The sequence below is a fragment of the Dreissena polymorpha genome, chromosome 1, assembly GCF_020536995.1.
Source record: "Dreissena polymorpha isolate Duluth1 chromosome 1, UMN_Dpol_1.0, whole genome shotgun sequence".
Lineage (NCBI taxonomy): Eukaryota > Metazoa > Mollusca > Bivalvia > Myida > Dreissenidae > Dreissena > Dreissena polymorpha.
In genome coordinates this window covers 130,989,706-131,061,794 of record NC_068355.1, presented here as the reverse complement: position 1 = coordinate 131,061,794, position 72,089 = coordinate 130,989,706, and the positions used below count along the sequence as shown (strand labels likewise).

General features: G+C 35.4%; 3 protein-coding genes across 4 annotated transcripts in view; 1 reads left to right on the top strand and 2 right to left on the bottom strand.

Annotated features, from left to right (window-relative positions):
• The first annotated feature begins 16,110 nt into the window (after positions 1 to 16,110).
• Positions 16,111 to 38,002, top strand: LOC127850172 (sesquipedalian-1-like). The gene is made up of 4 exons (XM_052382997.1): positions 16,111 to 16,386; positions 28,131 to 28,452; positions 31,874 to 32,016; positions 35,766 to 38,002. Exons 2-4 carry the CDS (start codon positions 28,275 to 28,277, stop codon positions 36,165 to 36,167), a joined length of 723 nt encoding a protein of 240 aa, XP_052238957.1. The 5' UTR covers positions 16,111 to 16,386; positions 28,131 to 28,274; the 3' UTR covers positions 36,168 to 38,002.
• An 18,490-nt stretch (positions 38,003 to 56,492) lies between these two features.
• LOC127850163 (DNA oxidative demethylase ALKBH2-like) lies at positions 56,493 to 62,493 on the bottom strand. Its single transcript, XM_052382989.1, has 3 exons — positions 62,125 to 62,493; positions 59,831 to 59,973; positions 56,493 to 56,870 (listed from the first exon to the last, which is right to left on the bottom strand). Exons 1-3 carry the CDS (start codon positions 62,431 to 62,433, stop codon positions 56,570 to 56,572), a joined length of 753 nt encoding a protein of 250 aa, XP_052238949.1. The 5' UTR covers positions 62,434 to 62,493; the 3' UTR covers positions 56,493 to 56,569.
• A 2,991-nt stretch (positions 62,494 to 65,484) lies between these two features.
• The window catches only part of LOC127850017 (uncharacterized), a 36,296-nt gene continuing 29,691 nt past the window's right edge, over positions 65,485 to 72,089 (bottom strand). For both annotated transcript variants that reach the window (XM_052382752.1, XM_052382760.1), the window contains one exon: positions 65,485 to 69,047. In XM_052382752.1, the coding sequence (XP_052238712.1) occupies positions 65,893 to 69,047 (3,155 nt within the window). In that variant the 3' untranslated portion in view covers positions 65,485 to 65,892. The remainder of the gene's footprint in view (positions 69,048 to 72,089) is intronic.

The window sequence follows — 72,089 nt, the reverse complement described above, 5'->3', positions numbered from 1 at the left end:
TTGTGACCTTAAATGTTATTGTTGTTCATGTATATGCATGCATTCAAAACATAACACAAGGTTTGCTCATGCCTTGAAAAGTACTTACATTTCATTTTGACCTTTGAACAATATTTCAGTAATTTAAGTATTGCATTGACAAAAACACGAAAGGTACTTTCCTGTCATTTAAATCAAAAATCCGGCTTCAATGCGGTCATCTCCGACCGCGGAACTCTTGTATTTTATTATTGCACAACGTTATGCGTGCGCTTCTGGACAGTATAAAAGGCACTGAAAATTGTCATTCAAGGACTCTGAACTTTGTTTTCCTAGGTGTGAGACCTATTTTATTTTTCTTATAAAAGCATTCAAAATACAATTTTCAATAAGACTAGCTATTAAAATTAAGACTGAATTTTACAAGTTGCATTTATCATCTTTCAGGACATTATAAATCAGAGTGTGCAAATACTTAACATGATACATATATATTGCTGTATTGTAATGATACGTGTCTAAGAAATAATATGTCTGTTAATAATATATAGATCTATATTGAAAGTTGTAATTATTTAATTTGTTATGGATGCATAAATTTTGGAAATGTTATGAATCTTGAGATTTTAATATTTTTACAATTTAAAACAACTGAATAGGCAAAATGTTATTTTTAGTTTACTGTTTATCAGAGTCCATTTTAGTTCTATGTTAAACTTGAACAAATACTTCAAGTTTGGAAAAATTGAAGAAAAATCACAGCCACCGCTCGTGACATTATTTTCTAAGTGTATGATAAATAATGAAATCACACACGTATAATGCTCAAATAAGCGTTGTTCTCTTACTCTGTTCTTGGACCATTGAGCACCGACTAAGAGTCATACAAACGAGAGACAACTTCAAGATGGTGAACATATTCGGCAAGTAATTAAGTTGCATTTTAAATTTAAAGTTCACATTCAGAAAGAGTAACTGATGAACATACGCGCTTATGCCAGCGCTCAAACTGATTTTAAAGGAGCCTTTACACGTTTTGATAAATTGAAAACAAAAACAAACAAAAAAGTTTCAGATTCGCAAATTTTCGATTGAAGTGATATTATGGGCATTTTCCACTGTTGAATTGAGCTGAAAGAATTAACAGCTCAACAGAGTTAGTTAAAGTAGTTAAAAAAAAACAAAAAAAAAACAAACAAGAGTTAGTTAAAATGTGGTTACTGACCAATTATTAAAAATATATTTTATATCCGATATTTTACATGACTCACCCAGTCCTCTAAGCCGAAATGATCCGTAAAACAAAATTGTGTCTTGGCGTCGTATGAACGAATCTGCACTAAAACTAAATTTAGGTTCGGATCGTACATGCATGATCAGTTGTCAAACGAAAGTACGGTTGATATTCAAATACATTTTTTTTCTCTTTCCGGGATATTGTTTTAGTATGTTGATGCTGCATTAACAATCATAAGTGTATATGAAGTGAAAACACCAAAAATAAACAACGGTTGCGATAGACACCTATAAACTGTTAAATGCCCATAATATTACTTTAAGTTATTATATTTGTGAGGAAACAGCAATACTGAACATTTACCATGCTCTATTACTAATATATCCATTACTTGCATTTTTTTAAAACCTGAAAATTATCAAGCGTTGCAACGCGAATCGATTGAATAATTTGGAGAGTTCTGTTGTTGCCGTAATATTTTGTGAAACAACGAGGATTGCTTAAATATAGTATAAAATACATTTTCCATTTTATGCGGAGGGATGGTTGAGGGGTCTTAGTGGGAGACTTTTACGCCAGGACTCCAGGGTCAGTGGTTCGAGCCCTGTTAAGGGTTACTTTAAAAAAATAAATATTCTTGTTTTTTTACTGGAGCTTTTTAGAGCATATGTTTACATTTATCAGTAATAAGCATTTAATGACAAACTTCAAAACATGCCAAAATCTGTGAAAATGCCCCTTTAACAGTAGAATTAAACGATGAATGAACAGAATTGGGGCTTGAAAAACTTTGTAAAAGGTCAGTCGACCATCACATTTGAAGTAGATCTATAATTAAACTTAGAATTTAATCGCATATATATCTCAAACGAAGTATCAATAAACAATCCTATTAAAACTGATGTTCAGTAACTCTAAAAAAACGTAAATTAAAATCCATAAAATACACAACACACGTCCGATCAGACATATAAAAATGTACTTGCGATATTAGTATTCTGAAGTCAGGCAGTGCAGTCACACCACATGAAGAGTTAGCGCATCACGTTGTTGTGTTCACATTCCATGGGATCGCGATTTTTTGATTCCTAGCAACAAATGGATAGCCAATCGGATTTGGAGTGTTCTGTATTTACCCGTCATAACAGCATCGCATTCGGCGTAAATTCGATTTGCTATCGCAGCGAGTTTTGTACGAAAAATGCTTGTCGGAGTATGGCTAGACGTGTTTATCTGTGGAAAAAACATTACTGGTAAGATTTCTTTTTCATTGGAACATTTAATGGACGAAGAAAGTGTTTATATGTTTTTGTTGTAATATTTTAAGCGAATGAATAATGTTTATTAGTCCCCTACTGGTTTCACCGGAGGGGACTTATGGTTTGCGCTCTGTGTGTCCGTCAGTCCGTCAGTGTGAGTCTGTCACACTTTTCTGGATCCGGTGATAACTTTTAAAGTTCTTAATATTTTTCATGAAACTTGAAACATGGGTAGATGGCAATATGGACATTATGCACGTCATTTCATTTTGTTCCTACGTCAAAAATTATGATTGCTATGACAACAAATAGACTAGAAATACTGCTGGAAATGGTGGTTTTCTGGATCCTGCGGTAACTTTAAAAGTTCTAAAAAAAAATTCATGAAACTTGAAACATGGATAGATGGCAATAAGGACATTATGCACGTCATTTCATTTTGTCCCTAGGTCACAAATTCTGGTTGCTATGGCAACAAATAAAAAATATACTCTGACAATGGTGGAGCCGGTAGGGGACTTATATTGCTTGACAAGTCTTGTCTTAATAATGAATTCGTTACTCAAATGGGTTTTCACTAAACGCGATAAACAATGCAACACTTGTTTCCACAAGAAAGTTTAATAACGCGGCGACTTTTTGGCGTGTGAACGGGGTTAAGGATTGATAAGCCTAATGTTTGTACCACAATAAGATCTTAACTGTATCTCCCTTCTGTTGATATGATGAAGTATTGTGAAAGTTAAAGATGTTTCAGTACTAAAGAATTTTAGAAAAAGAATTGAAACCTATCATCTATAAACATAAATTATGGTTTTCAACAAATACGTGTGTTAACATTAATGATGAAAATTGATGATTGATTGGTTCATAGATTATTATTTAACCGTTCGCTTCTAATGTATTTATTAATTGATGGTGTTGCCCATTCACTTCGAACGTTTGCACTCATGTGTTTTATAGCCTGAAGCTGTGTTTATGTTCGGAAAATTACGGCTATCTGGGAATGGCTGGGGTTCCGTTGTAGTGCTGTTCGTGCCACACTGACCTATAGAGCCGTCGCTCAGATGTTAAATCACGTGTCATACTTGCAGGTTTTTTTCCGAGTTATGTCGAGCTAAGTCATTTTCTATCAGAGGCGATAGTTGTCAGACCTACCAATTTGGTTCGGCGACCAAGAGTTAATTGGTTTGGTCAAAGATGTATAAATGCACATAGATCTTTGGTTTGGTGAGTAACCGAACTGCAACTTGATATTGCGATATTTAGAAATGCATAGTACTAGTTTAGTGTGTGTCTACTCAGTAAGGTTGTATAAGTCTGTTTTGCTTTTTCGATCGTGCCGTTACTTTGCGGGTGATCCGGTGCAAAAAACTTTTTTAGAATTCCCAACTTTCAGCGCATGGCTTTCAACTCCAGACATGGAAACAAAGCACCAGTGTCCGATATAAGTATATCGTGAATAATTATCTAATTCTGTTTTTTATAACACGTTTTATGCCGAGTTCTAGAGAACATTTTCGGACTAAAGTGTTTAAAAATGCGTTTATTTAAAAACAAATTACAATCCAGTCACACTCTCACATTGATTTGTTTTAATAATTATTTTATTAGTATTATTAATTAATAATAATTAAGCGCAAATCATAGTTTGTTATCTTGTTTTCAGGTTGAGTTCTTGTAACTATTTACATTTTGGATGTTCATTTGTTGTTTGTATTATTTTACTTAGTGCGGTAATTTATAGTTAATAACTGATATTAGTTGTATGTGGATTTCATTGTAATTATTAATAATATTATATTGTTAACTCTACAGGATTATTCGGTATTCAAACAATGACGTGGAAATAATATGTACTGGACCGTTAATTCATATTATATAACAGGTATTAAAATATATGCTTATTATTGCTAGTTACTTATGTTTCTGAAAATAACTGTAGAAATGAGTTATTCCAAATTCTCCATGACATACTATTATTAACTGTGCATGTAAATCCACATGTATATTATTTTAATATATTATAATATTTTGCAATCTTGTTAACAGAAATAAACTGTGGACTGCCTTATCAAGATCGTTGGTTTTGAATTAATACCGTCAACCACCAGGCAAGGAATATATTTAATAATTAGCGCTAAACGCAGAAATAGAAATAACATTCATGAATAAATAATAATAACATTCAGGACAAGCAATAAATATCGAAATAACCTAAAACATCCAAAAGATCCCGAGTTAGATTTAAAATTTAATCTTTGTTAAAATCTATCGGTTAATAACTTGGTGGAGAACACGGTTTTAGGGTGAATCAAACAATCTAAAGGCTACCACAGAAAGTGTGAAACATGATTATATACAAACAACTGTCTACAATGAAGTTTAACAATGTCTAACTCACATTTATCTTCTAACCAGGCCAACCTTACACCGCCAGCTACCCCGGCCACCCCAGAGTTACCACAACAAGCGACAGCCCAGCCTGATAAACAACGTGAGTCAAAACTTTATTTACAAACACAAGAAACTTCGTTATTAGTGTTAAAGAGCATGCTAAATAAATGAGAGAAGATTTTCCTAGAAAAATAAATTCTGCGGGAGTTGACAGTAATTATGATGTTAAATAAACCCACCGCTGCTCAGACATTGATGTACACCCTTTCAACGACAATATCTCCATAACGCGAATTTGCGAATACTCTAAGCGAAACCTTGGAATACGAACATTTTATTATCACGCTTATCTTCATTCACCTGTTAACAATAATGATCCTTAACAAAAAGGAATTCTTTAAACAACAGAGGGGTACAATGCTACTTCTTCATGTAAGCAATTAATTAAGATGTATAGATATAAGAATTTTAAATGTAAAAACATGTAGATCAGAATGGAACATTGGCTTACCTAATAATATACCAATGAGAAAAATAAATTCTGGATGAGTTCCAGATTACACATCGACACGACAGGTATACTGCTTGAAAACACTTCAGGGACAATTATTATGGAGATTCCTTCTGCCCTGAAATTGAATGTTTATTAATACTATACTTTTAGAGTGTCGATGAAAGGAGACTATCATTCAGAATGTCATTGGACACATAATGGCATAAGCAAGTATATATAAGTACACAAAGGAAGTGTAAAATGTTTAAAAAAAAACTTTACAGTGTAGCCTTAGTTTATTGTGATTGGTTTACTGTTGCTTAACCACTGATGACGTATATAATGCACTTTTGATGTATTTTAATATATATATATATTATCATAAACAAATATTCATCATATATTTTCAGATGACGGTGGTATTATCACGAAACTGAGCTATCATATAAACATAATAATATTTGTCAGTTAGTTTGTAATATAAATATCATTTTACATCTTTGTAAAAAGATCTTTGTACCGGTAATCATGTTTATTGATATTGAACTACAACTTGGTTTCTTCATTCATTGTTCCATTTATTTAAATTTTTTATTCAAATTCACCACCAATACCACATTAAAAATATTCCAATATCATTTCATATGGAAAATAACAGGGACTTGTATGAAACTACATACTTCCTCAAAACATTCACTTCGTTAAGAAAAAATAAATAAACGAAACATATCGGGATTTAGATTCATGCTATTTTCAGACGTCATTTCAATCAACAACTTATTGTTTTGTATTAATTAATTTGCTATTAAGGTACTTAAGGAACAAATGCTTTCTCATTTATTAACAGTTGACAATATTATAAATTACAAACTTATAATAGGAATAATGAAAACATTTGAACTCGACTCCGACATTACAAAAAAAGCATACCTCCCTTTTCAACATTCAAATTCTGAACCACTGGTATATCGACGCATGTTGATAGAACATTTTAACTTAATAAATGAGGAAGCACAGTTAATTATTTTTAAAGAAAATTTTTAACATTTTAACCAGAATAATAACAAATTTTACCTGGATTATACCAAATTATGTCACCGCTGTTTTGAACTGTTGTCTTTTAAATTGGATCGTTTCGATTATATATCGAGTGGTGTGGGCTATGGCGGGCTGTGGTGTCATGGAACGTACGGCGATTCGTATACTTACATGGGCCTAACAAGAATTCGTAAGTTTTGCAACACTTATAGCCAGAAAACAACACCCGTGAAAAATAACATCCACAGAACATTGAGATGTTGATTATATAAATCACTTCATTCTTAGTTTTCTTTTTTTAAACTACTTCTCGGATAATATGGGTTGGAAGAAATGATATATTTTTGTAAAAAGAATCGAAAACTATAAAGAAAAGCAGACTGACAAGAAGCACTTAAGGCTGTCGTGGAGACGAGTGTGGAGATATTACACCCGCTTGTCAGCAAGATATGTGAAGAAGAAATTCCAACAGGGTAAAAATAGGGTAACCTTATCAAGCTTCCCAAGAAAAGTAACCACAGTTTCTGCTCCAACTACCGAGGAATTACACTGTTGTCCATCCCTGGAAAGGTGTTATCGCATCCTGCTGACCGAATGCAAGACTCAGTAGACCCGCATATCCGTGACGAACGAGCAGGCTTTCTAAAGGAGAGATCGTGCACGGATCAGATTGCAACACCGCTCATCATTCTGGAACAATCACTGGAGTTGAATCGCCGTTGTATGTTAACTTCTTTGACTATGAAAAGGCGTTAAACAGCGTTGACCAAAAGTCGTCTGGAGACTTCTGAAACACTACGGAGTGCCAGGAAGGATCAACAATATCATCAGGAAGTCTTATGAAGAAATGACGTGCAGTATCGCCCATGGAAGACAGCTCACGGACGCCTTTGAAATGAGAACCGGAGTGAGAAAAGGCTGCTTACTCTCACCTATCCTTTTCCTGCTGGCCATAAACTATGTAATTAATGCATCGACGGAGCAGAAGCGGAATGGAATTCAGTGGACACTCTGGAAACAGTTGGAAGACGTTGATTTTGCCGATGATCTGGCTCTTCTCTCCCACACCCAACAACAGATGTAGGAAAAGACATACATGGTAGCGGACAACTCAGCTAGACTGTGCGTCACCATCAACAGAGGGAAGAGCAAGGTGTTTAGGACCAATGCATCCAACAACACACCCATCACAGTCCAAGGGGATGCGCTGGAGGAGGTGTACAGCTTCACCTATCTCGTCAGCATTCTGGACAACCAAGGAGGAACGGATGCAGATGTCAGAACCCGCATCGGTAAAGCACGAGCAGGGTTCCGTCAGCTAAATAAAATCTTGGGATCCAGCGAAATCGGCATTACCACCAAGATTAGGCTTTTAGATACCATCGTCAAGCCACTACTCCTCTGTTGAGCAGAGACCTGGAGAACCATTGTCACCACCATCAATAACATACAGTTCTTCATCAACACCTGTCTCAGGAAGATCCTCAAGATCCGCTTGCTAGACAAGATTTTACGGAGATGAACAAAGCAGCGGTAGATGGGCCAAACATGGGGGCAGCTGGAGAGACTGGCCAAGAAACCAAGAAGCCTGGAGGAAGCTTGTTGGCGGTCTATGCCCCAGGTGGGACCACAGGCGAAGATGAAATAATTGCAAAGAAATATAAAATATCATTTTTTTAAATCGTGTTAAAATCTTGGAAAATTAAAATGGAAACGATTATATTCTATATAAATTATTCAGGTATTTCATTTATGGAGAGTCAAATGATAAACCATTTTTACTTTAAAAAGAAAGATGGCAATATACTAAATTATAACTTATGCAGAATCGTAATTAATGCTTACGTTATTGATTCACGAATTTCAAACTTAGTTTTTCTACGTTTAGTTCATTATTCTTGTTTGCCAGGAAATTTTCATCAGACGACAATCATGGATTTTGTAACGCAGACATTAACTATTATGAAAGTAATTATGATAGTACCCAACTTGTATTCTTTACCAGATGTCATATCTGCTTTAAGAGATTTTGCACTCATAATTTATTATAACAGAATGTTGTAAGAAAGTTTGTCATTTTCCATGTGGAACCCATAATGCAGCAACCGTTAGAAAAAATATTTGTTTGTTTTGCGATGAAAAAACATATTAAAAAATCATCAATCAACAGGTATGACTGACCTAATTAAGTAGTGCATGTACGAAATTGATGTAACAGAAGTTTTCGTAATTTAAATTCATTCTTCTGAATTGTTAAGAATCTGATAGTTTTGATGTTTGAATTGTGCATTTTGAGTTGGTATAGTATTCATGACTTGTGTTCTTAAACATTGATAATTTATCAGTGTGTATCAGTGTTTTCAGTATCTATAAAGTTTTGGTTTTCTATGTATTGTCATCATTACAAAGTTATATAGATAGGACCGTAGGTTTTAATAATTTTGCAAAGTCATATTAGTGTATTTAGTTGTTAACCTATCGTGTGATGTGACTTCCTTAAAATCATGTACTTAAAAAATATTATGAGTTAATAAATACCTTTTTGACAGTTAAAGCAAAATAAAATTAAGGCAGATATCTCATATTAGAATATGAATTCTAATTTAATAGAGGGGGAAGATGTAATTCCTTGAAAAGAAAATTCTGACCTCGTGGACTAATATATATATATTAATTGTTAATTTTATATTAAATATAATTGTCATATAAAATAATCCTATTAGAATAGCAACTGGTTACCAAGCACACAAAATTATTTGAACATGTTCTTATACCTGTCTTAACCTATAACAAGAAAATACTGCGTAAGCTTATTCTGACTAACAAGACGATATAAAAACAAATATTCCGGTTGAGGTTTGAAACCTAGAAATATAAGAGTATTCGGGTTTGCATATAACATGTTCCCAGTTTCAAGAATATCTGTCCGGGTGAAAGAGCATTACGTAAAACAGATCGCGGGTCCATGATTCAGCAGAAAAAAATGTACGTAGGAACTTGACAAAAAATGGATAAAATCTATTAATGCCAGTCCGTACTTTTGCGAAAAAATTTCTAACGGAGATTCCGCAGATAGTCGATCTATCACGATCGGAGTCAAACCTAGTCCATATTATCAGTATTTAGAGCTGTGCGCAAATAATATATTCTTTATTGTTTACAGGTATAGTTCTTGTAATTATTTACATTTTGGATATTCATTTGTTGTTTGTTATATATTTCTAAGTGTGGTTATTTATAGTTTATAATTGATATTAGTTACATTTGGATTTAATTGTAATAATTAATTATAAAATATTGTTAACTCAACAGAATTATTCAATATGTAAACATAAACGTTGAATTTATAAACAGTTTATTGTTTATACAATAGACATTTGTCAATGAGTATACAGCATCTAAATTTTTTGTGTATAACAAACAAGTAGTCAAGTGACTAGTAAGTTGTATTAAAATATAGTACATTTTCATATAGAAACAAAAATTAAGCGAGTGGTCTATCCTTGTTATTATGATAAATTTACATAACATGGTTATGTACGAATGTGTTCTAATTGCCTTACGCTAATCATAATAGAGATTAAACAAGTTTCTAAGTTTAAAGTCTTTGTTCACATATAATGCAAGATTGTAATTGGTTCGAACATATTCGGATTTCATTAATTTAACAAATTTAAACATATTTGGCATTTTCCAATAGAAGTTATCAATGTACATGTACAACTTTCTCATGTCTGTATATAGTTTACATCAATTACAAAGTGATACTCATCTTCGAGCATATGATAACTTTTACAATTGGAGCAGGTTATTCCCATCTCCCGGCCTCAACTTTCAGTTTATTTTAAGATACACGAAGTCTACATAAGACACTTCAAAACGTGTTTGTTTTTACACTTGTTAAATATATAGGGTTGCATTTTAAAATCACAAAAAGTTACATTCGCCCTAGCTCTAGACGAATTATTTTGCTCATTTTGCCAGTTTTGAGGAAATTGGTCATGTAATCGCAACTTTAACATAGACGAGAATATTTTATCATCGCCAACATGTTGATATAGCAATGCATATTAAAATCAAAGTGAAGGTATTGTAATATTTGCTTATAATTTTTAGTAACTTATGTTTCTGAAAATTACCATAGATATACAATATATATATATATATATATATATATATACGCAGAATTTATAATTACTGGACCTCAAACTTATATAATATAACAGGTATTAAAATATATGCTTATTATTGTTAGTTAATTATGTTTCTGAAAATCACTGTAGAAATATGTTATTCCAAATTCTACATGCCATACTGTTATAAACTCGCATGTACATTCACATGTATATTATTTTAATATATATTATAATATTTTGTTATCTTGTTTACAGAAATAAACTTTGGACTGCCTTATCAAGATCGTTGGTTCTGAATTAATACCGTCAACCACACGGTCGCAAAATTGTATGGAAACGCAGAATTAAACTTAAAATCTCAACAATCTGGCCACAAAGATAATACATCAATGAAAACGCACTGTGAAGCTTAATTTTGATAGGGAGCGAACTGTTAAAACACTGATTTTAACTATCTAAATTGCAGAACGTGTTCTCGTTTAACCGTTTAAGACTATTGACAGATTTACTGGCATAGGAGGAAGTGTTCGTTGCGCATGCGCTTTAGCATGCTTACATAAACGTAAGTGTACATGACAATATATATATATTCAACCCAATAATACATTTATCAATAGTTATAGAATGCAAATCGGAACGCCTTGTGTCTGTCGTTCGTCGTCAATGGTCCATACAATTTTCCTTTCAACGACATCACTGCCTGTTTGAATGATTTGTTGATTAATGTTAAAAATCAGGTGTTGATGTGTTTCACGACCATACCAGTTCGATACCGATTACTATGTGCTGATCTTTTGTTTGACTCCGTAAAACATTTCCACTAAAAAATTTAATGATAACTAAGTTAAATTTAACATGGTCAATCGTGAATGCAATTCGGTCACTTAGTCGTAGACTTCTGCCTAACACTACACGAAAGGCATACGTACAGATCGACTACAGTACGCATGCATCGCCAGTCATTCTTGTTTAATGTTCATAAAACACACACACACATATGTATTGACGAATCTAATTAAACATGAGAAATATTACTCAAGTTTGGAAAAAATGCATGATTGTATGATACATGTGGAAATATATACAGTAGAGTTCCGAACACCGCAGGGAACAGTTAATATAACGTTAAGATTAGGTAGCGGTAGCTTTCAAACACTTAAACGGAACTCCGATGGCACTTTATCTAACAGTGTGTATTCATGCATATCAGTCGTTCTTGAATGTAAAGGCCCGTTCTCACTATGATGCCGTTGGAGCCCCGGTGCGTAATCCGGATCTACAGGGATGAACCGGGGCTCTTCCGTGAACGGGGCTCAACCGGGGACGACCGGGATGAACCGTGGACGACCGGGCTCCACCGGGAAAGTATTAAAATGTTTAATACCTCCGGGAGTCACTGGGAAGGACCGGAAACGACAGGCGCGGAACCGGTAACAACCGGGAAGGCACCGTCGCACCACCGGGACCCATACAGACCCCGGCAGAGCTACGGCAACGCCCCTGTTGTCGCCGATGGTGCCAAGGTGGATCCCCGGTAAATGCCGGCAGAGTCCCGGTATGGCTACGGTACATCTTTAAACCGGCGCTCTGCCGGAAGAATACCGGCATTCACTGGGGCTCCGCCGGGGCATTACCGGCGACGACCGGGTTTAACCGGGGCGTTGCCGTAGCTCTGCCGGGTCTGATGCCGGTAAAGCCCCGGTGAGTGCCGGCAGAGTTACGGTATACCGGGGCTCGGCCGGGACGCTGCCGGCTTTCACTAGGGCTCCACCAGGGCATTACCGGGGCTATGTCGGGGCTTCAACGGGATAAACCGTAGCTATTCCGGGGTTGACCGGGACTCTGCAGGGTTGTTGACCGGCTTCAACCGGGGCGGTACCGGGAAATAGTGTGACCGCGTTAACAAATTTCTACCGGGGCTCTACCTGCAATAGTGAGACTTGGGCTTAAGAATTTAAGACGTACACGAAATATCCATAAAATATATGAATGAGCCTGTCTATGTAACTGCATACACGTATACGTAGATGTAAATTAAACTTCATGAGATCGATAATATTAAATGTGTTTTCACATGGTATACTATATGTGTCATCACATAGCATATTAAATGTGACCTCACACGACATACTTTGAAACTTTGAATTTAACATGTATTTTTCTTCACAATAATACATATGGTTTGTTTGTATTTAATGTAGATTCAATTTTCAGCCAACACATTGAAATGAATATGAACAAGAGATGTGTTCGTCAGAAACACAATGCTCCCTACTCAACTTGAAATAAAATTTCTATTTATCATTTGGCAGGTATAGAAATCATCTCCCTTTAAAGCTTATTACTTCCCTTAGATTTTGTCCAATCCAACTGAGGGTGGGGGGAGGTCTGTAGACAGTCTAAAATAACCAAGTCAGACATCACTGACAACCAAGGCCTGTAATTTATCAAAAAGATCATAGCCAGAGTTCATCATGTATCTATGGACATAAGTCCACAGGTATGTAGTGCATTTGCTTTAAGGATATCTCAGTTGAGTTTGAAAATGGCCCCTGTCCGATACAAAACATTAGCCGGATGGCGTGGCAGTTCTCCTTATTCGGCGCTAGAATGAAACTCTACTTTCCAATAATCATATAAATTTAATCTGAATTTGTTTAATGTAATCGAGGCTGAGTTCGAAATTGGTTTCGACCCGTTTTAAACCTGGTCGCCAAGGGGATGGTTTAGTTTTCCTAATATACATGTAGCTGTAGTGAAACATTAAGCAAAATCAACAATACACATTATAATTTAATGAAAATAAATCAGAACATGCGTTCTTATGATATCGACACGTATTTTGATAAACATGGCCGTCGGGAGGTCGGGAGTTTTTTTGTTGTATGGCATAAGGGAAATTAGTTCACGTTCGACATGCAATATTCTTGCCCAAGCGTATTGTTGCTTACTTAAAACCTTTGTTCTTGTGATACATTGTTTAGTCCGAAAATCATTTGGTCAATGGAAAATGAGTTAGACAGCTACACCCAAATATTATAAGACAGAACGGACACACTCATAAATCTTCAGTGCTTGTTAAAGCCTTGGACCTCCAGGCAAACCAATCACACAACAAACGCATGCAACTTTTGAAGTTTGTATGTGTGTCAGTTTTTGAGTATGATGCAATGGTGAGCAGACAATTATTAGTTTTCAAGGTACGGTTAGAGTTAAGACAATGTGACTATCAGCATGATGACCACATGACATGATGCGTGCTTTAGGCTGTTTCATAATTTATTGGCTGAATAAACTTCATAGACAAATAAGCCTTGGAGCGCGGATTGTTGTATTTTGCATGCGATTTATCCACATAAACAACTATGAAACATAACGTGTGGACCTGTAAGTAAGTGCAACGTTATTATTTCTTAAACAGCCTGCATACGTGTCTGGCAATCATACGACCTACGCTTATCTATCGAAAAGGCTCATATCAAAGACATATAGTCAATGTCCGTTTTTCCGTCTTCCTGTGTTATCGAAGACTGATCTAATATACATAGAATTTGGGATGATACGGACCATGGACCATACGGCCCAGATAAGCGGACCATACGACCCAAATTAGCGGACCATACGGCCCAGATAAGCGGATTATATGGCCCAGATTTGCGGACCATACGGAACATGTCTGAATTATTTATTAATTTCGTGTTTTACTTCCTGATATTGTATTAATTCATTTAATGCAATATTAAAGTTGACGTAGTGACTTTTATGACTACATACTTGTTTAAATTTTGAACAGTTGCTGACCATACGAAACATGTCAGAATTAATTTTCATTTTGTGTTCCACTCCTTCAATATTGTATAAATACAGTTAATACAATATAAAAGTTGATGTTAAGACATTAATGACAACATATACTCGTTTAAATTTTAAAATTTGCGGACCATACGGTACATGTCAGAATTAATATTAATTTCGTGTTTTTCCCCTCCTTCATTATTGAATTAATACAATTTATAAAACATAAAAGTTGATGTAATGACATAAATGACAATATACTTGATTAAATTTGACATACGGACCCGATTTGCGAACCATGTCTACATAAATATTCATTTCATGTCACACTTCCTTCAATAATGTATCAATAAATTTAATAAAATATTAAAAGTTGTTGTAATCAAATTAATGACAACATATTTGTTTGAATTTGGACATTTGCGGATATTCGGCCCAGTTTAGCGGACATTACGGCCCAATTTAGCGGACTAAACGGCCCAGATTTGCGAAGCTCACGGAACATGTCTTGTTATTGAACATGTTATTTCGTGTTCCGCTTTTTCAATATTTTATCAATAATTTTCTCAAAATATTAAAGTGGCTGTAATGCCATTAATGACAACATACTTGTTCAAGTTTTTAAGTGGCCGTTATTACATTAATGACAACATACTTGTTTAAATTTGAACATTTGCGGACCGTACGGATCATGCCTTAATCAATAAGTAATTCATGTTCATTCAGGATTGTTATAAAATATTAAATATAAAGTCTAAGTCAAAATGTAAAAAAAAACTTTTATTTTAACTCACTTCATGTTTGGCATGAGTACATGATCAAAAAAGTACGTAAATGTAAAGATGAGGCGGGAAAATATATATGGTTCTTATTACATATTCTTTCTTGATTATACAATGTAGATAACATATTTCAAGTAGCGTCAACACATATAGAAGGTAGAACGGATAATCATTTTCATTATGAGCAATAAAGTACGTAGATACGATATTAAAAAAGTGAATTGTTAACATCGAACAAAATGTGTCATAAATTGGGCGTACTCGGTCGATATGCAAATATAAGCCGATGTTGTCTACAGTAATAACGATTGTCGCACTTTACCTTTAATTGGTAATTACATACGTATTATTTATTATGGTATATTCTCAACTACTGTAATAGATAACATCAATCAGTAAGTGTCATAAATAGGGCCTATTCCAGATGCAAACGCACGTGTCACTTATGCGAGTATTATACCCCTAATTGAAATTGTAAAATATACGTTTGACTGCTCAATTTAAATAACATTTATTCAATAGGTATAAAAACATGTTTTATAAAAATACTTATATAAAACATGTGTCGTTTGCATTTATTTGTTAAGATCAAAACACGTGTATTTTTAAGGAATGTAAGAAATTTAATTAACGTTGTCACCACGCGGCATCTATTAATTTGAATAAAAATGTCCAATTTTTTTCAAATTGATTTTATCCTTGAAAATGCATGTTTGCGTGATGCCTATTGTTAAATGAATAATCGATGAATCAATTAATTCAGAGTTACAAATCTGAGAATATAAATAACTTTATTGAAATAATCATGAACACAAACGTTTCATTACCCTTTTTAGTTTTAACATAATTATGTATAGTATCACAGCATACTAAGCAGTGTAGAATTTCCTGTATTAAAATAATCTACATTGCGTAAAGACATATGGTCCGTATGGTCCGCAAATCTGGGTTGTATCGTCCGCAAACCTGGGCCGTATTGTCTGGGCCGTATGCTCCATGATATATCAGTTATATAGCAATCATGTGAATCAAGATCTTTTATTAGACATAAAATAGCTTGAAATTGCAGCTGTTATTCAAAACGCGTCCCAAATTACTGCGCCCTCACATACTGCAGATTAATGCGCGGAAGGACCTCTTGAACTGTGTAACTCTCACCCAGACGAGTCATTTCAGTGATGATTAAAGACATAGTGGCATGTACCCATACAAGGAAATCTTTACAAATGTCAACTTTGCACAAAGCACATAGTTATGGCTATTGTCCCTGGTAAGTTCACCACTTTAATGTATTTAATAAGATTTTTATTTTATTTTTATTAATTTAATCATTTTTCAAATCTTTTTTATTTCCTTTTAGTAAAATGATTGTTCAATTATCACATGTATTGTCTGAAAAGATATGGATTAGACTTCGGATAATACATTTTCGGATGACTTTCTGTCGTCTGCCACTTTTTGATTAAATTTGATGCGATATATACAGATTTTATCATACCTTTACACTGATATCGATTTTTTTATATGTTTAGTAGGCGTTCATATTATGTTTGGAGGTACATGCACTACATAATACTAGAAATCAGCATTTAAGTCCTAGTTTTTAGTAGAAATTAATCAACAAAACAAACAACTTGATATCAAATATGTAATACATTGAAGACACAAACAGCAACCAAAAGCCCTTATAGGTATTTTTCAAATATGAAGTTCAAGTATTTTATCTTGACAATATATTGAAAAAGTTTAATTCTGAGTCATGTCCAGTGAAAAATTTGGTATGTTAACTCAAAGACCTATAGAATACACAGATTGGAAACTTCGCGCCTTATCTGGCTATCGCGCGGCGGGGTCACGTGGTCGAGAAACTGATAAGAACACTTTGGATCAGCAGACGAATTATTCTATAAATCAATCGTAAAAGTCCGAAGATAGCCGATGTATCACGATTGCGATAAGATAGCGACGTGTCCAGTAGCAACGGCTACGATTATCGAGCAAAGTTATGCGAAAATGTTACGGCGCTATAAAAAGGCGGCTGTAACTTGGTCAATAATGATCCGATTTTTATAAAATAAAGTTTCATAGAAACACGAGTAATTATGCTTTTACATATCTCGATTCTATTAACCTAAAATAAGAATTTATAATGCCGCGATCGTTGAAGTAATAGCGCTATAAGAATTTCCAAATCGCTGCGAGAATGCAGTTGAATAATTTATTTGAAAGGCTTTTGCTGATAAAATTTTCTTGTATACATTTTTAATTCAAACATTTAAAACCTTATAAAATAATATTATTTCAAAACGGATAGATATATGTGGACACATAGATCTAGGTCTCTGATAAAAACAACATTACAGTATAATAAATGCTATGATCGTTCGATCCAAAAACGGTTTCAGTTAGTCTTATTTGAATATTGATTCTGTGGATTTTTTTCAATTTTTTAATTCTCTATTTTTTATTTTTATCTTATTCATGAGTTATAGGTTATTAAAGTTTTGTTTTGTAACCAAGTTTTTTTTCTATTGGTAATTAATAAAAGCTGGACTAGGATTTCGCGAAAAGAAAAAAACAAAAACATTTCACGCGCGTGTTAATTGTCGGATCAATTAGAGAACTGAAGGAGATGTTATGTTTGTATGAAAAATGACAAAGGTTTTCACAATTAACCAAAGCACGTTTGACGACAGATGTGTACAATAGGGTATAAGAGCTAAAAATTGTACCAACTTTGTACAAGGCCAAAATCCTTTTAAATGAACATTTTCCTCCAGTTTGTTTAATTCAAACCTAGATAAACATATCACCAAGCATAAAAATCTGACTTTATCTACTTGGGATGAAAAATGAAAAAGTTTATCAAAAAGAACAAAAACACGTTTGACAGCAATCGTGTACAACAGAGGAAAAGAGCTGAAAATTGTACCAACATTGTATAAGGCCAAATCCTTTAAATTGAACATTTTCTTCTACGTTTTTGTAATTAATACTTAGATTAACATCTCTCCTAGCATAAAAATCATACTTCAACGATTTGGGATGAGAAATAGAAAAGTTAAAAAAAAAGAAACAAACCACTTTGGCGACAGGTGTGAAAATGATTGAATGAACTAACAGTATAAAATTGTATTAAGGCAAAATCCTTTAAAATGCCTTATTTTAGTCTACTTTTTATAAATCATACCTAGATTAACATCTCACCTAGCATAACCATCTTACTTAATCAATCTGTGATGAGAAATGAAGAAGTTTTTGAAAAAAAATCGTTTGGGCCTTTCAGTTTTTCAAAAATTATCGAAAATGAACAAATCTATTGTTCTCTTTCAAATTCCGATAAATTAAAAATACATAAGAATAATAACTACCAAAACCTGAAGCATTGTCAACAAAGAAAATAAAAACTTATTTTTATTAACACAAACAAATATTCAATATGTCTGTTTGCGGCGACTGACTTTGCCCATAATTGATTGCCTTAAAACAAAATGGCCGACAGTAGCTGGAACAGGGAAGAATCTACAGGTACACCGGCATCTCCAAAATGTCACGTGACCCGTGTCCGCCGTTAGATATTATCGCATATCGTTATCACGAAGACAAGAGTTTCCAATCTGTGTTATCTATAGGTCTTTGGTTAACTCTGAGAAAAACCTTATAATTAATACATAATAAAGGCAACATTCATCTACATCATTCATTGCTGCAGGCAAGCTTTACAATTTCCCGTTGAGTGGTGAAATTATATGAATAAAGAGTGAAGAATTGTATAGTAAGAGGAGCTTGATAATTATCAGACAAAATAATAGTTAACTGAGTTGACAGCTACAGTACACTCCACGCGTTTTCCCCAATTTCCCTCCATACGCCGCGTGCAGTAACGCCAAGGGAGATTAAGAAAATTTCACAATACGCGGCGTTTGCATGATTTGGGCCGCTGCGTTGAACGATCGGCAAAATTGATAAGCAGACGCGGCGGCCCTCGGCGTTGGCAACGCGGGGAAACTCAGTGTTTTACGAGATAACGATCAATTTAACTTTGTTTGACTAACTGATTTTCAAATAAAATTCCATTTATTACAAGTACATATATATATTTATTTATATATATATATATAATATACATTAAAAAAAAACAACCAAGATAGATCGATCCCCACCTGGTTGTAGAAGTAGTTGTAAAGAAAACTCGTTGATTTACGACAAACAAAAAGTCGTCTTTAAACTGATACTTACCAATAAATATAATCACAGTTTGCAACATTGTTTTTATTTTGATAATTTAATCCAAAGTTATCATGTTAGCTGAGGTTTTTTCTATACTGAACATGTAAACAAATGACCGAGGACCCTATTAAATGTCTCGAAAATCTGGGTGAATTGACAGTTTGACGTTATCAAAGGAAATCCTCTTCCTGTCTGAATGCATAACTTACTCAAGTAAACACGTTCAACGAATGCATAAGGAATGGTTGTAATTGTCGGAACAAAGTCAATTCACTGCTTACTAAAGCATTTATTTTCTCTTCGTTGGTTGGTTATTCCATTGATTGCTAAAAGAAGGTGGTACCTATTGAGTTGAGAGTTACGTTAAATATTCAAAGTTGTGTTCTAGTTGCGTCAACATTCAAAACAATATTTACCAGTAATTATGGATCAAACCGGCAGAGTGACATTCACACATGTTAATCCCTTTTGTCAAAACAACACATAACGCCAAACACTTCATCCAGTTCCGTCCAGTTGTTCTCTTTAATCAGTATACAGTACAATAACTGTTTCAATAATTACTATACTAAAATACCGTAACTATAAAGATATTTGATTTGAAATTAATTTGGAGGAAATATAAAATTATTCGCGATATAATTGTGTTCAGGCTTTTTCCGCCCTATGCCACGGGTCCGAAATTCGGCCCCATTCCCAATGCAAATCTGGTTGTTTTTTTCCCAATTGAAAAAAAAAATTCCCAATTGAAAAAAAAAAAAAAAAAAATTTTTTTTTTTTTTTTTTTTTACCCTTAAAATATATAAGTTGACCTGATCTGGTGTAGAAAATAGAAAGTATTGCATAATTAAATTATCTGTTGCCTTGAATTTGTTTTAAAAACTGTAAAATATGTTAATGATTATTTAAGACTTTCCTTATTTTCCTCAAAATCCGGCGCTTCGCACCATTTTTTTCACCTCATAAAAGGCCAAGCCTTTTCACCAAATTAAGATTAAAAAACCTGCACTTATCACACATGTTCATAATATTTTGTAAAATTTTAAAAATAAGTTATCCAAATAGTCGTTATTTACCAGTTAATGGCTTCTTTGAAATATAAGAAACACTATTTATATGCAATAATTTTTCCCAATTGAGCCAATTTTGCGAATAATTTTTTTCCCAAAATGGGCTTTTTCACGACGCGAAATTCCCAAAATTCCAGTGTGGCGTTTTCCCAAAATGGAGCGGAAAAAGCCTGGTGTTAAAAAATACCAAAGAAACTTTTAACCGAAATCAACAGAATTCAGTTTTCTCTGCAATACAAAGTTTGTATCAAAAAATCAATACATGCACACTTTCCATGCTTTTCACGCATAAACCTTGAACTTGGACATTGTAGCATATTTTTCGCGCTTTTGGCGGGAAATATACATGATGACTGTATATTGGAAGCATTTTTAAACGTCGGGTTAACATTAAAAATCGGAAGCGTGTATTGGATTACAAACAATTATTCTCATTTGGAAATTAAACGGAACATTTATTCTGGTGTTATATGTGTTATGAATTAAATATTAATTGGTCAAAACACTTTACGTGTTGTATATTCATTCATATTGTCGACGTACCTGTGAATAAAAACATATATGAATTGTTTATACAATTATCTTTATTTTTATAAGCCACAGTATTTAAACAATTTTTAATGACAATGTTTTTATTTTTTGGCATGCCCAGTAGCACACTGCTAACGCAGTGTTGCGCGGCGGTCGCTGATAAGAACGGAAATTGTCTGCATTTACAGACTAGGCTAAAGTAATACACGTCGCGGGTATAGCAAACTCGGAGGAACGCCGCGTTTTACCTCGCATTCAAACTCCGCGTAAACACTCGCTAGCAGGAATAAAAACGCGGAGTGAACGCGTTTTTTGGGGAAAACGCGTGGAGTGTACTGTATGTTTTATCCCTCTCCCTAATGGTTGGTTGGTCATTACTTTGGAGCTGGCGCTGACATATTGTGATTTCTAACCCCGTTTGAAGGATACTAAGTTAGGGGATTCAGCGGCGGAGTCTCATAAGTTGTTCAAGTTGGTAAATGTACTTGGAATGAACTTGTTGGAGAGGATTGACCGTGTCCTGCTCGAGCCAGGAGAAAGGTATTGAGCCGCTTGAATGTCTATGAGATTGTTTAAGACCTTTAAACAATTGTCAGCTTGGCTTTGGTCCATTAATACTCAAGGGTTTCCCACTGAAGGTGATCGCGCATAGATGTGACGCTATGGTTGTTGTGGTATCGGTTCATCACTTACGTGGCTTCTCTTCCCTGGACCATCTTCAGAACATGGATCTGTTCCTTCTGGTATGGGTTCTAGACATTGCCGCAGTACTCTAGGTTTGGGCAAATTCATGAAAAAAAACTGTCCGCTGCACTTTTTACCTCCTCATTGCGTATCAATAAGTTCATGTTTAGGAAACCAAGGGTGCTGTTGCGTTGCTTGATTACATTTTGAATATGTGACTTCCAGGATATATCGTTTGTCAGCACCACCCAAAGGTATTTTGATGCTTCTTCACATACAAGAGTGTGGCCTTTCAGGATGTAACTGAATAGGAAAGCTGATTGCTTTCTGCATACTCGCAGGATGCAGCACTTTTGCAGGTTTAAGGACATTTCCCAAAGCATTTCCCAAAACCGCAGATGATGGAGGTCCTCTTAAAGCAATTCACAAACAGGCGTCCAGGATATCTGTCTGTTTACAACACAGACATTTATGTCCTAATCTTGATGACACTTTTTATGCCCCCCTTCGAAGAAGAGGGGGTATATTGCTTTGCTCATGTCGGTAGGTCGGTACGTCCACCAGGTGTCGGTACGTCCGTCCACCAGGTGGTTTCCGGATGATAACTCAAGAACGCTTGGGCCTAGGATCATGAAACTTCATAGGTACATTGATCATGACTCGCAGATGACCCCTATTGATTTTGATGTCACTAGGTCAAAGGTCAAGGTCACGGTGACTGGAAATAGTAAAATGGTTTTTGAATGATAATTCAACTTATGCATACGCGGCCAACAGGGCACACTCTGAACAATATTACTGAAGCAACTGGTCTGTAATCCTAAATCTATAGTTATCATCATCCTTTTAGTAAAATACAGTGGATCAGTAAAAATATGATCAGAATATGAGATTTTTTGTATATTTTGTAGAGCTGCAACGATTCGATCGGATTCATCGAAAATCGATTCGAAATGCTTCGATTCGATTACGATACCAAACCTACCAAATTCGATTCGATTCTTTAACATATATACATATATATACATAGATACGTAAAGCGCGCTGTATTCTGACTATTGATACAGGAAGGTGTAGGTTTTATATTTACCTGTAATTACGATGCGCGCGATTGGTTGCTTATTATTTTAGTCATCCAATCAATAAGCCCGTTACGGTCTACTTTCGGAAAAAGCGTCAAAATGGCTGAACAAGTTGTTGCCGACAAATTGAAATTATCAGATGCGCCTAAGAAGCTAAAATCAAAAGTGTGGCAGTATTTTGGGTTTCGGGATGGTAGCCCTACCAATAAAGCAAAGTGTAAACTGTGCTTCACGGATGTGGCGTACACTAAATCCGGCTCAACCACTAATCTAATTTAATGCAATATGTCAAACGCAAACATAACGTTGATTTAGCAAGACAAACAGGTCGCACAAGTGCAACTACTCAAGTCGCCAGCCAGAAACGTAGTTCTATTTCTGTTGGAGTTTTGTTAAGTTTATTAGAGAATGTGATTTGTCCTACATGTAACAGGTGATGCTGTCATGGCACAGTGGTTGACATGCTTATGCGGTTTTGGGTAAAGATGTAATAGTGATAGAATTACCATTCAACTGATTCCCGATACGTTCTTATGATTATTTATTTATTTTTAGCTCATCTATTTTTTGAAAAAAAATTATGAGCTATTGTCATCACCTTGGCGTCGGCGTCGGCGTTGGCGTTGGCGTCGGCGTCCGGTTAAGTTTTGCGTTTAGGTCCACTTTTCTCAGAAAGTATCAATGCTATTGCATTCAAACTTGGTACACTTACTTACTATCATGAGGGGACTAGGCAGGCAAAGTTAGATAACTCTGGCGTGCATTTTGACAGAATTATGTGCCCTTTTTATACTTAAAAAATTGAAAATTTTGGTTAAGTTTTGCGTTTAGTTCCACTTTTCTCAGTAAGTATCAATGCTATTGCATTCAAACTTGGTACACTTACTTACTATCATGAGGGGACTGGGCAGGCAAAGTTAGATAACTCTGGCATGCATTTTGACAGAATTATGTGCCCTTTTTATACTTAGAAAATTGACAATTTTGGTTAAGTTTTGTGTTTAGGTCCATTTTATTCCTTAAGCATCAAAGCTATTGCTTTCATACTTGCAACACTTACTAACTATCATAAGGGGACTGTGCAGGCAAAGTAATGTAACTCTGACTGGCATTTTGACAGAATTATGTGCCCTTTTTATACTTAGAAAATTGAAAATTTGATTAAGTTTTGTGTTTAGGTCCACTTTATTCCTACAGTATCAAAGCTATTGCTTTCATACTTGCAAGATTTATGAACTATCATAAGGGGACGGTGCAGGCAAAGTTATGTAACTCTGACTGGCATTTGGACGGAATTATGGGCCCTTTATACTTAGAAAATTGAAAATTTGGTTAAGATTTATGTTTTGGTCACTTTACCCCTAAAGTATCATAGATATTGCTTTCATACTTGGAACACTCACAAACTATCATAAGGGTACAGTAAAAGGACAAGTTGCATAACTCTGGTTGTCATTGTTACGGAATTATGGCCCTTTTTTGACTTAGTAACTTTTAATATATGGTTAAATTTTGTGTTTCGATCCACTCGAAGTATCAAGGCTATTGCTTTCAAGCTTCAAATACTTACATGCTATCATGAGGTTACTGTACCTGGCAACTTGAATTTTACTTTGACCTTTGAATGACCTTGACTCTCAAGGTCAAATTATTAAATTTTGCTAAAATTGCCATAACTTCTTTATTTATGATTAGATTTGATTGATACTTTGATGAAACTACTCTTACCTGACATACCACAATAGACTTCACCCAAACCATCCCCCGTGCCCTCCCCCCCCTCCCCCCCCTCCCCCCCCCCCTATTTTTTTTTTTTTTTTTTTTTTTTTTATAAGATCATCTCACAAATGACCACCACACCCTCACACTATACCCCCACCCCACCCCCCCACCCCACCCCCCCCCAAATTTTTTTTTTGATTTTTTTTTTTTTTTTTTTTTTTTTTTTTAAGATCATCTCACAAATTATCACCACACCCTCACACTATACCCCCCCCCCGATTTTTTTATTATTTTTTTTTTTTTTTTCGCTTTTTTGGAAGATAATGTAATAAATGTCCACAACCCCACACTATACACCCCTCTTCACTCCACTCCTCCCTCCTTTGTGATTGAAAATGAGAGTCCCTTCACCTTTAAAAAGAAAATAGATGAGCGGTCTGCACCCGCAAGGCGGTGCTCTTGTTTATATTATTGTGTAATCAACACAATCTTCTAGTCAGAAGTTTTTATATTAAAATTGAGTCCTAATTTGCTATTATTTTTTATGTGTTTTATTGAAATCACATTTGAACAGAAATGTTAATTTTGAGGCATAAGAGTGAATATATGATAAAATTAGGTTTGAAGATGAATCGAATCGAAAAAATCGGTATCGGAGTGTCTGAAATCGAAATCAAATCGAATCGAGCTGTTGGTGAATCGTTGCAGCTCTAATATTTTGTATATTAAATATTGTGTTAATGTTTAATTTTGTTGATTAATATAAATATAAGCAGGACAGGGGAGGTAATACACTACAGGGGAAACAAATGCAATAAGTTAAAATTTATTGTTACAGATTTGCCTCCCTTGTAATATATTTAAATTTTACCAAATGTAAGGCTTACAGCATTTTGGTAATGCATACTACTACTACTACTACTACTACTGCTGCTGCTGCTGCTACTGCTGCTGCTGCTACTACTACTTCTACTACTACTACTACTACTTCTACTACTACTACTACTACTACACTAACTTACTAGCTACTCTACTTACTACTTCACTGCCTAACTACTACTACTACTACGACTACTACTTACTACTACTACTACTACTACCTTACTAACTACACTCTACCTACGACTACTACTACTACTACTACTACACACTACTACTTACCTACTACGACTACTACGACGACTACTACTACTACACTCCTAGGCCTACTACTACTACTACTACTACCTACATTCTACTCTACTACTACTGACTATTTCTTCTTGCTACCACCACCTACTTACTACTTACCTACTACTCTATTACTACTACTACTATTACTACTACTACTACTACTAACTACTACTACTACTACTACTACTACGTAACTACTACTACTACTACTACCTACTACTTACTACTACTACAACTACTACGACTACGACTACTACTAACTTCTACTACTACTCATACGACTAACTACGTACTACTACTAACTACTACTTGCTACTACTTCTACTACTACGCTACTACTAACTTCTACTACTTAACTCTAACTACGACTACTACTCTACCGACTACTACTAACTACTACTTCTACTACTACTACTACTACTACTACTACTACTACTACTACTACTTCTACTACTACTACTACTACTACTACTTCTACTACTACTCTACTACTACTACTACTACTACTACTACTACTACTACTACTACTACTACTACCTACTTCTACTACTACTACTACTACTACTACTACTACTACTACTACTACCTACTACTACTACAACTACTACTACTACTACTACTACTACTACTACTACTCTACTACTACTACTACTACTACTACTACTACTACTACTACTACTACTACTACTACTACTACTACTTCTACTACTATTTCTTCTGCTACCACCACCACCACCACCACCACCACCACCACCACCACCACCACCACCACCACCACCACCACCACCACCATTCACAGTGACAAAAAACGTATTCACACAATGGCTGCTACTACAACTTATAGCCCATATAGGGGGGCATGCATGTTTTACAAACAGCCCTTGTTATTTCAAGGTTAATTTTGAAACCATGTCAAGTGGGATCAGAAAATAGGTCATTTAGTCAAGTCTTTGGTATTGATGTACCTTGAACTTGGGTTAGCTGGTCAGGGCCAGCTTTGTTCTCTTGTCTTAATGATTCATCAATAAAACATTATTGCTGGATGAATATATACCTGAAAAGAGGGCATATTTATTGTTTTAATAACTGTCTTCATAGAGCAAAGTACCAAAGACTTGTATCTATCCTTATAAGTACAGTGGAAACCCTCTAAACCAGATCCTCTCTAAACCGCAATTTCCTCTTGGTCCCAAGGTTGTCCGGTTTAGAGGGGTTCCACTGTATAAATGATCAAAGGATGAAGCATTCTATTACAAAGTTTTACCAGTTTCTATTATCTTAGCATACGAATCTAGGATGTAGCATACTTCCCCTGTATGGATGTGTTTTTTCAGCGTATGGTTTGCATGTGACCTTCACATCAGTTGTTAAACCCTTACCCACTCAGAAGCCAAGTGAAAATGGCTATGTGCAAACAGCATAAAACCAGAATAGCCTGCAAGTAACTCGCAGTCTGTTCAGGTTTTATGCTGTTTGCTGCACATCAGTATGTTCGGAATTGAAGCCTATATATGAAGCATATACATGTACATGTATTAAGGAAGGACTTCAATTGAATTTGATTTTCTTTAAGACTTCAAATGTGTCAAAGTGCATTTCGGAGTTGTAAAAGGTTAACCAAAATGCAGAGTGTATAGATTTAAGATTTTCTCCATTATCAGGGCATACTTACTCACGAAAGATTGGGACCATTATTAAAGTAATGCATTCCCTTTGCAAAATATAATATTTTTTGGCTAAATATTTGTTGGTATAGAGCCTTTAAAGATGAATTAATGTGTCACTATCAACTCCATTTCAGTGTTCAAAGAGATTTATTTTTGTTCATATATTAATTCTAACACAACGTTTTCCAATGTCCATATAATTATTCTGAACTACAAGTTACATGCGGTGTAACGGCTGCAGCCTTGTCCAACTTAGTAAATGCTTCAGTCTTGTACGCGTTGGTCATGCCTCAATTACTAAATTATTACAACGTAACTCATACTAGAAATGGCGCTGCAGAGGCCGATGCGTATCCCCACGCCAAATGTTCTTAGTAAAATGAGTGAAAATCTCTGACCCGGCCTCACCCCAACCCTCATAGCTTTTGACCAAGGGGTCAAATCAAAATTCCAAATAGTGCACTGTCGCACATATGCTCATAGATACCATGTGTGTAAGTTTGAAGGTTCTAGTGCTAATAGTGTAGGAGGAGATAGTGGCCAGGACGGACAGACAGTGGAGATAACCACATATTCCCCACTCTTTCTCCGAAAAGCGTGGGGATAAAAATAGTTTTGGTTTATATAAATAAAGCATTAGCCTTCTCCGAAAAGCGTGGGGATAAAAATAGTTTTGATTTATATAAATAATGCATTAGCCTTAAGAATTTTAAAACATGCTTTGGGATTTTTATAAATGTTTATGCTCTTTTAGACCAAACAAATTCATTTTAATTTCAAGCCAAAGACTTAAAATAAGTTAGGATAAAAAAGATAAAACAACTTGTGTAATTTTATGATTCATTTTCCTTTAAGGTATTTCAGCATATAAGCAGGCAGAAAGATCCCCTTAAGCCAAAAAAGACATACCTGTTGTATGAATGTACATGTAGAGCATTAGCAGAATTCTACAGATGTCTGTTACCTTTGCCTTTGGACAACGTGTTGCCAGTTGAGGCTATGAAGATAAACGAGAAAAGTTTGGCCAAGTATGCCGAGTCAGGTGCACGTCCCCCGGAGCGGGAGGGGTATCTGCTTAAGAAGGGGGATTTCCATCGCTCATATCAGAAACGCTGGTTCGTGCTGAAAGGAAATCTGCTGTTCTACTTCGAGAAAAGGATTGACAAAGACCCTATAGGCAAGTTTCATTCTGTAGTTTCGTTTAACTCATATTTTTACAGTAGGGTGTCATATAGAAGTCGACTGTCTGTCCAGCATTCTGTTTTCAGATATTGAGCTGATTTTTGGTATGTGAGTCTGCCAACATGACCTACAGATAAAGTGTGAGTTTCATTCTGGTCCATTGATTTTTTGCAAAGTAAGGGGCCTTTTACTCTATCTGTTATAATCGTTTTCCAGAGTTTTTTTAAGCAAAGATTTCAGATATAAAGCTTACTTTTGGTATTTGAGTCTCCCTACATGACCTACTGATGAACTGTGATGAAATGTGAGTTTCATTCTGGTCGATTTTGTATGCCCCCTTCGAAGAAGAGGGGGTATATTGTTTTGCACATGTCGGTCGGTCGGTCTGTCTGTCCGTCCACCAGATGGTTTCTGGATGATAACTCAAGAACGCTTAGGCCTAGGATCATGAAACTTCATATGTACATTGATCATGACTGTCAGATGACCCCTATTGATTTTCAGGTCACTAGGTCAAAGGTCAAGGTCACAGTGACTCGAAATAGTAAAATGGTTTCCGAATGATAACTCAAGAATGCTTAGGCCTAGGATCATGAAACTTCATAGGTACATTGATCATGACTGGCAGATGACCCCTATTGATTTTCAGGTCACTAGGTCAAAGGTCCAGGTCACAGTGACTCGAAACAGTAAAATGGTTTCCAGATGATTACTCAAGAATGCATACGCCTAGGATGATGAAACTTAGTAGGAATATTGATCATGACTGGCAGATGACCCCTATTGATTTTCAGGTCACTAGGTCAAAGGTCAAGGTCACAGTGACTCAAATAGTAAAATGGTTTCCAGATGATAACTAAGAATAATTAGGCCTAGGATCATGAAACGTCATAGGTACATTGATCATGACTGGCAGATGACCCCTATTTATTTTTAGGTCACTAGGTCAAAGGTCACAGTGACAAAAAACATAACATCACACAATGGCTGCCACTACAACTGACAGCCCATATGGGGGGCATGCATGTTTTACAAACAGCCCTTGTTTCACAAAGTTATGGTCATCGGATTTTGAAATTTTCTCTTTAATAACCGTTTTCCTGAATTTTTTAGCTCCACTGGCCAGAGGCCAGCGGGGCTTATGTCATGGTCCTGTGTCCGTCGTGCGTCCGTCCGTGCGTTAACTTTTTCTTTAAACATCTTCTTCTCCTAAACTACTGGTCTAATTCTGATGAAATTTCTCAGGAATGTTCCTGGGGTGAACCTCTAACAAGTTTCTTCAAATTATGCCCCTGGGGTCAAATTTGACTCTGCCCCGGGGGGGTCAAACAATTGAAAATTTGCTTATATAAGGCCTATTTTGTGAAAACTTTAAAAATCTTCTCGTCCATAACCATTGGGCCTAGGGCAACCAAATTTGGTATGTAGTGACATCTCATAGTCCTCTACCAAGTCTCATCAAATTATGCCCCTGGGGTCAAATTTGACCTTGCCCCGGGGGGTCAAAAAATTGAAAATTTGCTAATATAAGGCCTATTTTGTAAAAACTTTAAAAATTCTTTCGTTCTTAACCATTTGGCCTAGGGCTACCAAATTTGGTATGTAGTGACATCTCATAGTCCTCTACCAAGTTTCTTCAAATTATGCCCCTGGGGTCAAATTTGACCCTTCCCAGGGGAGTCAAAAAATTGAAAATTTGCTTATAAAAGGCGTATTTTGTGCAAACTTTAAAAATTCTCTTGTCTGTTACAATATGGCGTAGGGTTACCAAATTTGGTATGTAATGACATCTAATAGTCCTCTACCAAGTTTGTTCAAATTATGCCCCTGGGGTCAAATTTGACTGTTCCCCAGGGGTCACAAAATTGAACATATGCATATATTGGGCCCATTTTGTGCAAACTTTAAAAATCTTCTTGTCATAACGATTGGATCTATTTCTACCAAATTCGGTATGTAGTGACATCTAATAGTTCTCTACTTAGTTTCTCAAATTATGCCCCTGGGGACAAATTTGACCCTGCCCCGGGGGTCGCAAAAATGAACATGTGCTTAAATAAGGCCTATTTTGTGCAAACTTTAAAAATCTTCTTGTTCATAATTATAGAGCCTAGGGCTACTAAATTTTGTATGTAGTGATTTCTAATAGTCCTCTACCAAATTTGTTCAAATTATGCCTGGGGACAAATTTGACCCTGCCCCGGGGGTCACAAAAATGAACATACGCTTAAATAAGGCCTATTATGTGCAAACTTTTAAAATCTTCTTGTTCATAATTATAGAGCCTAGGGCTACTAAATTTTGTATGTAGGGATATCTAATAGTCCTCTACCAAATTTGTTCAAATTATTTCCCTGGGCTCAATTTTGACCCTGCCCCGGGGGTCACAAAACTGAATATACATGACGTTTAGCAGGGGAGATATATATAAATATCAAAATATAATTAACAACCCACACATCCCTAAGACCAACAGGCCTGAGAATATTTGTTATGATAATCTAAAGATTATTTCTTTATATTTATAAATGTATTTAATTAAGTAATACATTTGACTTCTAAGATCAATTCATAACTTATATTAACAAAATTATAAAATGGTCAGAAATATATATGGATTGTTGAGCAATTGACAATCATATCCACAATTCATGAGTCACGATTCACAAATGGAACAATGAATCATTAGTTATTAAAAAGCAGCATATACGATAGTTAAGAACATTGTACTTCATTAATTCCAACACCTTCTCTTGGATACAAAGTTTGAGTTTACCATGCAGTATCATATATTGACTTTCTTGAAATAATTATGTTCATGGAAGTTGTGTTTTTAAAATCAATAAGATATTATTAAACTGGTTAAAACACTACAAAAAAGACATGAAATTAACATGTCATCCGAAATATTTTTATCCGGATATATGGTCACTTTTGCCATATTTAAATAAAACCCGACTTTTTTCAGTTTATAAGAAAAACATTCATAACACATGTTCTTATTTCAATTCCTTTGTAAGCAGTCACCATCTGATCTAAAATGGCACTAAATGACAGGGTTTATCTCATGTTTACAAGATGTTGTTGTTGTTGTTGGTCACAGCCACACAACTGCAGTACCGGTACATAATTATTCAATAAATTTTCCTCATTTTGGGATAACTTGGCATAATGCATGTGCGTTAAATGTTGTCCCAGATTAGCCTGTGAAGTGTTGGATATATATTTAGAAGATTCTTTATGTAAATGAAAAAAACATATAATACTTAATAGAAAGTGTTGTCCCTGAGAAGCCTGTGCATACTGCGCAGTCTGATCTAGGATGCCACTTTAGGCACATAAATTAAGCCCATTTTTCCCAGCGGGAGACGTGATTGTTATATAATTTGTATATATTTTTATCCCTTTGTCTACAGGAGTTGTGGTACTTGAAGGCTGTACGGTGGACCTGTCTGACAATGACAATGATTTTGAGTTTATCATAAAGTTTGCTGGAGTGAACACTCGAACATATGTGATGGGTGCGGACACACAGGAGGATATGGAAGGCTGGATGAAGGTCAAATAATGAACAGTCTAACAACTGTTTTCATTAAAGTTAGTTTATGAGCCTCGCTTTGGTAAAACATGATTAAATGCAAATGCATAAATCACAGTTCAAGAGTATAAGCCTATGCAGTTTGAACACGTTAATTGGGGACAAAACTTTCAGCCTAAACTTAATTTTTGCTATGAAAAATCTTTATTATACAAAATTACAATAATAGTAGAAAATGTTCTCCCTGATTAACCTGTGTGGATGGCACAGGCTTAAGAAGGATGACACTTTACACACATGCATTAGACCCCATTTTATCAGATCAAGGCTCATATTCATTGGTACTGATATGTACTGCTATTCTATGCAGTCAAGGCCTGTCATAAAGTAATACTAAATGTGCAAGAACATACCAATGTTGCTGCTAGTGTCATGTGCATAGTCCATAAACCCCATCAAGTGTGGTGGGGTATATTTACTTGATATGCTAGTATTGTTTGCTGGTCTTAAGACCAGTATTGTTTGAAATAGTTTCCACTTTCCAACATTATCATCTTTACTTTACAAATGTTTTGCTTGTGGACATAATTTTAGGCTTAGTTTTATGATTATATTTTTAGCCCACCTGAGCACAACATGCTCATGGTGAGCTTTTGTGATCGCCTTTTGTCCGTTGTCCGTCGTGCGACGTCAACATTTGCCTTGTTCACTCTCTAGAGGCCACATTTATTGTCCAATCTTCATGAAATTTGGTCAGAAGATTGGTTTCAATAATATCTTGCATAAGTTCGAAAATGGTAACGTTTGCTTGAAAAACATGGCTGCCAAGGGGCAAGGGATTTTTCCTTATATGGCTATATATGGCTATAGCAAAATCTTGTTAACACTCTAGAGGCCACATTTATTGTCCAATCCTAATAAAACTTGGTCAGAAGATTCATGCCAATGATGTCTTGGACGAGTTCGAAAATGATGTCCGTTGGTCGAAAAACATGGCTGCCAGGGGGCGGGGCATTTTTCCTAATGTGGCTTTAGTAAAACCTTGTTAACACTCTAGAGGCCACATTTAGTTTCCGATCTTCATGAAACTTGCTCAGATGATTTGTTCCAATGATATCTTGGATGAGTTCAAAAAATGGTAACCTTGGCTTGAAAAACATGGCTGCAAGGGGCAGGGCATTTTTCCTTATTTGGGCCTGGCTATATATGGCTATAGTAAAATCTTGTAAACTTTCTAGTTTGCTCAATCTTCATGAAATTTGGTCAGAACATTGGTTTCCTGTGTAGTAAAGTTTGGTTTTATTTTATCAATATTATGTGACATTAACTGTGTTATTTAATTTTTCATAACACAGAATTTTCATTGTTAACATAACTGTTTTAGTCATTAACACTTATGATAAGCCTTTCGTCTAAGAGATAACTGAAAGAAAGACAACATGTACATGATTTTGCAGTATTAATGCAGTATTTATCTCCCTTGTTTAACCTGGTTCAGTAATCTATTGTTAATTCTGCTCTGGAATTTGGGAAGATATTGATCATTGATAAATGCACTGTTTTGAGGGAAAATTGACTACTCTGCCATTGATCTCATCTGAACTGTATAAAATAAGCTGTTTGGGCTGATTTAAACACCTCTTGATGCTTTCTTGAAAAGTTAACAGCTCTTGAAAAAGGTTGGAATTTTGAAATAATTAAACTCTTAATTATTTTTAACACCAGCATCAAGACATTTTGGCATTATTTTCTAAATTATTCTTATTATTTAGATTATTTTTATTTGGCATTTTCTAAATTAGAAAGACTCTTTTCTATTTCAATAACTGTAGTAATTTTTTCTTATTTTTACATTTGATTCACTGAAGTTTCCTAATCTCCATAAATATTGTTCTTTAGATTAAATTAGACCTATTTTGTAAACTAGATTTTTGAAGCATTTTCTAGACTAACAGTAACTTACATTTATATCAGTTTTTTTTGGACAGATTTTGAACTTCTTTTTACATTCATTAAGGTATTTGCTGTATGTTGTTCATTTTTGTAACGATACTTAGATTCTTTAGACTTGGCTTGTACCTATTCTTATTTTTCTGTCATTGTTCTTCATTTTCCGAGTTCTTGGAATAAAAATTAGTTATTTTTGTAAAGCTGCCTTGGTTTTCACTTATAAATAAATTCTTTGAGTGTATTTAGGCGTCCCTGACTGAAAACCTTTAATTAATTCAATTACAACCAGTCAGTATATTCATCCTGACCAGAAATAAGAGTTTGTCAAATAAATATTTCCGCATTACATAAGTGCTTGCAAAGTTACATAACTTGTAACCGTCCTGTGACCGATTCATTTGCATAAGCGAAGGAGACCGCACTACCACACCTGGATAGGACAGTTGAGTTTGATAGTGGTTTGGATAGGTAACAAAACATGGCCGCCAGGGGGGGGGTCTTTTTACTTATATTTATATAGTAAAAAAGCTTGTGAACACTCAAGAAGTCACATATTTTGCCTAATCATCATGAAATTTTGTCAAAACATTAGTTATGTGGATGTCTGGGACGAGTTTGAAAATGGTCGTGATCAGTGAAAAAACATGGCCGCCAGGGAGTGGGGCAGTTTTCTTTATAACATGTGAACAGTCTAGAAGACACATTTTTTTCCCAATCTTCAAGAAATTTGGACATATCTTGGAAGAGTTAAAAAATGGTTCAGGTCTGTTTAAAAAACATCGCCGCCAAGGGGCCATTTGTTGTTCATTCTTCATGATACTTGGTTAGAACATTTGTTCCATTGATATCTTGGGCTGCAAAGAACAGGTAATTTCTTTTTATCTCAGGTTAGCGACTTTGGGCCTTTCCGGCCCTCTTGTTTTAGAAATGGCCACTTTCTAACCTAAAATTGACCATAGTGGCTTTTGTCCAACAATTTTAATAATATCCTCAGAAATGTACTGAAAATGTTTGTAATAACATTTCGGTCATGTTCATTAAAGAGAAAAATAGATTCAGGAATATTTATGCCATTTAACATGGTCAGCATTAAGCATTACATTTTTAAGTAATTCCGTACACAACAAATCCAAAATCTGGTTGTGACATGTGGTGTGTGCCTTGTAGCCAGTGCGCCCAGGTTAAATCACCACACATGGAGTGTTCTCAGAAACTTTTTAAAGACACCTAGTATGGGTTCTTCCCAGGAAATTCACTCAAGAGTGCCCTACAAGACTGTGGCTTTTGAAGAAATCATGCGAAGATAAATCGGCTTAAATTAAACTTAGTGACTGACTGTGATTTTCATCAAACTTGATGCATTTAGAAAGTTATAAAATAACCCATGTCATGCAAAAATGGGTTTTATGTCACATGCAGCCTGCATATATCCAGTCCAACCTGCATATTCTCACAGTCTTGTAAGGAGCTACATTGTCTGCTTATTACAGCAATAAACCTTGAGTGACTTTTTTGCTTACAGGATAGTTCCATGGCATAGCATAAGACCAATTGCATGATACTTATATATGAATTAGCCAAGCTAAATGACCAGAATACTCTAAGAGCTGAAGAAAAAAGGCCCATAATTAATAAAATAAAGAATTTTTGTCCTTAACAAAACTGAGTGTTCTGTTTCAATTCTCACTTATTTCATTTATTATTGAGCACTCTTTTAACAAGTTATCTCTGAATTCCTTGTAATGTATATGTATATGTTTAGTGGAGTAGTAATGTTTTACAAACAACCTTTGTTAAAACTGCTATTCAATGTGTTTCAGGCAATATCAGGGGCCAGCTATGAATACTTAAAAATCTGTGTCTCACAGTTAAAGTCGCAACTTCGTGACTTAGACGAAAGTTCTCAGAATGCTTTGGTCTACGGTGCGGTCAAGGATAGAAACACTTTGAGGAATGCAGGACATCTGAAAAATTCACCGCAAGACTCAAATTCCTCCTTGAATCATGATGCTAGTGCAATTAAAAGACATAATCCATTTAATACAGGGGAATCGTTTGACCGTGAAAGTGTGTGCAATAGTATCAGTGAGCCTGAGCGCAGGATTCAGACATTCTTAGAAATGCACGAGGAGCTGCGTGCACAAATTGAAGAAATAATGAAACTTTGGCAAGCTCAAAAGTTTCAATCTGGGCCCATGTTAGGAGATAAAAACGCAACCTAGCAGGAACTGCTAACTTAGGCTTTGTTGACAAACTATGAACCTTGCTCTGGAAAAATGGGGTTAAATGCATATGTGATATGTGTCATCCTTGTTTAGCCTGTGAAGTCCACAGAGGCTTATCAGTTATGACGCTTTCCGTCACAGCTAGAGTTTTGCTACAGAAAGACTATATAAATGAAAATTACCATTAAATCGGAGAGTGAGGTTGCAGGATAGGCTGTGCTGACTGTCATTAAGCCCTGTTTTACCAGAGCAAGAAGTATAGTTAATTGTAATATTTTTAAAACTATACCTCTATTTGCAACTGCAGCTATTTTTAGGTTGAAAGGTTGTGTAGTCTCGGGCATAATAGTGAATTTTGTAAATTATGACAAGCCAGTGCTATTGCTTATTTGCCAATTTTCTTGCGAGATGAAAAATAATCTCTTTATTCAGTCATCAATTGGTTTGAAATCAAAATATCTCTAAAAACATCAATGATTATATTATCCTTTTTCCTCATAAGAAAAAAAGTGAAAATGGCTTTTGCAAACAGAAAAAACCCAGAACAGTCTGCCAGTAACTTGTTATCTGTTCAGGTTTTATGCTGTTTGCTGCTCATCAGTAACTTAAGGGTTGGAAATGAAGCCTTTAAAAGTTGAATTAAGTAAGAAAGGTATTTAATTAAATGTAATTTTCTAAGGGACTACAAATGCGTCAAAATACGTATCTAAGTGGTAAAGGGACATCAAGAAAAGACTCCACATTAACCTAAATACTTTATGCCATCAAACACTGTATATTATCCCAGTCCAAACATATTTTTAGCTCACCTGAGCTTTTGTGATCGCCTTTTGTCCGTCGTCAACATTTGCCTTGTTAACACTCTACAGGCCACAGTCCAAATATGTTGGACGAGTTTGAAAATGATGCCAGTTAGATGAAAAACATGGCCGCCAGGGGACAGGGCATTTTTCCTTATAAGGCTGTAGTAAAACCTTGTAAACACTCTAGAGGCCACAATAATTGTCCAATCTTCATGGAATTTAGTCAGAAGATTGGTCTCAATGATATCTTGGATGAGTTGGAAAATGGTTACGTTTGCTTGAAAAACATGGCTGCCAAGGGGCGTGGCATTTTTCCTTATATGGCTATATATGACTATAGTAAAACCTTGTTAACACTCTAGAGGCGACATTTATTGTCCAATCTTCATAAAACTGAGTCAGAAGATTCATCCCAATGATATCTTGGATGAGTGCGAAAATGGTTCCGGTTGGTGGAAATTACTAACATGGCCACCAAGGGGGCGTGGCATTTTTCCTTATTTAAATACAGTAAAACCTTGTTAACACTATAGAAGCCACATATATTTTCCGATCATCATGAAATCTGGTCACAAGATTTGTCCCAATGATATATTGGATTAGTTCAAGAATGGTTCCAGTTGCTTGAAAAACATGGCCACCAGGCTTCATTATGTAACTTTATCAGAATATTTGTTTAAATGATATCTTGAATGCGTATGAAAATGGTTCTGGTCTGTTGAAAAATGTAGCTGCCAGGGTGTTCACTAGTCATGAAAGTTGGTGAGAACATTTGTTCTAATAACATCAAGGGCTGCAAAGAACAGTTTCTTTGAATCTCAGGTGAGCCACTTTGGACCTTTCAGGGCCTCTTGTTATGATTTTATCGCCTCTTGTTATGATTTTATCGCACCACTAAGATATATTGTCACGAATAACCCTTGTATCTTTAGTCTTCTGATTACATATAATCAATTTATTGTACCTTGTGTATATATATATATAATACCTATACGAGGGTTATTTTTTAAAACTATGTATTTTTGTCAATATTCGTTGTTGAAAAGTCAAACCATACACAATAGGTGTACATTTAAAAATCTGGAATAAAATAAGTGGCGTTGGGAATGGTTACACGAGAAAGACTACGCTGTAGTAAGGGCGGGGAGTGAACTGGTGGAGAAAAGTGGAAGCTTGTGGAAAAGCGGTTTGAGAAGTTTGTAAGAAAACCCTGAATTATCAGTCTTGTGGGAAGAAGGCAGTGTTTTTTATGGCAATTTCGGGGCCGATATTCGGCCCCATTCCCCTCAAAAAAGAGTATATATTTTTCCACGATTTTGTAGAAAAAAATCCTTTCCAGAATATTTTTTTTTTTTTAACAACTCTCTTATAATAAATATTTATTTCATAACAACTAACAAAGTATATAACATATTAATAATATAATATGATTTTGAATTATAATAAAGAGTTACATTAAATTAGTATTTCCCAAATCAGTGTTTTTTTATATGAATTTCATGCTTTTCCCAAAATAGCCAGGAAAAGTCCTGATGTATCTGCATATATTGTGTCAATATTTGATGATAAAAACATTCCAATTTGATCCATTTTATTGATTAAAAAATGCTCAAATTTGCCATTTTATCGATTAGAAAGTTCCAATTAGACTCAAAATGGCTAGGAAAACTGAGAGTGTGCATGAAGGCTAAACTGTCTAAAACTAATGTTGAAAAAATCATTGGGATATATTTTAGAAAAAGGACAGAGCAATTCAGCTGTGAATATAACATTCATACATACATGTGCATTCATATAATAAACTTCATAACATATAAAAGAGTGAATTTTAAAGTTTCCCCTTTTCCTAATAAACGACGCGTTTTCCCCCTTTGGCTGGGCCCGGCGAGGTATAAAACCCGGAAATATCCGGAAAACCCGGAAATCTTTTAGGTAAAACCCGGAACCGATATAAATGGTTATAACTTCATTATTATTCGTCCGATATTAATTATAATGGTACCGTTGTAAAGAAGATCCTCTACAGATTCTAACCATATCAAAATATTTTATGGCAGGGTCGTAGTCGGCCTGTAAATCGCGGACAAAGTCGGCCTGTTTTAACGGTTTTTTACACACGCAAATGCCGTAAAGAAAACCCGGAACCGATATAAATGGTTATAAATGCATTATTATTCGTCCGATATTAATTATAATGGTACCGTTGTAAAGAAGATCCTCTACAGTTTCTAACCATATCAAAATATTTTATGGCAGGGTCAGAGTCGGCCTGTAAATCGCGGACAAAGTCGGCCTGTTTTAACGAGTTTTTTTACACACGCAAATGCCGTAAAGAAAACCCGGAACCGATATAAATGGTTATAAATGCATTATTAATAGTCCGATATTAATTGTAATGGTACCGTTGTAAAGAAGATCCTCTACAGTTTCTAATAATATATAAAATATTTTATGGCAGGGTCAGAGTCGGCCTGTAAATCGCGGACAAAGTCGGCCTGTTTTAACGAGTTTTTTTACACACGCAAATGCCGTAAAGAAAACCCGGAACCGATATAAATGGTTATAAATGCATTATTAATAGTCCGATATTAATTGTTATGGTACCGTTGTAAAGAAGATCCTCTACAGTTTATAATAATATATAAAATAGTTTATGGCAGGGTCAGAGTCGGCCTGTAAATTGCGGACAAAGTCGGCCTGTTTTAACGGGTTTTTTTACACACGCAAATGCCGTAAAGAAAACCCGGAACCGATATAAATGGTTATAAATGCATTATTAATAGTCCGATATTAATTGTAATGGTACCGTTGTAAAGAAGATCCTCTACAGTTTCTAATAATATATAAAATAGTTTATGGCAGGGTCAGAGTCGGCCTGTAAATCGCGGACAAAGTCGGCCTGTTTTAACGGGTTTTTTTACACACGCAAATGCCGTAAAGAAAACCCGGAACCGATATAAATGGTTATAAATGCATTATTTTTCGTCCGATATTAATTATAATGGTGCCGTTGCAAAGAAGGACCTCCACAGTTTCTAATGATGTTAAAATATTTTATGGCAGGGACAGTGTCAACCTGTAAATCGCTGTGCGGTAAAAGTTGACCGAAAAATACCGTGTTTTTTTACACAGAACAATGTCTTGATGAAAACATGGAAAAGCTAAAAGGGGTTATAAAAGCATCCTTTTCACAACCGACCATACATTTTTGGTACCGTTGTTACGGTATGCTTCCACTGTTTCTAAATATGTAAAAAAATATTGTGAGAAAGCATAATATGAAATAAGGCGAAGCATCAAAGCGAAAATGGTTATAAATGCATTATTATTCGTCCGATATTAATTATAGTGGTACCGTTGTAAAGAAGATACTCCACAGTTATTAACCATGTCAAAATAATTTATGGCAGGGTCAGAGTCCGCCTGTAAATCCCGGTCAAAGTCAGCCTGTTTTTACGGGTTTTTTTTGCTTTAGATTCACATGTTTGTTTTTTTAAGATATGAAAGATGCAAATGTGTCTAACTTATATTGTTTTCTGGCCTTTAAGCTATCTTATATATGTGACTACGTGCTATTTTGTTGGAGAAATGAAAGATTCAAATGTGTCTTATTTATATTTTATCCATGTATCGTGTGTTTTCAGTGTCATGCGAAAATATATCTTATTTCTTAATTTCCACCTTCACACTTTATTAGCGCCGTCTTTAATTAGTTCATTAAATTAATTAATTTAATATAATGTGCAACGGTGAGGTGGATCAATGCTCGTTGTTAATTTAAATTACACACCACTTCAGCAATAAATGAAATCAGTTATTTTGGCTGTAAATCCATTTTTTTCCGTACAGTAGCCATGTTCCTGTGTATTGAGCTGATAAGATCACCACAGCAAGTTGCTAATACACAGTGTAGACTTAAACGAAATTGGTTATTTTGACTGTAAATCCAATTTTTCCAGTACAGTAGCCATTATGGCCATGTTCCTGTGTATTGAGCTGATACGATAACCACAGCAGGTTGCTAATACCCAGTGTAGACTTCCCCTGTTTTATTATAGTATTTGTTATTTACCTGCTTGGAATAAATGACGTGTATTCATTCGGGTCTGATGGCGTTTTGTTAAAGGTCATTTAATGCAGAAAAGCTGGTTTTCTGACATAATTTTTCAATCATTTAAATTTAAAAAAAATGAAACAATGAATGTGTAATTTAATTCTCAACTCTCGCTTAACTCAACGTTCAATGGGACGCGCATAGTTCTTTTTATAAATTATGTACAAATATAATATGCTATACATTGTTGTTTATTTACTCAAGAAGTACCAGAAAGAAGCATTGTTATGTATAAAGCGCTTTACTTTTTCAAAATTCTACATTAAATAAAGAAATATCGTATTTTTGTTAAGTGTACGTGCTTGATATATATTCATAAAATAGCAGTTTTTTTAAACAATCGGTCTTTAACCTTTAATTTGATGCAAATGAAAAGAAGAACTGCCTTTTTTATGTTTAAACTTAAATCAATATTTTACGAAGTCATTATTGACTAAATAAATATGTACATTTTTTCACTCCATTAAAATCGGCCCTTATAATTACTTTCATGTATATATAGAATAATTGAGTGCTTTTCGGTGATTCTATGCTGGCGCGATAGTGCTTTTCGGTTGCAAATAAAAATACTATTGTGCGTAATCTTTAAACTTAAATCAATATTTAACGAAGTCATTAATGACTTAATTAATACGTACATGTTTTCAATCCATTATAAACGGCACTTATGGCTTACTTTCATGTAAATATGAAGAAATTGAGTGCTTTTCGGTGATTCTGTGCTGTCGCGGGAGTGCTTTTCGGTCTTCACATGAAGTGCTTTTCGGTCGGTATATTGCCGATATTTATCCAATTTTGGGCATTAATACATCATAATAAACACAAGGTAGTATAAATATGCATGAAATATAACCATGTATAACTAATTTAGTCCGTTTACACACAATAAAAACGCAAGTTTTCATATATATAGCGAGAAATTGAGTGCTTTTCGGTCGTCACATGAAGTGCTTTTCGGGCGGTATATTGCCGATATTTATCCAATTTTGGGCATTAATACATCATAATAAACAAAAGGTAGTATAAGTATGCATACAATATAACCATTTATAACTCATGTAATCCGTTACACACAATAGAAACGCAATTTTTCATTTATATAGCGAGAAATTGATTGCTTTTCGGTCTTCACATGAATTGCTATTCGGTCGGTATATTGCCGATATTTATCCAATTTTGGGCAAAATGTAGTATAGACATACATTCATATAACCATTAATAACTAATTAAACCCGTTAACACACGCTAGAAACGATATATTGCATATATAGAGAGAGAAATTGAGTTTACTCATAGTTATGAGTAAATTTATTATTCTCTATTCTCAAAATACTATTAAAATCTCATCATCTTTATAACCCATATCATCATCATTATCATTATCAAACAAATAATAAACCAAAGACAAAATAGGAGTGAGTGCTTGTATTTGACAGGACTTTCAACAAATAAATGCAAAAAACAATTCTTCTGACGCCCGTATATGTTGTATGCGCAATGGATATAGACCTCAACGGCACCGCTCAGTTGAGGAATCTCGAGACGACTGGAAACGGTGTAACATCTTTGTTCAGGTGTATAAAGAACTGAAACGATACTATTTAAATGCTGTAGGGCATGTAATTATGAATACTTCGTATACACATGTGTGTCATGTGAAAAGGTGCAAATGTATTCATAACAATTAGACGTCAAGTATATATCTCAAAAAAGAGTTACTATTTGAATAAACTGATCCCCGCCGATGCCCACAGTGCACACAGGACGCCCCCAATGCCCATCAATCACGCTAACTTGCTTAAATATTATAAATAAACAAATGTGAAACATTAATTTGTTCAAAGAAGCTGCTAATATCTGCAAGATTCATCTACCACCACCAATCAAGAGAAGTGTACATGACTTCACGTACACCCCATACAATAATCAGTAGTAATAAACGATTCAGGTAAAACCGCGAGCGGGATACGCAACCCTACTGCCATTTTTGTTTTCTTATTTTTTCTTTTAATGGCAGGGGGACGTATGAGGACCCATGGCTCGAGACCGGTGTCTAGGTGCCTTCATCACCTCCCAAAACCTCTAATTTAGAGAAATCTACAAATAAGCAGCTATTAAGATACTGTAACATTAAGTATTTTATAGTAAAAAATGTAATTAAAACATTATCAATTTCATTGCGCAAGTTAACATAACAAACAAACATCAAAAGCATCCTGCACACACCCCGGACATCAACAAGAAACAAACAAATCACTCAAACCATAAAATCCATAAAGCATCTATAAAGAATGTTGATAAATCATAAATATTCCGAGAAATATATAAATGCATATGACGAATTTAACAGCTATATTAAACCGACTTCAACATCTAACCAGTCACACCAAAATGAAAATATTAAGTAATCGTAAAATAAAAATGTCTTTAAAATTAAACGTTCATTACGAACGACAACAAAAAATTATAACACTGACATTTAAACATACCAATATTTCAATAAGTATGCTGGAGGTACTATCTCCAGAAATTGAGAGTCTCGAAAAACATGACACCCATAACTTAAAAGACCTCATTCAAACACAATATTATGTAAAAAATGAGTCAAAATAATCAAGAAAACTTAGCTGCTTCAGACTCAAATGAAAATACACCCATCGTCTTTCCCAGTAAAGAAATCGGTTCGTGTTAAGATCCCATCTCACATGGACTAAAAACCGAACTGAAAATATACTAAATATAGACTTTATAATAGCAAAATTATAAACATAAAAGCAATGTAACCAATTATTTAACCATACATATGTTCATTAAGGGCGGGTGGGCGGGGTTATCACCCTTTCGTTTTCTTGCTCCATAACTTTGCCTGTCAAAAACAACCCTCGAATGGCGTCTTACTAGATGTGCAAATCATATATACCCCAAAACGAAAAACTCGTGCGCTTTCGCGCTAAAACATGCACACAAAACCCGTGCATTATACGCGCTAAACCATTACCATAATCTCTCTTCTAAATAACACGTAGTCAACCATACTATAGCGTATTTATCAAACCGAGAATAATTTCATGCTTTTCGGTGCTTTTCGGTGATTGTATGGACCGACTTAAATACCATTACCAATAGAGCGTGACACAAACACAGCACAATTGTTTATTTCGGCAAACATTTTGATATTATTTGCTTTTAAACATAGCTTTTAATGACCATTGATAGTTGAATAATGTTATACTATTATTTGTAATTTCAAAACATGTTACTTGGTGATGTTATTCACGTTTAATAAATACATCAGTTATTCTTATTAACCTGATGCCTGTTGTCTGCTACTGTTACAATACGACGCTTAAAAATGTGGATTGCATAAATTTAAAGGTCAAATTCCGTTTGCACTATAATACTTGTAATAATGCATTATAAATATGTCAAGCATGTTCACTTTAACAAATACGATACTTCTTTATGTAATGTAGAATTTTGCAAAGGTAAAGCGCTATATATATGACAATGTTTTATTTTTTCTTGTTGATTAAAAACAAAAACAAAATATACCAATACATATAATATGTGTACATACTTTTTTAAACAAATATAATGAATCACGTGATGTTTTTATAATTTTGTTAAGCGTGCGTGACATTGAACGTTGATTTAGGCGAGTTATGCGATTTAAAAACTGATACCACTCAGCTTGATTTATAATTCATGTTCCAACGCGCCAATGTATTTAATTAAATGGTTTCATGAAATTGTGTTTAAAAGCATAACGATTGAAAGTATGTAAGAAACACAGTTTTGCACATAAAATGATCGCCAACAGACCCGAATTAATACACTTCATAAATGCCAATCAGATAAAAAAACAATTCCAATAATAAAACAGGGGAAGTCTACACTGTGTATTAGCCACCCGCTGTGGTTATCCCTATTTATCAGCTCTATCTCAGGCACCTGGCTACTGTTATGAACAAATTGGATTTACTCAAAATAACTGATGTCATTTATTGCCAAATTGTTATGTACATTTAAAATAAACAACGAGAGTGGACCCACATCATTGTTGCACATTAGTATAAACTTCACTGTAATCTAGGCGCCCCGTAATCTGTTCTTTAAATAGACATAGCCTTAATAAAGACGGCGCTAATTAAGTTGGATATTTAGAAATAAGATCCATCTTCGCATGACCCTGGCAGTATAGCATGTAGTATTATATCAATAAGACACATTTGAATCTTTCATTTCTTCGAAAAAATAAGCACGTAGTCACAGGTAAAGAAGCTACATTAAGCGCACTGAAAAAGATGAATAGGACACATTTGCATCTTTCATTTATTACAAAGCATGTGAATATGTACAATACTTTTATTACTGACACATTATTCTTAAAGTCGACGGACAACATAAGAGGGAACCACAATTAAATAAGATCCATTTTCGCAGGATAGTGGTTTTTTAGAAAGTATTCACATATTAATTTTAGCTTGCATTAGTTACAATAATAAGTGCGCGTGCCATTGAACGTTGACTTAAGCGAAAGGTGCGAATTAAAATCTGAAACTATTATGTCATCTGTACTAACAGCATTAACTCAATGGTGTCAAATCCTCTATAGTCAATTAAAGGGACATTTTCATTTTTTGAAGTAGTTAAAAACCAACTTGTAGTGAGTGATATTTTGATGCAACCAATTGAAACTTTTGACTTTAAATGACGAAAAATCGGATATGGGTGCATTGTGTGTGCTATGTATAAAACATGACAGTCACTACAATTATTTTCATAATAATATATATAAAATAAACGAGATTAATGATACCTTCCTTTCATGTATAGTGTACATGTAAGACAAACAGATTCTTTCAATTCATCGCTGTCATTACATCAGTCTATTAGCATCTCATTCGCAATGAAATAATTTGCATTTCACGTGTGCAGAAAATGATTCATATTTTGGTATTGATGGAATCTGTGATAAACGCACGGTTAAAAATCTCACGCTTCTTCGAAAAAATAGCAAACCGCGTGTTGCCAAAAAAAAACGGGACAAAAGAAACCGAAAAAAGCCGACTTCGAAATTAACCCAGCACCCGATTCAATACTCATGACACCAACTGGAAAATCTTGCGACACATCGCTGAAACAAAAGCTCGCCAATTTAATAGCATCAACCCCCAAAACACCAACGTCTAAAAAAAGAAGCCGGAACACCAACAATTCATTCACTTCTTGTAAACAAATTAAGTTTGACAACAATTTAAGTTCAATTGCAGAAGACGTTCTCGAAGAAGAAAACCATTTAAATATAAGCAGCGATTATTCATTTACCAGTGAACAGACGTGTTTTAATCAAATGACCATTGATGACGCGGAAGACGATAATGTAGAAATTGCAAATATATCTACAATAGATTTAGAGCTAGTTAAAAATCCATCTGGGTGGCTGAACGACCCAATAATAAACAAATGTCAGCAAATGCTAAAAGAACAATTCGCGCTTGACAGTGGGATGCAGAACACACTTCTTGCTCCGTACTTTAATCATGATTTAGGTACCTGGGATATAAATAAACGTTTAACGAAACAAAATCCCCCGTCCGCCCAAATACATTACAACGCCAGTAATCACTGGGTATTATCATACCAATCACAGAAAGATCGACATGTTATTGTGGTGGACAGTTTAAAATCTCCAAGAACTCTAAACAGTAGTATTTCAATTCAAATCGCTCAAATCTATGAAAATGGAGAGAGCAGTGTACAAGTACAAATACCCGACGTACAACGTCAACCTAATTACACAGATTGTGGTGTTTTTGCTATTGCAAATCTTACTGAGGAGTTACACAACAATTATGATGTAGATTTTTCAATTATCAGATATGATATACCAAGAATGAGAGCACATTTATTAGAATGTATTACTAAACAACATTTTACAACATTTCCAAAAATAGAAAACATGCCAAAAATGCCGTGTAAAGTAGCAAAAAGTTGTTCTATTAAGATTTTTTGCGCTTGTAAGTTGCCTGATATAGTTGGCGATATGGTGGAATGTGACAATAAAAGATGCAAATTGAATAGATGGTTTCACAAAAGATGTGTTGGGTACACAATGACAAACCAAGATGAAAAATGGTTGTGTCCATACTGCACATGGTAATTTGAGATGAACAAGCACTGAGATAAAGGTATGTGATTATGGTACAACAATTATATCTTAATGTTTAGATATATGATATCTATTTAGATATAATGTAATGATATCCGCCAGTACAGTTACTTTTGAAGTGTCATTTCCATTATAACAAATTAATCTATCTCGTCCAATAAAATGCAATTTATGCCTTCGACATCCAGCCCCGGAAAAAGGGGGGGGGGATAACTTCCTATATACGGGTATATAGGGATGTGCCGAAAATACGGGGTGAGTTTTTCGACTAAAATTACTGATATGGGTATGGTTTTGAGAATCTAAGTATAGATATGTGTATTGAAATCCGAACTTTGCTTGTATTTAAATGCATATATATTTGAAAGTATTTTAAGTATCAAATTAGGTTTGATAAATTTCATACTGGATTTACAAATAGACAGATAATTCAATAAGTATACTGGACAAATCGTCATTGATTGCATTGGACTTCGAATATACAACGAAAAAAAGTCTAAAGGTATATTTACAATGATATGCACAACCATTTTTGTACTTCCGTCACTTTTTCGCAATTTAATTTAAACCACACCATTATTGATAACGTTTGTTTCGAACGCTAACCATTCTGACCATTTTTTTTACAAACCCGCGATCACGTAGAAGCGAGTTATTTTATGCCTATGGAAGTTTTCTAGTATGCATGACAAACACAAGATCCAAAATGCGTTTTGGGCTCGTTCGATGTTTTAACAAATATTTTACTGTTAACTAAAATGCCACGTCCGACTTGTCATTAAAATCCAGAGAGTCAAACGAAATGCACATCCACATTATGCTCTCTTTCAATTTATCTTAATTTTTTTTAACCACATACACATGTATGCTCTTTTTTAATCTTATCGAAGTTTACAATAATGCATGACAAACAAACAATCCTAAATACGTTTTGCATTTGATGATGCTTTGAATAAATAATTAACTGTTAAAAACAAACCACGTTCATATGTCGTCGCTAATTCTATCGAAAATGCGTTTAAACTATGTGTCGTATTCTGAGAAAACTGGGCATAATGCATGTGCGTACAGTGTCGTCCCAGATTAGCCTGGGCAGTACGCACAGGCTTATGAGGGACAACACTTTCCGCCTTAATTGTATTTTTGCTAAGAAGAGACTTCATTTAAACGAAAAATGTCATAACAGCGAAGAGTGTCGACCCTGTTTAGCCTGTGTGGGCTGTATGTTAAATATTTTGAGGTTAAACTAGTTTTTTTTCGTCACTGAAATGACCACACACGATATACGTCACAAATCTCATAATTTAAATTTAAAGCCACAAGGCAATGCAAAATTAATAAAACATTATCTTATGAAAATGAATGAAGATGTTTCGATTTAAGATTTATAAATTTACGGAAAATGATTTTATGTTAGTCAATTGTGTTTTGCTATGAGCAGGGATGTGCGAATAACTGTAAACTTTTGCTGAGCAAGTCATTCATGCTATTAAACAGAATTGCAGTTTACCTACATATTTTTCAAAAGGTCAGATAGCTTAATTGGTAGAGCAACCCAGGCCGGTATCATTAGATGGCTCATGGGTGGGTTCGGGTTCGAATCCCGATCTGAACTTCGTAGGTAAACTTGTGGTTGCAAGGCTGGAAACGGATAGTGTGACAATTTGTTTTCGGCGGGGTTTTGGGCTAACCGTTCAGTTCATCAGTTCGTCCGGTCACATGAAACCGTTTAATATGGCCTGTTTGTTGTTTAATTGCTGATTAACATATTTGACACAAATCGTGCAGTCCCGCTTTAACTCCTTATTTATGTTGGCTATATTGCACTTTAGCGGTACGCTGCCATCATGGATTCCGAAATTTACGCAACTTAACACTAATTATAAGGGCTTGGGTTATAGTGCGTACCGGTAAAGTGCAATTGCCCCGGACTGTTTAGTTGCTCTTATCCGCAGTTGGTATTCGAACCATATATACTTCAGATGTGTGCCGACATAAGGTGATTTTATCTATTTTACAAACAGCAGCTTTTGTGCGATTTTAAAACAAAAAAGTTACTTAGTTACAAGGACTGTTATGTTGCTCTTATCTGCAGTTGGTTTTCGATCCATATATGTTTCTTCCAGATTTGTGCAAAATAAGGGTTTATATGAACTACACAGTCGGCAAATTATCACCATTTTACAAACGGAAGCTTTTGTGGGCTTTTCAAACATTGCCTCGTGTGGCCTTTTGAACTGACAATATGTCGTTCTAAATCATAAAACAATTTCAATGAAATGTACATGTAATTCTTTGGAAACGTTTTTCTAAGCAAGTTAATCATGCTATTCAACAGAATTGCAGTTTACCCATATATTTTTCAAACGGTCAGAATAGCTTAATTGGTAGAGCAACCCAGGCCGGAATCATATCTTATTTAGATGGCTAATTGGTGGTTTCGGGTTCGAATCCCGATCTGACCTTCGTAGGTAAATTGTGGTTGCAAGGCTGGCAACGGATAGTATGACAATCTGTTTTGGGCGGGGTTTTGGGCTAACAGTTCAGTTCATTAGGTCACATGAAACCCTTTAATATGGCCCGTTTGTTGTTGAATTGCTGATTAAAGTAATAATTGAAAGTTCATTTCCTTACTTTTTAATAACAGTCTTTACGAACTCCAGGTTCTTCTGCTAGGAAGTGCCTTTAATGATTTAATTCAAATATTATCTGTATATAAGTTGTGTGTTAGTTTCTTCACGGTGCGTATATTGTATATTGTCATCTAGAGTCCGTGGTTTCTTCTATTACAGATTAATTGAGTCGCTTTGATGCATCGCCTTATTTCATATTATGCTTTCTCACATTTTTTTTTACATATTTAGAAACAGTGGAAGAAAACCATAACAACGGTACAAAAAATGTATGGTCGGTTAGAAAAAGGATGCTTTTATAGCCCCTTTTAGCTTTTACGTGTTTTCCTCTAGACATTGTTTTGTGTACAAAAACAAAACGGTATTTTTCGGTCAATTTTGACCGCGATTTACAGGTTGGCACTGACCCTGCCATAAAATATTTTAACATGGTTAGAAACTGTGGAGGTTCTTCTTTGCAACGGTACCATTATAATTAATATCGAATCAATAATAATGTTTTTATAACCCTTTTTCCTTTTCGGGGTTTTCTTTACGGCATTTGCGTGTGTAAAAAAAAAAACCGTTAAAACAGGCCGACTTTGTCCGCGATTTACAGGCCGATTCTGACCCTGCCATAAACTATTTTATATATTATTAGAAACTGTAGAGGATCTTCTTTACAGCGGTACCATTACAATTAATATCGGACGAATAATAATGCATTTATAACCATTTATATCGGTTCCGGGTTTTCTTTACGGCATTTGCGTGTGTAAAAAAAAACGTTAAAACAGGCCGACTTTGTCCGCGATTTACAGGCCGACTACGCTCCTGCCATAAAATATTTTCATATGGTTAGAAAATGTAGAGGATCTTCTTTACAACGGTACCATTATAATTAATATCGGACGAATAATAATGCATTTATAACCATTTATATCGATTCCGGGTTTTCTTTACGGCATTTGCGTGTGTAAACTAACCCGTTAAAACAGGCCGACTTTGTCCGCGATTTACAGGCCGACTACGACCCTGCCATAAAATGTTTTGATATGGTTAGAATCTGTAGAGGATCTTCTTTACAACGGTACCATTATAATTAATATCGGACGAATAATAATGAAGTTATAACCATTTATATCGGTTCCGGGTTTTCTTTACGGCATTTGCGTGTGTAAAATTTTTTGTTAAAACAGGCCGACTTTGTCCGCGATTTACAGGCCGACTACGACCCTGCCATAAAATATTTTGATATGGTTAGAATCTGTAGAGGATCTTCTTTACAACGGTACCATTATAATTAATATCGGACGAATAATAATGAAGTTATAACCATTTATATCGGTTCCGGGTTTTCTTTTCGGAATTTGCGTGTGTAAAAAAAAACGTTAAAACAGGCCGACTTTGTCCGCGATTTACAGGCCGACTACGACCCTGCCATAAAATATTTTGATATGGTTAGAATCTGTAGAGGATCTTCTTTACAATGGTACCATTATAATTAATATCGGACGAATAGTAATGAAGTTATAACCATTTATATCGGTTCCGGGTTTTCTTTTCGGCATTTGCGTGTGTAAAAAAACCGTTAAAACAGGCCGACTTTGTCCGCGATTTACAGGCCGACTACGACCCTGCCATAAAATATTTTGATATGGTTAGAATCTGTAGAGGATCTTCTTTACAACGGTACCATTATAAATAATATTGGACGAATAATTATGAAGTTATAACCATTTATATCGGTTCCGGGTTTTCTTTTCGGCATTTGCGTGTGTAAAAAAAAACGTTAAAACAGGCCGACTTTGTCCGCGATTTACAGGCCGACTACGACCCTGCCATAAAATATTTTGATATGGTTAGAATCTGTAGAGGATCTTCTTTACAACGGTACCATTATAATTAATATCGGACGAATAATAATGAAGTTATAACCATTTATATCGGTTCCGGGTTTTCTTTTCGGCATTTGCGTGTGTAAAAAAAACGTTAAAACAGGCCGACTTTGTCCGCGATTTACAGGCCGACTACGACCCTGCCATAAAATATTTTGATATGGTTAGAATCTGTAGATGATCTTCTTTACAACGGTACCATTATAATTAATATCGGACGAATAATAATGAAGTTATAACCATTTATATCGGTTCCGGGTTTTACCTTAAAGATTTCCGGGTTTTCCGGATATTTCCGGGTTTTATACCTGCCCGCTGGGCCCCGCCACCATTCCCCTATTTGTGAAAAAAAAACACTGGAAGGCATTTCGTCTCCACGCAGAGGACCCTAATCACATAAAGAATATAAGAACCATCAAGACCACCCAGGTAGGGTTTTTATTTTTTTAAACTAACACCCCGAATTTGGTCGTTTTTTTCTGTTGCTAAAGTTTACTGTTAAGTTGTTTTGCATCAAAAATCGGCAAGATAGACCTAGGAAATTTGCCTTTTTTTTTATTTATAACGTTTGATTCATTGATTGTGAGCTTTAAAAAAAATTGACCTTTGAATAATGCATAAAATAGGAAAAGAATTTTGACAGTAATTGAAAATACGATCAAATTCGCCATTTTTGCTGACTGGGACAGGTCTTTTTAAGTTAAATAAAATGTTTTATTGTCCCCAACATATGAGCCCAGCAGCAAGAAATGTTGTTTTTTTTTTACTTTTTGTAAAACACATATGGGCAACCTAACGTAACCCAAATTCGACGATGTTCTATTTTTATAGATTAAATGGATGATTATTGTCTTGGAATCGTATAAAAGTAATACAGCCGAGTTTAAAATTATTATTTTGTGCTATTAAACATTTCATTATTATTTCCCCCTTCGAAGAAGAGGGGGTATATTGCTTTGCACATGTTGGTCGGTCCGTCCACCAGGTGGTTTCCGGATGATAACTCAAGAACGCTTGGGCCTAGGATCATGAAACTTCATAGGTACATTGATCATGACTCGCAGATGACCCCTATTGATTTTCACGTCAAAGGTCAAGGTCACGATGACCCGAAATAGAAAAATGGTTTCCGGATGATAACTCAAGAACGCTTACGCCTTGGATCATGAAACTTGATAGGTAGATTGATCATGACTCGCAGATGACCCCTATTGATTTTGAGGTCACTAGGTCAAAGGTCAAGGGTCACAGTTACCCGAAATAGTAAAATGGTTTCCGGAGGATAACTCAAGAACGCTTAGGCCTAGGATCATTTAACTTGATGGGTAGATTCATCATGACTCGCAGATGACCCCTATTGATTTTCAGGTCACTAGGTCAAAGGTCAAGGTCACAGTGACCCAAAATAGTAAAATGGTTTCCGGATGATAACTCAAGAACGCTTATGCCTAGGATCATGAAACTTTGAAGGTAGATTGATAATGGCTGGCAGATGACCCCTATTGATTTTCAGGTCACTAGGTCAAGGTGACCCGAAATAGTAAAATGGTTTCCGGATGATAACTCAAGAACGCTTATGCCTATGATCATGAAACTTCATAGGTACATTGATCATGACCGGCAGATGACCCCTATTGATTTTCAGGTCACTAGGTCAAAGGTCAAGGTCACGGTGACCCGAAATAGTAAAATGGTTTACGGATGATAACTCAAGAACGCCTATGCCTAGGATCATGAAACTTGATAGGTAGATTGATCATGACTGGCAGTTGACCCCTATTGATTTTCAGGTCACTATCAAAGGTCAAGGTCACGGTGACCTGAAATAGTAAAATGGTTTCCAGATGATAACTCAAGAACGCTAATGGCTACGATCATGAAACTTCATAGGTACATTGATCATGACTTGCAGATGACCCCTATTGATTTTGAGGTCAAAGGTCAAGATCATGGTGACCCGAAATAGTAAAATGGTTTCCGGATGATAACTCAAGAACGCTTATGCCTAGGATCATGAAACTTCATAGGTACATTGATCATGACTCGCAGATGACCCCTATCGATTTTGAGGTCACTAGGTCAAAGGTCAAGTTCATGTTGACCCGAAATAGTAAAATGGTTTCTGAATGATAACTAAAGAACGCTTATTCCTAGGATAAAGACACTTGATAGGTAGATTGATCATGACTCGCAGATGACCCCTATTGATTTTCAGGTAACTAGGTCAAAGGTCATGGTCACGGTGACCCGAAATAGTAAAATGGTTTCCAGATGATTACTCAAGAACGCTTATGCCTAGGATCATGAAACTTCATAGGTACAATATAATGACTGGCAGATGACCCCTATTGATTTTCAGGTCACTAGGTCAAAGTTCAAGGTCACAGTGACAAAAAACATATTCACACAACGGAGAGCCCATATGGGGGGCATGCATGTTTTACAAACAGCCCTTGTTTCTTTAATTATTTGCTAAATATTGCTTCATGTAACCGTTATATCGTCGAATTTGGGTCACACCGGGATACAATTATTTAGCATTCAAACAAAACGATTGGGATAAAAACTAGGGGAACCCATGCTGAAATTTTCAATTTTAACTTCAGCAGAAGCCACCATACCCAATTTTTCTTAGGTGTATATCACAGGCTTCTGGCAGCATGATTCTGTGAATATAAATGGTGACAAACGTTTGATTCTGCATTTATTAAACATGTATTATTTACTTTTTAAAGTATGTGTGCAAAATATAATAATTTGTAACGATTGTTACAGGTTTTACCGGGTTCTTCAAAAGCAACACCTGCAGTCGAGTCCATGCCAGACATAGGGTGCATGTGAATGAATTGCCTTTTGACTGACTAACTATTGTGTGTTCCTTATAAAATACATGAAGATTTTTTAAATATATGTGTATGTTTTTTTTTAAAGAAAATAGAATCACCAGAACAGGTACAGGCACATTTTTAATGCGTCGAATCCAGGACCTTCCGGGGGCCTCCGGCCCCCTTGTCCCCTGGACCCACCAAGGGCCCTGCGGTCCCCTTGCCCCCAGCTTTAAGTTCAGGATTTTCAAAATATCCAACTTTGACCCCTGCAAATGCTTTGCTTAAACTTTGGCTACACGTTTCTAAAATTTGGCTACACAAAATTCCATTTGGCTAAAATGTTGGCTACAGAAATTTTTGGGCCAGGGGAGCCCTGTTTGGATTGTATTTGGGTCATCTGGGGTCAGCAACTAGGCACTAGGTCAAATAATAGAAAAACCTTGTGTAGACTATAGAGGTCACAGTTTTCATCAGACCTTAATGAAATATAGTCAGAATGTTTGTCTTGTTAAAATCTGGGTTGGGATTGAATTTGGGTCATCTAGGGTCAAAAACTAGGTCAGATTAAAAAAAAACTTTTGTAGACAGTAGAGGTCACAGTTTTCATTAAATCTTTATGAAATTTGGTCAGAATATTAATCTTGATGAAATCTGGGTTGGGATTGTATTAGGGTCATCTGGGATCAAAAACTAAGTCACTAGGTCAAATCATAGAAAACTTTGTTAAGACAATAGAGGTCATAGTTTTCATATGATCTTAATGAAATATGGTCAGAATGTTTATCTTGATAATATCTGATTTTGGATCGTATATGGGTAATCTGGGGTCAAAAATAAGTTCACCAATAAGGCCAATTCTAGTAAAACCTTGTGTAGATGAAAGAGGTCACAGTTTTCACTTTGTCTGAATGAAATTTTGTCAGAATGTATTAATTAATGAAATTTGGCTTGGGAATGTATATGGGTCTAATAAAATTTAAGTTCATGAAGCAAGGTTAGTCAGGTGAGCGATTGAGGGCCATCATGGCCCTCTTGTTTTATTTATGTATCATTAATATTTGTATTTCATAATGTACTTCTATATTGATGTTTCATAAAGTACTTCAATTATTCTGAACTTAACCATCTCAGAATAGTATATTTCCTTGTGGTCCCAGTTCAGCGCCTTAGGGCCCATGGCTTTCTTGTTGCATGTTTGTTCTACTGTCATGAATCTTTATCAGAAAATGTGTACGATAACTCTGCTAAGAGTAAAAGTGGTTGTGGTCTGTGGAATAACATGTCCGTTTGGGGTCAGGGAAATTTGTATGGCTATGGTGAAGACATTTTAGCAGAAATATAATAATAAGTTCAAACTGAATGAGACTTGCTCAGAAAATGTTTTTAAATGATATCTCAGAAGGTCAGAAGCCACATTTATTATACAAACAGTGATATGAGACGCTCAAAACAGTGATATTGCTTTGAGACTCAGCTAATCAACATAAGGGCATTTATTAGATAACAACAATAACATAAAAGCATAATACCCAAATTTAGCTATATACCCATACAGTCATAAGGATGACATTTACTTTAAAGCTAGGGACACATGAGTTGTTGCGCTTGTTGCTTGACCCTCTGCACATGTGGAAAGTTATTTTAGAATTGCCTGGTAAATAACAGTCTGGACAAGATTTAAGGATGAATACAAATGGAAGTGCATTGCTTTATGCTTCCAACTTATATGTATTGTATGACACAGTTTGTGCCTTCACAATTTTGTAATTATTACAGATAAATGTCAACATGAATGTTTAAGTGCATGATAGGAAAATGCTTAAATAATGCAGAGTTATATCTTTACACAGTGATTCTTTATCCTCTTTAAATGCATAAAGGTCAATTAAAGAATATTTATTACAGATGCTTTATTAAACATTTTGATAGAAGTAAAATACAAGTTTTTTAACAATCATATTACTTTCGGATATTACTTTACCACCATCATTCGAAAAGTCATATTGATCCGCACATTCATCAACCTCTTCCTCTGCGGTAATGAATGATACCAGAACACGTTAGTGGGATGCTTCATCATCAACAGACTCCCATGCTCCAGCAGTATTTTCACAGTCTCAATGGAGCGCGTGGCATTCTTTCCCCGAGCATCAGCATGCTTGAACAGGAAGTCCCTTGACTGCCCGAGCGAAAGTGAGGCTATAGGATGACCAAACACCAGGTCCTTCTCATCATCACGATGTTCTCCCATGTGATCTTGCCCATCTTTATACCTATAAAAAAAGCCTCGTTCAGGGAAACCTCAGCTTCATGCATGAACAAAGTGTTTTCTCATCTTAGCCTGTGCAGTATACACAGGCTGATCAGGGGGGGGGGGGCAAAACTTTCCATTTTTATGGATTATTTTGTTAAAAGAAGGTGTTTTCTAAAAGAAAATTCAGTGTATGCAGAAAGTGAAGACTGCACTGGCTATTGGGACAACACTTCATACTTGCTTTAAGCCTAGTTTTCCCATAACACAACTTGAATGAATGAAGTAACTGGAAATAAATTTGCATGTGTGAAAGTCTTCATTATTAATACTTTAGTATTCTGTAACCTATTTGGTTGAAATTATCTAAAGAGTTGAAACTATGAGTTCAATACTTTTAAAACTGGGAGTATAAGTATTTGCAGATATGTGTTCCTAAAATCATGCATTTCAATCAAAATGCATGGACATGCATTGTTCAGTTTTGTCCAAATTAGGTACAAAAGGCATTTTTAAACTACCGCTAACTTTGACATCCACTCACATATTTCTTGCATTTTTAACACTGGTGCAGTTGCTTCAGACTTTCAACTTACAAAGTAACTATGTCTACAACTTATTTAAAGGGATCTTTTCACGCTTTGGTAAATTGACAAAATTGAAAAAAGTTGTTTCAGATTCGCAAATTTTCGTTTTAGTTACGATATTTGTGAGGAAAGAGTAATACTGAACATTTACCATGGTCTAATATAGCCATTATATGCATCTTTTGACGATTTTAAAACCTAACAAGAGCACCGCCTTGCGGGTGCAGACCGCTCATCTATTTTCTTTTTAAAGGTGAAGGGACTCTCATTTTCAATCACAAAGGAGGGAGGAGTGGAGTGAAGAGGGGTGTATAGTGTGGGGTTGTGGACATTTATTACATTATCTTCCAAAAAAGCGAAAAAAAAAAAAAAAAAAAAAAAAAATCGGGGGGGGGGGGGGTATAGTGTGAGGGTGTGGTGATAATTTGTGAGATGATCTTAAAAAAAAAAAAAAAAAAAAAAAAAAATCAAAAAAAAAAATTTGGGGGGGGGGTGGGGGGGTGGGGTGGGGGTATAGTGTGAGGGTGTGGTGGTCATTTGTGAGATGATCTTATAAAAAAAAAAAAAAAAAAAAAAAATTAGGGGGGGGGGGGAGGGGGGGGAGGGGGGGGGAGGGCACGGGGGATGGTTTGGGTGAAGTCTATTGTGGTATGTCAGGTAAGAGTAGTTTCATCAAAGTATCAATCAAATCTAATCATAAATAAAGAAGTTATGGCAATTTTAGCAAAATTTAATAATTTGACCTTGAGAGTCAAGGTCATTCAAAGGTCAAAGTAAAATTCAAGTTGCCAGGTACAGTAACCTCATGATAGCATGTAAGTATTTGAAGTTTGAAAGCAATAGCCTTGATACTTCGAGTGGATCGAAACACAAAATTTAACCATATATTAAAAGTTACTAAGTCAAAAAAGGGCCATAATTCCGTAACAATGACAACCAGAGTTATGCAACTTGTCCTTTTACTGTACCCTTATGATAGTTTGTGAGTGTTCCAAGTATGAAAGCAATATCTATGATACTTTAGGGGTAAAGTGACCAAAACATAAATCTTAACCAAATTTTCAATTTTCTAAGTATAAAGGGCCCATAATTCCGTCCAAATGCCAGTCAGAGTTACATAACTTTGCCTGCACCGTCCCCTTATGATAGTTCATAAATCTTGCAAGTATGAAAGCAATAGCTTTGATACTGTAGGAATAAAGTGGACCTAAACACAAAACTTAATCAAATTTTCAATTTTCTAAGTATAAAAAGGGCACATAATTCTGTCAAAATGCCAGTCAGAGTTACATTACTTTGCCTGCACAGTCCCCTTATGATAGTTAGTAAGTGTTGCAAGTATGAAAGCAATAGCTTTGATGCTTAAGGAATAAAATGGACCTAAACACAAAACTTAACCAAAATTGTCAATTTTCTAAGTATAAAAAGGGCACATAATTCTGTCAAAATGCATGCCAGAGTTATCTAACTTTGCCTGCCCAGTCCCCTCATGATAGTAAGTAAGTGTACCAAGTTTGAATGCAATAGCATTGATACTTACTGAGAAAAGTGGAACTAAACGCAAAACTTAACCAAAATTTGCAATTTTTTAAGTACAAAAAGGGCACATAATTCTGTCAAAATGCACGCCAGAGTTATCTAACTTTGCCTGCCTAGTCCCCTCATGATAGTAAGTAAGTGTACCAAGTTTGAATGCAATAGCATTGATACTTTCTGAGAAAAGTGGACCTAAACGCAAAACTTAACCGGACGCCGACGCCAACGCCAACGCCAACGCCAACGCCAACGCCAACGCCGACGCCAAGGTGATGACAATAGCTCATAATTTTTTTTCAAAAAATAGATGAGCTAAAAATTATAAAGCGTTGCAACGCGAAACGATTGAATAATTTGGAGAGTTCTGTTTTTGTCGTTAAATTTTGTGAAACTACGAAGATTGCTTATATAAGGTATAAAATACGTCAAGTAAGTGTACCGTACTTGGCGGAATAGCTCAGTAGGCTAAAGCGTTTTTACTTCAGGACTCTGGCAGGACTCCAGGGGTCACTGGTTCGAAACCTGGTCCGGGCAATGTGCTTTTCCTTTTTTTAATTTTATTCTTGATTTTTTACTGGAGCTTTTACGATCCAATGTTTACATTTTTCGATATAAAGCATTTAATGAATAAGTTAAAAAATGCCAAAATCTGTGAAAAGGCACCTTAAAATAGTAGTATAATAGGATTAACCCTTTCCTGCTCAGGTTTTAACCGTTTTATGTTGTAAGCTTTTTGTCACTGTCTAATGGATTGATATGAAGCCTTGAGTCGATTATGAAAGTCCATTTTATTAAATGTGAATTTCTAAGAGACTTTAATATCTGAGCGGTAAAAGGATTTGGCAAACATTATTGCTACCTGTTTATGAGGACAAAGTTGAAGTTGTATCCTGTTTTCTGACTGATCACATCTCTGATGGCCGAGAGGAATGGTGTCCATGGTCTGGCAGGCACAGTGTTGTTTGAGAAGCTGTAGGCAAGACCTTCATCACCATGGGCAACCTCAAAGGAAAACAGGAATCTTTTTAATAATGTTTACAAGTTAGAATAAAACCTAAACTATTATTAGAGAAAATATCAACAGGTTTTGTGTTGCCAAGTCAAAATGAATTTAGTCAACTGAACTTTGCATCAAAATGGTATTTGCTGTGTAATTATTAGCCCATGTCAGTTATTTTGTTCCTTAACAAACACTGTTTTTGGAATATGCTATGATGTAATAGATGGGACACGTGTTTTGAAAGCCTAAGAAATGACGAAGCTACTTGTAGCACACTGGTTAAGAAATCTCTATGACTTCCCGTTTAACTTACATGATCATGTTTATATAACAATCATATTTCAGTCCCTAATGGTGGTGTCTGCTAACATTTCAAATGTGGATATTCAAAATTAGCACATTTTCATTCTGTTTGCATAAGATAATGCACAACAAGTACCTGATGAATATTTCATATGTGTATCCAATTTATGTACTAGTATATAATTTTAATAAGGTAAGTTACAATTGCTTAAAGGGATCTTTTCACGCTTTGGTAAATTTACAAAATTGAAAAAAGTTGTTTCAGATTCGCAAATTTTCGTTTTAGTTATGATATTTGTGAGGAAACAGTAATACTGAACATTTACCATGGTCTAATATAGCCATTATATGCATCTTTTGACGATTTTAAAACCTAAAAATTATAAAGCGTTGCAACGCGAAACGATTGAATAATTTGGAGAGTTCTGTTTTTGTCGTTAAATTTTGTGTAACTACGAAGATTGCTTATATAAGGTATAAAATACTTCAAGTATATGTACTCGGCGTAAGAGCGCAGTAGGCTAAAGCGTTTTTACTTCAGGACTATGGCAGGACTCCAGGGGTCACTGGTTCGAAACCTGGTCCGGCCAATGTTCTTTTCCTTTTTTTAATTTTATTCTTGATTTTTTACTGGAGCTTTTACGATCCAATGTTTACATTTATCGATATAAAGCATTTAATGAATAAGTTAAAAAATGCCAAAATCTGTGAAAAGGCCCCTTTAAGTTATATCCATAACACATTAATGCAATCAGAATATGTGATTATAACAAGAAATACTTCTCACACATATATGAAGACTTTCTGATACTCCTTTGCTACACAATTCAGTGTTTGACCTTATTATGTGATGACAATATCTTTAGAATAAAATAAATAATATGTAGGTTAAGAAGATTCTAGATTAATTAATACTGAAAAACAACAGCCACAACCAATGATAAAAAGCTTAACATCCAGATCGATTATCCCCATGTCTAGTTGCAATAATTCAACTCTCAGCTTTATAACCCAATGGGTTGCTGAGAGTTGCAATGCGCTCTCTCTTATCCATGGGTGCAAAATGTTATCAATAATGCAAGGGTTAAGGAATACTGAAACTGCAAAAACGTATTAAAGTTTACCTGTCTAAACCACAAACTCATCCAAATGGTACCATTAAAGCAAGAAATAATTGCTTTTTATTGACTTAGTTTTTCTTTCGTACGCTGTATTCGCCATATTGGAAAATTGACCCAATATTTGTAAGGTCGCAGTACACCAATATTTTGCATGTTGGGTTATGTGATGGAGCCTATTAAAGTCGATAACGATGTGGTATTCAATACAGAATACACTGTTTCAAATTTAAACATAAAAATGTCAGCGAAAAAAGTGCGTTGAAACATCGTCGTGTTTTTATAGGGTGCATACAAAGGATAACATCCGTAGGATGCCATTCAGGTAAATGTAACATGTTTATGAAGTTTATTCATTATTTTCCTCACTTTGTCTCGACGACGTCTGTTTAGTGAAGCACACGGATTCCGTACGCTGAACTGCACCCATGTTTATGAAGGGGTGCAAATGGACTAAACTGCACCCATGTTTATGAAGGGGTGCATATGGACTACCATGCCGCCATAGCAAAAATTATCAAAGGCTCTGGGAGTCTGTTTATATGGACTATCCCCATGTCTAAAAAAAGGCTATATGATGTCAATCATTTTAAGACTGATACATTAGTTTTGAAAAAACAACAACCTCAAAATATAACGAAAAACAAGGTTTTGCAATGCTTAAACTATGAAGCCCAATGATTTTAGACTTGGTGATTGTTTATTTTAATAAAATAAATAGTGGGGTATTACTTGCTTTCGTGGAATGTCATGCCATTTGCCATATATCTGCACTTTCGCGAGTTGTCCTTCGTTGTATGACAAACATCGTTCACACTCCTCTAGTATCCTGTCGGCGTTCTTCTTTCCAAATAACACACAATAATCACAGTTTAAGTTTTCTCTTCGTATCTCTCGCCATTCTAGTTGTTCATTCACTAAAAAAATTACGTTTAGAGATTTTTGTTCTGTGATTTCGGCACTTGATTGCGATTTTGTTTTCTTGTTATTCTGTGAACTGTCGCTCTCGTTCTTTCGTTTTCTCACAACAAACTTGTCCATTTTTTAACAGTTGAACGTGAATCTAAATAATGTCCTTCTTAAAAAAGGGGAAGTAACTAGTTGAATTTCTTGCTTACATAATGGAAAAAAGTATAACGGCCAAAACGGTCAAAATGTCATGAAAGAAAAATTTATTAAAAACGGTCAAAAAGTCATGAAAGAAAAACTATCAGAAAACCGATGACGCCAAATTGAAGCGTTAAATTATTAAATATGTTTTATAATGTTCATAAAATAATTGTATAACCAAAAGAACAACGTGCGATGTTCTAATTGTGAATCTATTCACAGATGCTACGGTATAGCTACATGTATATTTCATCATTGCGATTGCTTACAGTAAAACTATACAGAGTTTTCGATGGAAAGTGTTCAGTATGTTAAAAAAGTGTTAATATATGTAAATCAAGATTATTATTTTTTAATATTGCGTGGTAGCTATCAGCGTGTCAGACAAACAATTTTCCCACTCCAGACTTAATACCGACTTATAGTTCAAACAACCGGTAAATGTAATGTAGTTAGGTGTGTTGTGTATTTGGCACTTATAAACAAAGGTCCCTTGCAGTATATATGCTCAAAGAGAGTATACACAAATGCCCATTTAACATATTTAACAATACATCCATTATTTATACTTAAACCACAAACATGGTATTGCCGCGAAACAAGGTTCTCAACGTTTAACGTAAACAAATAAATACTCTATTAGTGCAATCCACTTGTATGTCTGCAGTTAAGCTATATACATACAGCACAAAACCGACATCCTAATTGAAGTTCTTAATCTGAAACTGTTTATTATCTCAGGGGTTTTTCTGCCTATTTTTGGGAAAAGGAGTCTGACCAAATTGGGAAATTTTTAGCGACATAATTGGCCATTTTGGGAATTTTTGCTTCGATTAAACAGCTCATTTGGGAAAAAAATGTGAATTTATCATGCTTAAATAATTCAGTGGTTTAACAAATATAATTTGTTTTTATTTGTTATTTTGTCTTCTTTATATACATTGTAAACAGATGCAATATTGGGCATGTTCAGCGTTTATTCACGTATTGCAGTTTTGTTTTTCAGTTACAGTTACACTCCAAGATAAGAATTGAACAGTCAAAACCATATAGCAGATATTTTTGACCTAAACAAACACTGGTTAGTCACACAAGTTTTAAGACACTTCATTCTTTAAACAAAAATATATCTTTATTTTGGAAATTGGGATTTTTTTTATAATTTCGGTGTTGGATCGGGTCCGTTTGCTTTGGGAGTGCCTCCGTTTTCCGGAGGCGCAGACAGTGCTGAAAAACCCCTGTATCTTGATCTAAACTGCTTGACTCAACATAAAATCTCTAGCTGGTCTTCATGTAAGCTACCTGTTCACAAAAAATCATCATAGTACCTCCAACAAAACGTAAGTTATTGAGACGAAATTGTTTTTCCTTTGTTTACAGTGATATTGTGAAAACTTTCGTTAGAAGAAATATAACGCTAGGTCTGCATGTAAGCTACCTACACACAAAATGATTTAAATTTCAATGCAACACCTCCATCCATAGTTCAGTTTGTGTTGAAACCGAAATCTTTTTCTTTAGAACCAGTTACCTTTGCCCTACTTTCCCATGATTCAATCCTAACTAGGTCTCCATAAAAAACTAGCTGAACAAGTATGTATAAAATATATAACGACTGTTCAAAGCAAACTCAATCTACTATCGAAAACCATCTGATTTTAAGTTACAGTTACCTTTACATGAATGGCCCTTAATGCAATCCAAAGCTTAATATTCATTTAAGCCATCTACGAGCAAAATTTCAGTGCATTTCCTCCATCCCAGCCGGTTATCAAGCAAAACTGGGTTTCTATTGTTGTAAGTTTTCTTCTAAGTAACTTTGACCCGATTGACCCAAATGACAATCAAACGATAGGTATCCATGCAAGCTTGCACATTTCACAAATAGTAGTTATATGCCACCGGGTATCTGTAGATGCTGGAGTCATAACAACCTTTTCCATGAAATATTTTAGAATATTATGTATTACCAAGCAATATATGTCCCCTACCGGCTCCACCATTGTCAGATTTTACATATATATTTGCATTAGCAACCAGATTTTTTTTACTAAGGAACAAAATGAAATGACGTGCATAATGTCCATATTGCCATCTATCCATGTTTCAAGTTTAATGAAAAAAATATTACCTTTAAAGTTATCACAGGACTCAGAAAAGTGTGACAGACTGACGGACACACACAGCGCAAACCATAAGTCCCCTCTGGTGAAACCGGAAATGTATCAGCTATAATTAAGCTTTATACATTGACGCCTTTTCAATCACAACCCATGAAATGAGCATTTTGTATTGCGTTAAATCTGTTACCAGACCACATCTAGTTTAGAAATTTTGGCTTTTATGTGTAAACTTTATTTTCCGAAATATTGTACGAAAAAATTGTTGGTTTTGAGTGTTTATGGGCTCTTCACAAAAACGTCAATTTAAGTTTAGCAAGAATTAAGGCCTTCCGATTTAGTCTTAGGAAAAAAGTAAGACAGTTGTAAGGTCAAGATGAGGTCAGACGACGATGGTTTTCGGATATTGTTCAATGACAACGTCATGCAAGTATTTCAACTGTGTAGGAGACACTATTGATGTTATAAGAAACATTTCCTTTTGATTGACCATTGTACAGACGGACGCACAAACAAAGGAACCAACAGACGGGGCAAGCAATATATTCTCCCACGTCAGTTTATGCCAGGCAAATGAACATTGTGTCAGATAAACAACAGGTTGTTTTTAATAATATTCGCGGTTAAATTATTATTTATGTATACGGATTTAAAACAACTTTGAACAGTATTCAATATTTATAATAGCTGATTAACAACTATCTCAACTTAAAGCATGGTGTTGTTTGACCTTGCGCACAGACGAAAAAGACGACATACGACAAAGGCCGAAATTTAAAGATACATGTACCTTAAAACAATTAAGATTGAACAGGACATTTCAAATATAGGTAACTGTTATATAATAAATAACAAATAAAGGTTCACAAATGATTGTTTTATCAAAATCATAAACAGAAAGGCACAATAATTACAGCTTTTAAAAACGAACTGACTACTAATTTAGGAAAATTTACATTATTCAGATATATATATAAAATGACACTTAAGTTTGAAAGTTATTAAAACAGCATTTATTTTAGCAGTGTCACATTGCAAAAGACTCAATGGCATTAGACTTACTTAGTACAAAATCATGTTAATTACATACATGAACATTTTTCATTAAAATAAGACTTTAAAAAGTTTAAACATGTACATGTCCATTATGAATAATGCAGTCATATTAACATGTCTGACATATCAAATAAAATTTGCTACGTTTAAATGACATCAGAACGTGGGTAAAACAAGACGATAAGCATGGATATACAAGAACATATCGTACAATTTACTGTGTTGCAAACATATTTTTCAGTTTGTTTTCCAGAGAATTTTCTGGATTTTCCTCCATTTCAGACCAGAATTTATCCAGTTTTTCCCTCACATACTCATCTTTCAGCTCCGTTTTTCTCTTTCTTTTTGGATCCCATCCATTTTTCATGGCCTTCTGCACCCGTCGCTTCAATTTAACAAGCGTAGGTTGTGTAAAATCAATGTGTCTCTGAAGGCGCTTTTTCCCATACACTTCCCCAGACACATGTGGACTTTCAAAAATTGTTTGCCAGGACTTCTTTTCCTCTGGTTTCACAAAATTCTTGTTTCTGTAAAGAAGTTCCAGCTGTTCCGGAGAAACCTCTTCCTGCTTTCTCTTTCGATTTGTTTTTGCAGTGATCTTAGTGCTTTGATTTTCTGCCATACTATTCTCAGTTTGTGTTTTCGCAGAGATTTCACTGCTTTGATTTTCTGTCACACTACTCTCAGTATGGGAATTAGCCATTTCGTCCTGTATCATCTTCAGTGACATAGTAGAAGATCTTCGGCGCCTTTTTCTTGGTACAGAATGGTAATCTGGAGATATGATGTCCTCAGGGGTCAGCATCTTTCCATTTTGTATGCTTTCACAAACCAGATTCTGAGCGATGGAACCAATTTCTTTAATGGCCACTTGCGAAAGCTCTTCAGTAATACTTGTCAATGCAGTTTCTCCAACATTAAGTGAGACCAGGCTTGATTTTGGAGGTCTACCTCGACGCTTTTGAACTTTCTGTTCATTACAGATGTCAAAGTAATTGACACTCATCGTGTTTTCTTCACAGGCTGGCATAGATTCATCCATTGTTTTCTGATAATCCAGAATTTGTCTTTCCGAAATATCCAACATAGCAATCCCTGTTTCTAGCTGCTGGCTCAGTCCCGACCTTTCCGAACACCCATCAACCTCATCTTGGTTGTCACTGCAAACATTTCTTTTGCTAGCACTATCTATTTTTATCTGTTCCTCATCTGAAATCTCTTCCAATGCTTTGACTACACTGAATGATCGTTGCCTTCTCTTCTTGACTGAATCTTTGACACATTTAGATATTTGTTTATCATCTGAACAAATACTATTGGCATTTCGGTTTATGTTTTCATTGATGGCTTCAGGACTTTTACAAGTACTTTCACTGATCACTGCAATCTGAAAATCATTGATATCTGTACAAGTCTGTGTGTAAGAACAGGATTTCCCAGACTTGTTATCCTCACATAGGTTTTTTATAACTGTATGTCTTCCAGATCGTCTTCTTTGTGAGTTGTCTTTTGTTTTGGAAACTCTAGCTTTACTTTTAACCACCGGGGTAGGACCCTCTGGATAGATTTTCAGAGTCATTTCACACAAATCTGACAATTTTGGCACATCATGATAAACAAGACAATCACCATTCTCATGGATGGAATAAGCAGGTGGTACTGATAAGGCTCGTCTCTTATGCTTTCTCTTAGAAGAAGGCTTTATCAGATGGGCTTCATTATCCATTTGGTTAGACCCTTGGTTAGACCCACTTTCTAACAGATTTTCATTTGTGGGCACATGACCATTAGGTGTATTTGCGGTAAGCTCATGATCCAAAGTTTTGGCCTCCATATTTTCAATCTCCTCATTGCAAACGGTAGGTTTTTCAGCACATTCAAAACCTGTTTTCTGACAAGTAACAGTAGTTTTTGATGATGACTCAGTTTCTTTTAAAAGCAAACTTGTTGCATGAGAATCACAGGAAGTCTCAACCTGTTCATTTAAAGAATCTTGTACCCTGTCTCGTTCAACGCCAGATTCCTCTTTACACTCCTCTGATGTATTATTTTCTTGACTCTCAACACCTGCGGGAGATTTTTCTGGCAAACTGCTGGCACTACATGAGCGTTCCCTGTTAAAGGCACTGCTTATAGCATTAAATGCGTTGAAGAAAGTCTGTGAAGTCCTTTTCATCTTTCCATTACTTAGACACTCAGTGTGGTCTTTTTTCTGAGATTTATCAAAGCAAGCTGCAGAAGTTGACCTGTCAATGGTTGTACACTGATTAATAACACCTTCTGTCTGGTTGGTTGTATTTGCTAATGTATCCTGGTCTTCTGCAACATTGCAAACTGTCAGTTTAAATGGTTGCAACGTGGATTGTTCAATGCTCAATGCCACAATCTTCTTTGAAACTTGTTTTTCTTTGCTCAAACAGGGAGAAGTTGAATTAGTTGCAACATTCAGCAAGTTTGTAGAATCTTTTATTGTACCTGTCAAATACGAGGGACTAGTTTTCACAAAATCAACCACTTTTCCCGCAAATGTTTTACAGAGTTCGAGAAATCCAGGCGATCTGTTGCTTCCAACATCATCAGGAAACCCTGTGTCTTGAGGAGTCACATCTAAAGCATTTCTTTCAAATACACTGGTATTTTCCTTTTCAGAGCTGGAATCAGACCTTACAGAAACATTACAAAGATTGATATCCTTATCATAATCTATTAAGTTTACTCTCCAACTGTTGTCATTGGTATTCTCGCTGTTAAGATCCTGGTTGCTCTCAGAAACTGAGGTAAAGCTTTCGTGAAAGTCTGCGACAAATTTATCAGGAGACATCGGGTAATCTGGTGACATGGATGCAGGGGACAACTTTGAAGTGAGAGATAAATTGTGCTCAGACAGAGGGGTACTTACATCTTTAATTGCTGATACAATCTTTGGAAGCATACTATCATCTTCAATACCAGAGTTTGGTTGCAAATTAATAGCATTGGTGTCCTTGTCAGAATTTCTAAGTTTCATAGCCTGCAAATCAGCACTTTTATAATAGTCATCATTGTAAGCACTCTTATTTATTTCACCTTGGTTCCAAGCATTGCTTTCAATTTTGGATCTTTCATAACCACTGCTTTCAAAGTCCTGGTTTTTATTAAAAGTCTGGTCTGAATAAATACCCACAACTTCATTTTCATGACTTTGGATATCAGAATATTCAGTCTTCGGCTCATTACCCATATATTGGTTTCTGTCAGTGCAGCATTCATGGTCTTCGTCTAAGGGCAGTCCCACGACAAAGTTGGAGCGTCTTCTTCGTTTTTTTGTTACTGGCGCCTGGCATTCCATCCAGAGGCTCCCATAGACCTCAGGGGCCTCAGCTTCATGATCTGAAATTGGAAGATTAATTTATACATTCATCATTCTAGGGCAATATTTAAGATCACAAAAGTACCCTAATGCTGCAAAACACTGCAAATTGGTCAGCTGGCTCAGCACTTGCAGGAGTGGCATAATCAATTGTCCATATTGTACCAGAACATGTACAGATAAGTCAAGGGTTTTTCTAGCCATTTTGTGAAAAGGAGTCTTGTCAAAGTGGGACTGATTTTTTAAACAAGGGCTGTTTGTAAAACATGCATGCCCCCCATATGGGCTCTCAGTTGTAGTGACAGCCATTTTGTAAATATGTTTTTTGTCACTGTGACTTTGACATTTGACCTTGTGACCTGAAAATCAATTGGGGTCATCTGCGAGTCATGATCAATGTACCTATGAAGTTTCATGATCCTAGCCATAAGCTTTCTTGAGTTATCATCGGGAAACCATTTTACTATTTCGGGTCACTGCAGGGTTTTTTTTTAGAGAAAGGGGAAGACGCTGGACGCTGGGTGAAAGGGGAAAAAAAGACTGCGAAAGAGAGATATTAGGGGAAAAAAATAAAAACTGTTCATTTCAATGTCTATAACTCATCAAAAGAGACTTGTCTCTGTCCTTTTTGTTCTTAAACACATTTAACAGGTATTAAAGTCAAAGTCCTTAATAAAGTTGCAGGTGTAGATCTAATAATGGGAAATGTTTTCAACTATATTTTTGTACTGGGGCCGGGGGACGATGTCAATTTTGTGATTTCAATTTCATGATGAATGGGTTGACGATCTTGATTTGCTACAGTATTGGAAGGGAAAGGAGCGGCAGCTGCCGATTGTCTACTTTCACTTTCACAATGTTCGATGTTGATTACCTCGGAATCCTGCTGGGTTATAACGGTTTTCGATGATTCTTTCTTAAAAAATGCCTCGATGCGTTCAGTATCTTCCGAGTTCGAATGTTTTATTTTGTTTGTGTAAGAACGCTAATTGTGAGACATTTTTTTCTGTTTTCACCTTTATACCTCGGCTTGCACATAGCCCGGATGAAAATTCGACTGGTTTCCGGTAATTAATTGACGAAACAGCCTTCTCGCGCAAGACCGGTATCCAGTAAAATAGTCACATGATTATTACGATTAGTTGCCCAGTTTACATGACGTTATTTAAGAGCTATATTTAGAATAACTGGGATTCCCAGATGTTGTGTGTTCGTCTGGAGAGAGAGAGCGCGAATTCGTTGTACATGGTGCAAATTGGATAATTGTCGAATGACCCAAGGAAAAATAAACATTTCTTTGAGAGAAAATATTATATTTTGGTGAAAAATGATATTTTTGGTGGGGAAATTGTATTTTAAGGGGAAAAATTCTGGTAGGGGAAGACGCCAAATATCGGCGTCACTTTCTTAGTAAAAAAAACCCCTGCACTGTGACCTTGACCTTTGACCTAGTGACCTGAAAATCAATAGGGGTCATCTGCCAGTCATGATCAATGTACCTAACAAGTTTCATGATCCTAGGCATAAGCGTTCTTGAGTTATCATCCGGAAACCATTTTACTATTTCGGGTCACCGTGACCTTGACCTTTGCCCGAGTGACCTCAAAATCAAAAGGGGTCATCTGCGAGTCATGGTCAATCTACCTATCAAGTTTCATGATCCTAGGCATAAGCGTTCTTGAGTTATCATCCGGAAACCATTTTACTATTTCGGGTCACCGTGACCTTGACCTTTGACCTAGTGACCTCAAAATCAATAGGGGTCATCTGCGAGTCATGATCAATTTACCTATTAAGTTTCATGATCCTAAGCATAAACGTTCTTGAGTTTTCATCCGGAAACCATTTTACTATTTTGGGTCACCGTGACCTTGACCTTTGACCTAGTGACCTGAAAATCAATAGGGGTCATCTGCGAGTCATGATCAATTTACCTATTAAGTTTCATGATCCTAAGCATAAGCGTTCTTGAGTTATCATCCGAAAACCATTTTACTATTTCGGATCACCATGACCTTGACCTTTGACCTAGTGACCTCAAAATCAATAGGGGTCATCTGCGAGTCATGATCAATTTATCTATTAAGTTTCATGATCCTAAGCATAAGCGTTCTTGAGTTTTCATCCGGAAACCATTTTACTATTTCGGGTCTCCGTGACCTTGACCTTTGACCTGAAAATCAATAGGGGTCTGCGAGTCATGATCAATCTACCCATCAAGTTTCATGATCCTAGGCATAAGCGTTCTTGAATTATCATCTGGAAACCATTTTACTATTTTGGGTCACAGTGACCTTGACCTTTGACCTAGTGACCTCAAAATCAATAGGGGTCATCTGCCAGTCATGATCAATGTACCTATGAAGTTTCATGATCCTAGGCCTAAGCGTTCATGAGTTATCATCCGGAAACCACCTGGTGGACCGACCGACATGTGCAAAGCAATATACCCCCTCTTCTTCGAAGGGGGGCATAATAAATAATAGGCAAATTTGGGAAATTTTTATAGACAAAATGGACCAAAGTGGTATTTTTTATCAACAAATATTGACACATCTACTAGACAAAATCATTTTAATTATAGTTAGATTCTTTGTTAGAAATTGGAAATTTTTGTAAGAATTTCTGTTTGGGATCAGGTACGTTTGCTTTGGGATAAGGTGCATTTTACAACCTTTTTCAAATAGCAGAAAATCTGTTAGTAAACTTCTGTAAGAATTTGCAAAATTATTGAATTGCTGACGAGTCAAATAAAGCAACAACGAACTAGAGTGATAATACGCGTCAAACGCTGCATGCGGATGGGGTCAGTGTTTTTTTTATGGCAATTTCGGGGCCGATATTCGGCCCCATTCCCCTCAAAAAAGAGTATATATTTTTCCAAGATTTTGTAGAAAAAAATCCCCTCCAGAATAAAAAAAAAAAATTTTTTTTTGTAGAAACAACTCTCTTATAATAAATATTAATTTCATAACAACTAACAAAGTATATAACAAATTAATAATATAATATGATTTTGAATTATTATAAAGAGTTACATTAAATTAGTATTTCTTTAATCA

Bases quoted from the DNA above. Each gene is read 5' to 3' on its own strand.
- LOC127850172 (XM_052382997.1), top strand. From the start codon at position 28,275: ATGAAGATAAACGAGAAAAGTTTGGCCAAGTATGCCGAGTCAGGTGCA. The intron at 28,453-31,873 runs GCAAGTTTCATT...CTTTGTCTACAG, and splicing joins GATTGACAAAGACCCTATAG to GAGTTGTGGTACTTGAAGGC. The intron at 32,017-35,765 runs GTCAAATAATGA...AATGTGTTTCAG, and splicing joins ATATGGAAGGCTGGATGAAG to GCAATATCAGGGGCCAGCTA.
- LOC127850163 (XM_052382989.1), bottom strand. From the start codon at position 62,433: ATGGACAAGTTTGTTGTGAGAAAACGAAAGAACGAGAGCGACAGTTCA. The intron at 59,974-62,124 runs GTAATACCCCAC...TTTTCCTTTGAG, and splicing joins ATGACATTCCACGAAAGCAA to GTTGCCCATGGTGATGAAGG. The intron at 56,871-59,830 runs GTAGCAATAATG...CTTTTTTTATAG, and splicing joins AACTTTGTCCTCATAAACAG to GTATAAAGATGGGCAAGATC.